Source organism: Mesitornis unicolor, unplaced genomic scaffold (assembly GCF_000695765.1).
Source record: "Mesitornis unicolor isolate BGI_N332 unplaced genomic scaffold, ASM69576v1 scaffold1311, whole genome shotgun sequence".
NCBI classification, from domain to species: domain Eukaryota; kingdom Metazoa; phylum Chordata; class Aves; order Mesitornithiformes; family Mesitornithidae; genus Mesitornis; species Mesitornis unicolor.
The window spans coordinates 1-70,972 of NW_010164249.1; the positions used below are offsets into that span (position 1 = coordinate 1).

The window sequence follows — 70,972 nt, forward strand, 5'->3', positions numbered from 1 at the left end:
GGGGCCGGGGGCGAGCGAGCGGCAGCGCCGAGCACCGGGGCTGGGGAGCCGGGCGGGCCGCCCGCCGCTGCCGCATGAAAGCGGATTGCGCCACATGTGTCCGCCTTCAGGAGGAGACAATTTAGGGTTTTTTTTTTTCCTTTTTTTTAAATTTATTTTTTTCACCTCCCTCAGCTTTTCCCAAACCCCAGTCGTGGCGCAGGCTCTCCCCCTTGTCCGTCTGCGGAGCCCCAGGACAGGCTACAGGACGCTAACGCACCCGGGCCCCCTCCAGCCCCTTTTGCCTCCGGGTACAGAAAGGCCTGAGGACTGGGAGTTAAGGTTAAAGGAGGGGGGGCATATCTCTTCATCGTTCTTCCATGCCTCTCTTCAGCCCCACGGCACTCGTAGGGCTTTCAGGGCATCGCAGGGGGCAGACGGCGCCTTGAGGGGCATTCGGCAGTGGCACCGCTCTGGGGTGAGATTTTGTTATGATCTGGTAGGTTTGTTTCCCGCCTGAGCAAAGTTCTGCGGGCCCAAAGGTGTTCCTTGCTGCTTGCAAATGGGTCTCGATGCCTGCGTCAAAATTCTGGCCGACACAAGCGGCCGTGGTTTACATCTGTTTGTCACCCCTCTTCAGCAGGGTGACAGCTTGCTGCCGTCAGGTCTGGAGCTGTCATTGACTGCTACGGGAGACATGACAGTTTAAATTTTTTTTCCCCTGAGGGGAAGAGGGATTTACCAGATTATATGGTTTATTTTTTTTAAAGTACATAACTTTGTTAAAATGTAACTTCCAGTTGTTTTTTATTTCTCCATTAAAAGTCTGCATCCCATAGCTAAGTGACAATTTGTTTTTCTAGAAAGGGAAATTCGGGACAGCCAAAGTCTCTCCGAGGGCTGTTGCTTTCCCTGTGTGACTTGAGCATAACAAGTATGTGCCTCCTTACAAAGGAGGGCCAATAAGACTAACTGATTTTGTAGAAGATATTTAAAGTAGTTGATGAAAAGCACAAAGTAGTAGATGTCTTTAAAATGCAAGTTTAAATAGAATCTTCTCTCCTCAGCTGATACTTTTCATTTATAAAGGACTGAGTAGGACAAAATCCAAGCTATGTTTTTGGGTACAATATATATCTACATGCATATTTGTGTGCGGCCACTTTGTCCAACACTATTCATCCAGGATTATTCACATCACCTTGATGACAAGGGTCTTCATGAATAAATACAAATGATACATACATTCGCTTTCCAAGAAGTGATAGGGGAGGATGTGCTTGGGATCGTTACCAGATGATCAGCAAATCCAGCTCTTACCGCGTGAGGAAGAGGTTCCCCATCTGAGCACTCACATCTCTCGGTATAGCAGTTGTAAAATTAACATAAACATGTGCGACATGATTCTTGGTTGTCCCAGTGCTTAGCAGAAAATCTGGCTGTTTAAGTCTGAGGTATCTCGTCACGTGCAGCAGCACAAAGTGTCAAGCTGCCCCATCCTGACTTGGCAACTTCTCCTGCAAGACAAGAGCATCTTTTTTTTCTTGTGAGGTCTGCAGTACTCCACTGACCCCATGCATGCAACACCTCTGATGTGCTCTCACCCTTTGCTGGGGAGAGTGCTGTCATTGGGAATTTCTCTTCACCAGTCCTTCCTGTCCCTGTTGTCGGTTTGGAGAAGCAGCTCGTGGAGCACCGCTCTGCCTCTGTGCATGGGGAGTGGTCACACTTCAACATGGGTAGTTCTGCTAAGCAGAAGTATGGGTACAGTGACAGGATTGGTGATAAATTGCGTGATTATTATTTGATATTGTGTCTGTTTGCTGCTGTGGTGCCACTGTACGCACAGTACATTTTCCACCGTTAGTGTGCGCTTGCTTGCCCTGCATTGTAAGTCAGAGCAGTCAAAATCTCATTTGCAAACCTAATGGGTGCTGGTATAGATCCTGGAGTCGTATAACTGCATAACAGGCTGATCACCATCGCGTTTTAAGTGGTTGAGTGCTCTCAAGGTGTGTGTCTGACATTTAAACAGGACCTGATCATTCTGATCACGCAGATGCTGCAAATTGATAATAGGATTATTTGTATAAGAAGTAGAAGATGGTTTGAGTGGGAATGAAACCTAGAAATAAGATGAGAAGGACCGTACCAGTTTCTCTGGACCTGTGCATCAGGGTGAAACCAGTCATGGAAGGTTTAGAGAGTTAGATACAAGAAAGCACATAAACACAACAAAATAAATAATTAATTCTAAAAGACGGAAGGCGCCATTAAATCATGTCGTTAATTCTCCAAGTTTAACCAAGTTGAAGCCTAAGATTGGCACCTTCAAGTTTATTTAAAATCACTCAGTTTTTAAGATAAAAATGAAGAGTTAAACCATTTTGAGTGCATTGCTTGTAGGTAGACTTTCTTTTAACATGGGCACGTGTTTCATGTTCATTTTGCAGACATGTAAAGCCAGCAGGTCACAGATTCATGCTCTCTAACTAAAGACAATAACTCCTCTTTCCTTTCAATTCCGTGATCTGCTCTGCAGCGAGAATATCCTTGTTGTGAAGCTCTGTGGCATATACATTTCTTCTCTCCCTGCCTGCCTTTCTGCCAGGACTCAGTGGAAAGGAAACAGCATAAGATAATTCCCCCCATGACTGCTGAGACACATTTATTCTGCAGCGTGCTGCAAGGACTGGGGGGGGGAAAGACCCACTGTCCCTTTCCCTCAAACTCCAAACTTCTTGGTTGATAATTAAAAAGCAAAAAACATCAGCCCCCACCCTGCCCATAGATGAATACATACACTGTTCTTAAGAGAGTCTGTGCAGGGATTTGATATAAGTTTCATGTGTTTAATATAAGTTTTCATGCGTTTGAACACTTGACATTACACCTAACTTTATGGGCCTAAGTAGTCCTCTTCATTAAGAGCAATCTGGCTCACAAGATGTTTGCAGAACCAGAGCATATTTAAAGGACACTTTGACAACTAGTTCCCTACTGGCTCCGCTGAGGTTTTATTTTAAGATGTTCCTGCTTTCAAAGATAAGCATAAAGCAAACGAGACTGCTCCAAACACCAGGGGAACAGCAGGCACACACTTCTGCTAAGCACGTGCCACTGTATAACCAGCCATATCGTTTAATTGTCACTAAACCCAGAAGAAACTGTTTGTTCTTTTTTTGCATGTGTGGAAAGAAGTAGGAAATCTGTTTAAATGGTGCCAAGGATACTGCAATTTATGATAACTAGCAGGAAATAACAAGAGTTAGGACAGAAAGAAGGTCAGTCTACTTGAATTCTGTATGGGAAAATCTTGAAAGTTGATAATAAAATTTAATTCCACACATATCCTGAGGATAACAAAATATTTTGCTTTTTTTGCTGACATCTCCTTCTTCCATGCATTCCTCTGAATATGGGCTATTTGGAATTTGCTGTGAAAGAGCGTTTTGGGTTCCAGATGTCTCTGACATGACAATCTAGAAGTGACAGTTCTTTCCAGTTGTCTTTGTATGCCTCTCTTTTTTTTTCCTTGCTTTTTCTGCCTGCACTGATGATCTTCTATAAAATGGTGTGAGTTGCAGTGCTAGATCAGAATCAAGAATGCCTTTATAAACTAATTGTGTTCTGAAGGACAAAGTAGATCTGCTTCTATCTTTCTCCTTCCTGAGCCTAGAGCACTATTTTAGGAGAAGCTGTTTCACAAACAACTCCAGATAGCAAAATTTAAGCTTTCCAAATAGCATTAACTACTTATAATTCCAAGCTTGGATGATGTTACAGTAGAGATTGTATCATTAGGCATTGATTTATAGTTCTAAGGAGTTGGAGAGATAACATGATCACACTGATTACTTCCCAGTGCTTTCTTCAGTTCAGCTTTCATGATCTTTCAAAGGACATCCCTGGACACACTGACCGGTATATTCCCTTGCTTAAACCCCTGAAAAACTGCAGTGGGAATAAAATGCAGAAAAGCGTGCATTTCTAGTCCTCATGGTAGGTCATAAAAGGGTTTAAAGTAAGCTTGGTCGTGCTGGGCTGGTAACTCAACATCCTCGTCTGTTGTTATTTTTTCCTCTGGAGAGCCTCAAGTTTCAAGTATAGGAAGATTTGGCTCCGAGTTGCAAATAAATCCTTGAAGATACTAGACAAATCTAAATGAATACTCTAGTTCTCACTTGTATCAGTGAAGAGCCTGAAAAAGGAGCTGTGCAGAACTGTGTGCATGTCATCTTGCTATTCCTAACTTTGGTGCTGCTACTGGAGTATAAAAGAAGATGTAGGGAGTATCTCGGGAATATAGCCATGGTTTGCTGTGAGTGGCACCTAGTCCTGACTTTCCAATGCTTAAGTAATGGGGAAGGAGACCTCCCCAGCTCTTATCTGACCCACAGGGGTCAGAGAGTAACTGCTGATGCTCATCCCAGCGCAACTGCTGGGATACAGTCCTCTGTGTAATGTGGATGGATTCCATGTCCCAAATGTCTCCTCCTCCCCTGCTCTGAGGGAGGTGGGAATGGGCCTGTCCTCAGAGAGTGCTTCTTCATTGCCTATTTTCTGTGTATCTTGGGGAGGAGCAGGGGTGTTGTCTATTTTGAGGGTTGAAATACAATAGGAGAGTGGTCACCTCTTGTGTGTCTAGAGTGATAGTGTTCTTTTTGTCCTATGTGGGGCAGTGGGACTCCCGAGAGGGAAACTTGTGCTTATGGTTAAGGTAGTTCAGCTGGTGGCTGCCCAGACCTGCATGTTGCAGGAATGGCTGACCACATTCATTGCACAGATGGCAGCGTGCTTTATCTTCACAGTGACGCTAACCACATTGGCAGAAGTTGTGTGCTGCCAGTTTGGGGAGCACTAGGCACTCGAGAATGGCAAGATTCATCCACAGGTTAGTAAGTTTGCTGGGTTCATCCTGTTGGGAGGCACTGTCCCCTGTCAACCTTTCAATGTCATTGCCTTTGCAGCAAATGCAGAATAGCAGCTAGTAAAGTGCATAGGGTGGTGCCACCAGTGTGGTCAACGGAGTTGAGTTAGGCATGCAAGTCACAGGCATGGTGTAGGTAGGCTAAAGAGTCCTGCAGTGTGAACACACAGAGAGCGCAGAGATAGACACTGCATCCCTGCGCAGTCCGTCTGATACCTGCAGCAGGCAAGGACAGGACACGGCATTTGCTCAAAGTCTCGTACCATGGCACAGGTAACAGTCGGTGTAGATGTGCTTTGCTTTTCTTCAGGACATGGAAGAAATGGAACTGCACATAGGAAAATACTAGAGTAATGGTATCTGACCTGTGCTAGCATGTACAGTACGCAGTGCAGTGAGCAATGTTATACTTTGCTCTTCCACTCAGTCTCTTGTTTCCAGGTTCCTGTTGCTATGAGTGGTGTTGAGGGACTCTTGAGGATAAGCAGGGGTATCTTCTGCAGGAGTGTCACGTATATCTTTCAGAGAGAACTGCAACAGCAAAAATCCCACATGCTTTTTTGGGCATAGACTGTCACTGCAATTTTGTTGGTTTACTTCAGCTAGAATGTTATTTCAATCACTGCGGCTGTATAATGTGATCAACAGCATTGGTTTGTTCTGTTGTACATAAATAAGTAACATTAGAATCAATACAGCTTTTTTAAAGGTTATAATTAGAAGTGCTGCAAGACTGAGCAATAAACAAGTCATTTATAAAGCACTAAAATTCTGTTTTGCTGGTGCCTTGACAGATAGATGCCTAGAGAAGGCACCAAGTGTCTAATCGTAATATTGTCCTGCAATAATAAACAGTGGAAGGACCAGTAAGGCACATGTTAAAGACATAGCTAAGCTAGTTCAAAGTTTATTTTGTCTCCAGAGAGGTGGATGCTCCTTCTTAGTCAGGAGGAAATATCTCCAGAGTCATTGCAACAGATGCGGTGTGCAGAGAACCAGGGGGAGTATGAAAGGAAGGGACATAGCAATGCTGAACAGAGATCTGGAAAGGGGTGATAAGCAAAAGGCTAAGGAAAGATAATGAAATACTGGAAACTATTAGCTGAAGGAAAGAAGTTACTAAAAACATAACTGAAGTTGGATTGAAGAAACAAAAAGAGAAACTCTTGGATGGAAGAACAGTGTGAAAAAACCCAGAGATTTGTTTTGTCAGCATAAGAAGTTCTATTTTAATTCAATTTTTCATTTAGTCTTAGCAACTAGCTCAACTGTGCAGAGGCAACCTTTGTAATGTTCTAGAAAGCCAAAGGACTCTACATACATGGTCCAGGATGCTTTTTGGCTTCTTATTTTGTCTTGTATCCTGGTGGGAGCCATGGTTCACCTGCATCATTAAGTAAAAGGCATTAAACCCTTTTAAGCAATTAAGACAAGCTAAGAAGAAGTAATGTAACTCTTTTCTGCTTCAAGTGCACTTAGATATCTCAGCAATCACCCATATTAATTGAACCAGTAACTTAAAACCTCTCACAGTGAAACTGCAGCAGGTGATTTGCCTGCTGAAATCAGGTGATTTACCTGTTGAAACACTACCTTTTTGTATTCTCAGGGCTCATCCAAGAAAAGACCGGGGCTGCTGGCCAGAATGAACCCCAGTGCACTGTGATAAAACCACTCCTGCCTCTTCCAGTGGAAGAGAAGTTGGAAAACTAGCACGTGAGGCATCCCGAGAGGATGTATCGTTTGCTTCTTGCACACCTGGCAGCCAAATAGCCCCTCCTCAGCCGAGGGTGCCAGGCGCTGGAAAGAGATCGCTCGGTGGTTGGTCCTCAGTGGTGGGTGCCAATGAAAGTAAGAACAGTCGTGGCAGGTGAGGATTTCCAGAGCTGAGGGAAGGCTGTTGTATCCCAAATGAAGGAGGACGAACCCAGAATTGCAGTGAAATGTATCACAGCCTGTAGCACTGATTCATTGCAGAGTCAGTGAAACCAATACATTTCTGCAAAATGTTTTGGTTTCAGTTAACTCAGCGTATTGAGACAAAAATAAGTTTTACTGCAGATATTTTGACTTGTTCATGACTTGCTTGTTTTTACAAATCTAACACTTCTTTCCCCACAAAACAAGTAAATAAGCAGGCAAAGCAGGCACACGTTTACTGTAAAATCTGCGATCTTGAAATTCTGTAGTTCTGAAAAGTATGCTCTGCTTTCCCTTCTGTGAACCCCTTGTGAAGGGGGTGTTTGGGAAGAGTTTCTTACTGCTCCGGTGACACTTGCGATGTCCTACTTTGGAAACCTGTCGCTTTGGATTTTTACTTTTGCTTAGAATAAAAGATTGCAGAGGCATTTTCAGTCTTTTGGAGTCTGCAGATGGATCGTAATGATATTCTTATCACTGGTTGTGCCCAGCAAGGCTTCTGGACCTTATTACTTCTCGCGTAGCAGCTGCCAGTGACAGGAATAATTTTCACGCTTGGAAATCATCTTTACTTGACCTGTGCACATTTACATGCTGTTCTTCACTTCAAAATATTCTTAGTGTGAGTGATGGATGGAATCATCTCCCTTTTTAATGCATGAACTTGCTATACAGTTTTTTCACAGAGTCTGCTAAGGTATGCAGAGGTTTTTGGTTAATAAAAATCTATCCTAGTTTTCATGTATTAATTGAATAAAATGAAGAGAGGCTACCCTGACCAAAGCAAAGAGAACAAGAAGGAAGAAAACAAAACAAGTATAAATGGGAGAGTAAATTGCTTTTCTGTCTTTATCTTAGTCTAAAAGGAAAGAGATTACTTTAGCTGAGTTTTTTCTCTGAGTTGTTCTTACAGTTTCAGTAATTTGTCAACATTAAAGCCTGAGTCTTAGAACACTTCAGTCTCTGCACCCATGTAGACAAATATTTACAAATCTCTGGACCTCTAGCAAAGGTGAAATGCTGCATTGCAGAGTGTAAAAGAGGATGTTGGAGGTCATCAAAGTGACTGTCAAGAAGGGGTTGTGGATCTAAGTCTTTGTTAAAAAAATTGTCAACTTTTTGCTAAGATTTTCATAACATCTTTTAACAGCATTTAAAATAGCATAGTTTAAAAGCAGTTTTCAAATAGGACATTATAATAATGAGTATTGTATTCTTAAACTGATGGAAAAGAGAATATAAAAAGTAGGTTATTTAAAATATTTTGTGCCCAAGTTGGTAACACAGTTCATAGAATATTTGAAGACAATGTAGCATGAAGGTCTGTTTTGATGTGTAAAAATATTAGCGGGACACATTGATGTAAAACATTTTTTCTTGTTAAGTTCACTCAATTTTTAGACTGTATAAGCCCCTGAATTGTCTTTATGGTCAATGATTTGCACTGATTACTTTATTATTAATGGTTATATTTTTTCAAGTTAAATTAGTGACTGTAGGTTTTTCTAAATTCCAGTCTCATAGAAAAAAATGTCATGCGTCTGCTTAGGTGCTAAGATTGTTATTGTACTTCTAGTAACATATTGGGGGGTCTCAGAATAATCACATTAAACTGTAATTTAAAAATACTTTATTTTGACAAGGATGATATTCAAAAGTTGAGTCCCTGGAGTTTACAGGACAACTTAACGCAGTATCTTTGTGGAAGTGTGGCCAATGCCTTCAGTTTGTCCCAGCCAGGGCATTGACTCTCAGTGATTCTCTCAGTGCAAACCTGGTTAGCATGGCATCAGTGACTGTTAGTAGAAATCAGTTTTGGGGTATTTTAACATTGTAGTAGGTAGGCGAATAGAATGTCATGGTGCAGTAAGCAAAATACACTTCAATAGTTTACTGACCGAAATCAGTATTTCAAACAGCAGACACTTGTAGATAACCTTGAGGTTTTCCACTTGCAGACCTCACATCCCATATGAACATCTGACAGAATATGGTCATGTAGGCTTTATAAATTACTAAAGTGACCTTCTGGTGCCTTGGGTTGCAAATGTCAAAGATCTGAGTTGTCTGGGGTTATTTTTCGTTAACTCACTGAACCATACTGAATGGATGTTTCAAATGTCAAAGTTGGAGTTGAAGAGGTCATGCAAGCGGGTGAAGAAATGAGGACAAACGACCTCTTGGTGAACTTTCATTAAAAGGTTAGAGATCAGAGGATTTTCTTTTGCATTATTGTAACAAGTTTTTTTGTGTCAGGATAACTTTTAACTGGAGAGATTGTGTTCTTTGCCTTGATTGCAGAGCGCTTGGTGAAGTTAAAGAGATTCCAAGATTGTCTCTGAAAAAATGGCATATAGATAAGCAACTATAATAAAAGTGCCACACTGCTGAAATAGTAGGTATATCTTATACCTGCCTGTAATTTGCATTCATCAATCTATGGTTCAAGTTCCTAATTCAGCACTGATATGGGAGTTAATGGTTATGTATTTTTAAGTGGTTTGGTTTTTTTTTAGTTCTGTGGAGGCTCTGGCTGAGCTCTTCCTTTACTGGTCTCTACAGAACTCTCCAGCATTGGCCTTGTTATTCTGGTTTTGTAATTCCTTTCGCATTCTGCACTGAAAAAAGAAGCTTGTGCAGATGAGAGCCAGTCTCCTTTAATTTATTCAGGTTTCAGTTTTGCTGGAGAAAAGGGTAGCACTACATTTCTGTGCAGGATGAAATTTTAAACAAACATGAACGCTGTGCAAGTAATGCCACATTTTTTGGCTTCTTGTTTGAGTAACACGCAAGAAGTGGCACAGGATCCCAAGAAGATTTGTGTACCGTACAATTACTGAGAAGGCGTCCAGTCCAGACCTCTGAAAGATGGGAGTCTAATTATAACTCTGTGCTACAAGCTGTCAATTTGGGAAAACAAAAGGTTCAGCTGATCTTTAGTTGACAGCAAGGAGCAGCTTTTTCTCTGTCCTTTAGCTGAGAAACAAGTTACTGTGCTGAATTCATTGCATTGGGTCTGCATCTGTATCAGCATGTACTCAGTAATAACCTGTGAGCCACAATTAGTTGATTTTTTAAATTATCATATGGCTCCATAATCAAAGGAAAAATTAAGGAAACAGCTAAGTAATATTTGGAAATGTGTTTTACTTTCTTCAATCAAGTATATATGCAGTATTTGGATGATTTGGGGTTTTTTTTAGAGTTGTTCACCGTAGGCATTCTAAGCACTCCTATGAAAATATAACCCCTAAAATTAACATACTTTTTAAGAAAAGGCAGTAAGAGTTACAGTTTAGTTCCAACAGAATTAGTCCCAGATGATTTAATATAATGGCTCCGGTTCAGTAAATTAGTTTTAATAATTGGCCTTTGCATCTATGTTGTATGAAGTGGTCAGTCGCATTTTTCATGTGGTATCCAACTCCAGCTAGCACATGTGTGTGAACATGGATTTGCTGCCGAGTTTGCTGCTGGCAAATCCAGCTGCTGTTGGCAGAAAATCCAGGAGTGCAGGTTGCAGCAAACAGATTGAGGGATGTGAAGGGCAGCTGTTACCCAGTGCAAGGCTTGTGGTGTTTAATTAAATCAGCTACTGTTGTCTCTCTGCCTCGAGTATTATTAAGTTCTAAGTGAAAACTCTTTGCTTATGCTTTAGTTTGAGTTTCTGAGGATGTATCAGTGTTGTCATTGCTTCCTTCAGACTGCTCAAGCAGTTTTCCAGGTCTGAGGCCTTTGGAAGTGGGCAGAGGAAAGAAAACGTTTGTACTAGTCAAGACGTTGTTAACCAACACTGAGGCATGCTTGGGAAGAGCATTAATTATGCTTTGATACATAATTTAGGTATAGAGACATCCAGCTTTTAAAAAGCAGCTGAAGAGACAAAGCAGCTAAATTTGTTAAAGTCACAGTTAAGATGGTATATTGCATTTAAAAAAACCTGTAAAAATATTAGCATTCTCTACCTGAAATCCTTTTCCAGGTAAAACTTCCCTAGTTTTACTAGTTTCTGAGTGAAGTGGTCATTTCACAGCATTGAAATGTAAAACTGCTAAAGAGTGAGAGCAAGACTGACTGAAAGTGAAATTTGACCAAATAATTTGAATGTTAATATTTACATAATATAGCAGCAACATTACACACTGCATTACGATATTACAGTAATGCTGTAGGACACTCCTGGATGATGTTTAGGTATGTGCAAAATCTGTCAGCATCTGAGGCTGGGGGGGTTAAAATTACCATAATCTAAGCAAGATGTGTGAGGTAAGGTGTTGGCTTCCAGATGACAAATCTGGTTTTATTATTTCCTGAAGTTTACTGATGTTCCTGAAGTAGTGCTAAATGTGTATCTCCCGCTCCGGTCATGGGAGCGCCTGTTGCGCCGTGCAGGAGCTCGTCGGTCCGTCTATCTCTGCTGTGGGTTTCACTCGCAGCATTTGGAAAGCTGGTGGCTGCTACTGCGTTTTATTTGTAGCGAACTTATGAAAGGTGAGAATGTTAAAGCCAAGGTTTTTGTAAAACCTTTTTTTGAAGCCGCCGGAGACTTGTTGACTCTTTGGGGTAGGCTGCCTGAAGAGTATGCGGGGAAGGGAAAGGAAATCTCCCTGCCACCAGCCTGTCCAGCAGAAAGGGGTGGCAGTGGCTTTCCTGAAATGAGTGTTGGGCTGCAGGCCTCAAGCCATGAAAAGGGTTTAGCCGAGGTATTAAGGGAGAACAGGAAAAAGTGCTTTTTCGTGTGACCTTGAACAAGTGGGTTCAGTGTTTGTTTTGTGCGGGTTCAGGCCTGAGTTTCAGGGAGTTGACCAGAGTCCTCTCCATGGGCTCATTGAAATGGAAATGGTTTTGCTGGCTGCTGTGGAATGCAAATTATTTTAGGAATGTTCCTGGGTCCTGAGGCTTTTGAAACTCACACTTTCAAGATTTTGTTTTTTTAGCTTATTTTAAGTGATTCTCATAAAAAAACAAGCATCCAGAAAGATGATTGGTGCCTTGATCCTGACCCAGCAAAATACTGAAGTGTAGGTTTGTCTTCACATGTACAAATGGTTCCCTGCAAGTCAGTGGCGGAAAGATACGGGAAATGCAGAAATGCTTTGCTGGATTGCAATCAAAATGCTGAGTGCTTTGCAAAGCCTAATGACAGAGCAGCCCTCAGTAAGGCAGGCTGGCATAAGATCCCGTTTGGTCCCATTCCCTAGGGATTTTTCTCTCTTTTTGTTACTATCACTATTTAAAAATACTATTTAGTAGCATTCCTTCTTTTATCAGGGCACTGAGGATGGGCAAAGACTTGTACTTTATTTGCTGTAGGTCTTTTGCTGACCAGAATAGATTAACATCAAGTGGCGCAAGGTTAGGGAAATGGTAATGCTAGGCAGTGCCATATTTCAGAACAGGAAAAATGTGGAGTGGGATTTGTTGGTCTTTGTGTTTCTGGTATCAGGGCACAGGATATAAAATGAATTTGCTTTTAATGAAAAAAATTATTTTCTTAAAACTGAAAATGAACTTGCATAGATTAGGTGCACATGTGGACCATATTCAATGGTGCTGCATGTTGAGATTATCATAACCAGGTTAGAATATTGATTGGTTGATGCAAGGAATGGAAAGGGAGGCCTTTTTTTATGTATGCAAATTTAATAATATAGCTTTGGCAAATAATAGCCAATGATAAAAAATATTATCAAAGTCAATAGGGTGTCTTATTGCCTGACCTCCTGAAGTCACTGAAAGCTGGCAGTGGTCTCAGTCACTTATATACCAAGGCATTACAAGTCTGTAAATCTGTGTATAGAGTTACAAAGTATGCTTCAGCAGCAGGGCTACTTTATGTCTTTGTATAGTGTTTGTTTATACATATATATGTGTGTGTGTGTGTATACACTTTAAAACAATATCATGAAGGTATACAAAGTATTCTTAGTAAACATATTAGAGAAAAAACATCCTTGAATGCATGACTTTTTTCCACCCTTATGATTTTTGTGTGCTATTCTTTTACATCTGCATAGTCCTTTGTAAAAGAGAGATGTTACATATATGGCTTCGGATTTTGTTTATTTTTTACATTCACAAATAAGACTTGTATCAAGAACTTTTGTAGGATCGGTGAACCAGATTTCTGGACCTAGGACAGGAGTGTTTATGTGTTGTAAAGCTCAAATTATTTGTTTAATCAAGGGAAAGATGCGAAATCCCATGCATAAAGAAAAACATTCTCATGGCAAAGGAGTTATCCTGTTTTATAATTATAAAATAATTCCATGATTTGAAAAAAACTGTAATTTTGTAAAAGTACAGGTATGTGCTGTTTCATATGATACACTCTAAAATGATTTATAATTCCATGTTTACTGTTTTCTCCAGTGAGGGACTCTATGTATGGTCATACAAAATGCAGAGAATTTCAGTGCTGGACACACTTGATGAGTTGTAATTGGCATGTACCAAATCCTGATTGTGGATGCACTTCTGGGACTAACACAAACTTCAGAAAACTTTAGTAGCTGTCTCTGAATGGAGATTCTGGCCTCACATGTTATTTTTTCCCCTGCTAGTAGTGAGTTAATAATTAAATCAGTTCTATATCATTATGATTTTTCCTTCCTGTTCCTGAATTTGGGAGAAGAGAAACTGTGTCAGCAGAGGTGCAGTTAGCCCAGCACGAGCAGTTGCAGTAGCCAAAAGAGAACAAGCAGGGACACCAATGGAATGCTAATGCTGTGGAATAGATGTGTTGCCTCCTGAAGGTGTTTTCTTCTGGTGGAGGCAACCTGAGGCATAAGGTATAGCTGAAAGCTCAACTGTGGCAACTGATTTCTGAAATGGGGAAGAGAGAGACCTTTCTGATTTAATCTCGATGTAAGTAGTTTAAGTGTGGTTTTCCTGTCACATCTTTGGTTGTGTATTTTAAAGACATCTGAAACTTTATTATTTACCTTAGATATCTTGGAAAAAAATGTGCTTTTACTTGTGTTTTACCTTTACTCAGTTAAAATGTGATAAAAGGTACTTAGATAACAGGTCATCTTTACGTGTGGCTGTTGTGAACCTTTAAATGGGTTGTCCTAGACGTTCTTCCTGTGAAGTGTAGCAAGGTCCCCTTTTCAGCTGCACAAGTAAGGTGGATAGATGACTTCACAGCATCAGAAGAGTCTTGCGGTGACTGGTTGACTCATGTGTGTCTCTGGCATGCAGCCTGAAACTGAGGTGCATTTTTGAGCCATGTAATGTAAAATCATTAGAAAGGTTATGCCCATGCTGGCAGTTGGTGTGGCTTTTTGACATTGTTTTTTGCTGAAAGCAAAGTAAGGAATTCTGTAATAACCTCTGAGGGCTTATAGGGGGCTGTTCTGCAGTCAGTGCTGACTAGTTCAGAACACCAATGTTTCTGCTTACAGTGGACTCATAATTCAAAAGCTATCATCCAGGTCTTTGTCTCTGCATCACACAGGTCTCTTCTGCAGGCAGCATGTTCTCTGGTCATCTACAGATGGCATCAGGGTGCAAGCATAAGGGTATCACCCACGGTGTCAGTGTGGCAGTATGAAAGCTTTTCCTGTTGCTGCTACTTATCTCTCTTCCCAAATCTATGCCTGCTTTTCTGGCATGGCCATGATGCCAGAAAAGGTGGATGTACCTCTTCTGGAAGAGTCAGGTCAGCAGACCAGCTCTGACACAGGAACCCGTGCAAGAATGCTGTGATGTTACATGCAAGACAGATGTCTTGAACAGCTCGTTGTAGTCTTATGTTGCAGATGTTGCAGAGGTTCCTCACAGAGCTGTTTCCTGGCCTGTCATGCCATCGCGTTCATGCTTTGGTGAAGATGAGCTTCAGGGCTAATGAAGCAAGCACTGGTTGGTAAAACTATGGCGTCCTCCTAGAAATCTGCAGTGACCTAAAACGGATACAGGATTTTGCGTGAGAACTTCTTTCTGTGCACCTTAGCCAGGTGCCACCATAGTATTTTCCAGGCACGGGAGTAGCAACAAGTGGCGTCTTTGATGCCCCTCTTGCTGCCTCTCAACGTGAATCACTGGTTAGCAAGGTAGTTATGAAGGCCATTGTTGGCAGCCTTCACAGATCTCCTGTGCATCCTGATAAGCCCCAGAGGTCCTGTGTGGGCTGGTTTCCCTTGCTGTGGATTTCCTTGTGGGAGTCACCTTTCCTCCAGTGCACCGGCAACCCATTCCTCATGTAAGGCCTCATGAACCATACCTGAAAATGGGCTGGCTGATTTCATTACTCCCATATCCTCTGCTTCAGAACAGAATGGGGAACAGGTATTGCCTTTCTCACTGGAGACCCTGGATGTCACAGGGCAATCTCACCACCACAGTGTGTACCCCTCCCAAGTCACACATGCTTGCAGTCTGTCCACTACAGTCACTTCTAAAGCACAAAATGCATAGCCTGTAAATTTTGGTTTTTTTAGTTGTTCTACCATTGCCACTAGCTTAAAATCCTGGCTCCTACACAAATGTACTTTGCAACATGTCCTTCTCGATTGACAGTGCAGAATCCATCCTCACCTCCTATAACCAGCATGTAACCCCTTTTCACTACCACAAGGCACTGAACTTCATCCAATGTGTCTGTAATCATTACTTTGCTATCTGTAGACTCTTGACCATCTATTATATTTAGCCTGTCAAGTCCTATTCAACCTAAATGCATAAGCTAATTTCCTGATACCTGAAAGCCTCTAAGAACCTCAGAAGGCTTTGCCTCAAATTAATTTTCAAGGCTGCAATTTTCATGTATGGGAAACATCTCTCACTGTGCTTCTCCTCTTCTGCTGCTCATTGATGAGAAAGGGCAGTATTTAAGAGCAACCACAAACAACTTTTTTTGGCAGTGCAGGCAGCACAGCAAGTTTGACCTGTAACACTTCACATAAAGCTCAGTGTGGTACATCAGTGTGGTTTGCAGGGAGTAAAACTACAGAAGATTGGCCAATGAGGCTGATAAAGTGAGGCCAACATGGCCACGGGCCAGACAGCTAAGTTTAGATTGGAAAGTGGCTGATGTGACCAGAAACCACCACGCACTGTGCCTGGTTAGCACAGCATAAATGGCTGCTGTGACTTTGTATGTGTTGGAGTCCCCTTGGTTGGAGGCGATACGCTGTGCAAAAGGTGCCCTCATGCATCAGAGGGCTGACCTTGGAGCAGGAGAGGGATTTATGATGGTGATTTTCTGCAACAAGGAGGACAGGCAGTTCTGGGTCCATGTTGAGGGTAACTGGGGAAGAGCTGGCACAGCTTATGAAGGAGCTTGTAGTTCTGCTTACTGTCTCTTGCCTCTGCAAATACACCTTGCTGTGCTTATCCTCACCCTGTCAGAGATAATGTCCTGGCTGGCTGCTCGAAGAAGAGCAGTTCCTTGTGCTCGTGCTTCTTCTCCATGCCCACTTCACTACCACCAAAGTGACACCACAGAACAATTAAACCAAACCTTAATTGGGGTGTTAACAGACCACAAAGACACTGGAATGTGGCTGGGTGGCAGATGTGTGAGGGATGGGGACAGGGTGGACTGAAGCTGGACTTTCTCCTGACAGGAGACTGCAGCAGACCAGATGTGAGAGGATGAAGGTATGCTACTGACTCAAGCCATATGGAAAGGGAGAGCTTGTGTTGTGGTTATTGGTAATGTTGTGGTAATTGCCCTGCAGATTGAATGACAGCAAATTGAAATCATTTTGCCTAGTAATTCAGTGGGGGGATGAAATCTTTATTAGTTGATGGTGCTGCTTTGACAGTGACAATATGTAGCCTGCTGTTTCTGGGGATGACAGAGGTTGGCGTATGTACAGTCACATATGGATGCCATTAAAGTCCACTGTTCCCTCTGCAAGCCCTAAATTCTTAGAAATTAACACCACAGACAAGTGCCTTGTTCTCAGCCAGAATGAAGTCAAACTGCAGTGTAGGTTTTATTTGCAGAAAGAAAACATTTTCTGGTTGATGGGAATCAGGCTAGGACACTTGCTGCTTAGAAAGCCTGCTCTCAGCATGCCTGTTTTTACCCAGTAAAAGGACTCGCTGATGTCCTTCTAGCATATGGGTCCCTTTACTGCTTCTCTCTCACATCTACGCACAGTCCCAGTCAGAGACAGAAGCCAGTTTATAAGCTCTATGTTCACTGGAGGCTGCTGTTCTGGCAGAGAAGAGGGGTTACAGAAGAGAAGTTGATGTGCTGACACTTATGTTTCGTGCCTCATCTGCAGTCCCCTTGATCCCAGACAGAAGTGATGTACCAGCAATCTGCCTGTTCTCTGCCTGGCTTCTTGTAAAAACAGACAAACTGCAATACTGTAGGGCTTGATGAACTTGGTGAAATATAAGCATCTAGTGCTGTCTGGGATGCCTTGGGTAGCCCTGCCTGGCTTCTAGGTCCTGGACCAGGAAGGACTCTTTTTCCTGTATAACTAGTATTATGGCTTTCAGCCTCATTTGTGTGTTTCAGATGTCCTAGAGCACCTCAGAAAACACGAGATGCTTATGCATGGGCAACTGAATTGTCTTTCCTTATAGTGTCTTCCCTGCTGAAGGTCTCTGATGAGCTGCTCCCTGTCAGTTTTAACCCACTGGTGCTAGGGAATATGTGCAGCCCAGAGGTGGGAGGACTCTTTTTAATTTTATGTTGAAAATATGAATTTTCTGCAATAAAGACTACAATATACCTGTCAACTGCCCCTAACACCCATCACTGCAAATCACTGTTTAAAATATAAAACTTTGGAGAAGGCAGCGTAGGCTTGAAAGGTGTGTTTAAGCATGTGAGGAAAGACCAGGCAGCTCTTTGTATTTCAATACCAGAACTCTTCCAAATTCCAGAGTACAGAGCATCTGTAAAATATATTTTCTTAATATATTGTCTTTTATGATAGAATTGACAATTTAAATCATTGAGGGTTTGGTTATGTTGTGATGAGACACATGGTAAGACAGCAAGTCAGATATACTAACTTTCTGTGCCTTGGTCTTGGGATTTGGTCTGCGAGCGCTTTAAATGAGGATATGTAAGTTTATCGATTGTTAACTTGCTCTTGTAAGTTCTCATTACTCTTTGCAATCTGTCATGGTTTAAGCCCAGTGGGCAACTGAGCACCCTGATGCCATTCACTCACTTCACCTACCACCACGTGGGATGGGGAGAAGAAAAATATAATGAAGAGTTTGTGGGCTGAGACAAAGGACAGGGAAGGTTCGCTCAACACTTGTGGTCATGGCCAAAAGACAGACTCATCTTGGGGAAAAAACCAAAACAAACAATTTAATTTGTTACCTGTAGCATCAGAATAGAATAATGAGGGACAATCACATCTTAAAGGCAACAGCTTGCCTCCTGCCCATCCCCGCCAGCAGCACAGGGGGATGGGAATGAGGGTTGTGGTCTGTTCATCCCATGTGGTCTCTGTGGCTCCTTCCTTTTTGGGGGTAGGGAGGACTCCTCTCACTCTCCTTCTCCTTCCATGTGGCACCCTTCCCACAGGAGAAAAGTCCTCCACAAAACTCCAATGAGGGTCTGCCCCACAGGTCTCTCGGGCTGAGCTGCAGTGGGGCTTGAGTTTAAGTTGGGGCCTGACTTACACTGGTCAGAGCTGGTGCAAGAGAGGGTGGGCCATGCACTGCACCCCTCTTAAATACATCAATTTGAAGAGGTGGTGATTGGCTTGGCCTTGGTCAGAGGCAGGTCCGCAATTAGAGCCAGGGGAGCTTCTAGCAGCTTCTTACAGAGCTGTCTCCATAGCTCTTCCCTGCTACCAAAAAAACCAAAACCCCTCACAGAAACCAAATACACCATCCATTTTCCTGTCATCTTTATTGCCTTCTTCCATACTTCTCTTCCCTCGGTTCTCCCAACCAGCTCAAATTAATTTGGAAGAATCTACTAATGATCATTGTATTTTTAAAAATGAAGATGTTTTCTTTGACCCTTTTCAGTCAGCAACAAAATACTGTTGTCTTCATCAGAGTCAAGTTTTCACCCTAAATCATGTACATACACTTTCAAACACTGCCTGAAATTTTCAGGATTTGTACAGGACACAAACAAAATGGCATATGCTGATGTGATTCATACTTTAATTTGCATCCCCTCTTATTATTACATGCCTTGTTATTTCTGTTGCTCCAAGTAGCATTATCCATGCGTTGGGATCCCACTGTGCTGGAGACTGCTCAGGAAGCTACAGAAAACTCAGACTCTGCTGCTGTGTGCTTATAGCAAAATTTCAGTCGAAAACCAGCAGATGAATGAGAAGAGAACAAGATGAACAGAGTTCAACAGAAAGCTACAAGTCTCCAGAAGTCCTTAAAGAAAGCAGATAAAATGTCTTGTCCTATATCTAGTTAATATTCTGTTTGACTTTTCACGGGTGAGGACTCTTCAGATGAATACCAGAAATAGCAGGCTTAAACACAGAATGGCATACAATGGGGTAAAATACACAGCACCTGAAAATTTTGTTTTAGTAATAAATGTTAATGAAGATGTGGGATACAGTGAACGGCTCTTAATTAAAATGCATTACATTAATATTGCCAGTTCACATTGTTTGTGAAATGAAGGGGAATCATGTATTAAGGAGTAAAAAGTAGATGGATTTACTCCTTTCCTCTATGAATTGAAATTTTTCCCTGTTAGATTTCCCTAGATACATGTTCTCTTCATTTCCTAAAGAACTAAAAATCTATGATAACTAGCATGAGATTTAAACATGAATAGTGCTAGTTCAGAAAACTGATCATTCTTTTTTCATTTATTTTATGTAGGTTTCCTTTGCCTGATCTGTAAACATGTCCACAGACCTGCTATGTAAGTACATTTCCATCATCTCACCATGATTTTTTGGTTCCATATTGTTTTCATCAGATTCTCAGATGTGCTTATGATTGATGTCTTTTATCTTACGTATAAAGTCTGCTTTTACATTTGCGTTTCTTCTGAGACATCTGTGGAACAATATTACCATTATAGTCAACGGGATTATTCTTGGAGTAAAGCATGACTTAATATGAGTAAAATTGTAAAAATCTGGCCCATGTATAAGAACAGACTGGTTCATTGAGACTTAAAATTACAATTCTATCTAAAATGGTTTATCTATCTTTGGCACAAATACCATTCCAGATTACTACTGAGTGACGTGCTTGGAGTTTTTTAATCACTTTGTAAATTTAACTCCTGTGTTTCCAAGGCATCATTATCCAAGTCACATCCAAATCTCACACTTACCGCTATTATCCATCCTTCTTTTTCAACAGCAAAGAATATAAAAGTGGCATATCCTTATACTTTTCTGTTGTAACTACCATGAAAAGCTATTGCTCAGGTCTCCCTGATACTCATGCTTTCTTGCTCCAGCCTAAGCTATCAGCAACATTAAGCACATTTTCTATGCTTATTGATCTGATCTACAGACTTTCTTTTGGAGTCCCTCCAGTGCCTCAGCTGCCATTTTTTGTCACTGCCTCTGAGGTCTGCCCAGCTGCACACTGTGTAATATAAGAGAAGAAAGTTTCAGAAATCCATTTTATCAGTCTCCAATGCATCCTCAGAGGACCAAAGAAAACAAATTTTTTTTTTGTTAGTACCTGTATTCATAAACATAAAAATCCAGGGGCTCCCTGGCAGATAACATCTATCTGTGGAGGTTTTATCTTTTCTTCAAGATCAAGTTATTTTTGAAAGTGCATTTTTTTTGAGCTTTTATCTGCTAACTGACAGTTTTGGGGCATGGTTAAATGCCATGTAGGTACAGAGAGAACTCTAAAATGAGGAATGTAATATGCCTGACTGTATTGTATACAACAGGCAAAGGTGCTGTCAGGAGTGAGATGTTAGAGAAGGGAGAGAGGGCAGGGTGACTGCACAGTGGTCCTGGTTAAAATCACTCCTCAAATCCACTCGGATGTTTAAGCTGGTTTGACTGTTTTAGCTAATTTATGCCATGGCATTGCAACTTGCATAATTCTGCAGTTCTGTATTTCCTTGTATGTCCTCTGTATTTCCAGCTGTCCTCTGTCCAATGACCACCTGTCCCTGGTCTTCTCAGTATTTTATTGCTCCTGCTGTGGCAGGTCCTACTTGGTCACGCTAGAGGGATAGACATTTGTCTTCTCACTCAGAAACATGAGTTGTGTGGAGGCAGTATCAGTGCTGAGGGGTCTTTTCATGTTCCAGCTGGTGGGAGTGCACATGGGGTTTGTGACAGACAGGTAGTGCATTGTAAAAATGTCAATGCACAGGAGAGCGCTAAAGAATAACATGGCACATCTGCACAGATGTGAAGTGACTCTCGATCTTTATGCCTATTTTTGTATAAATAAATACGAAGTGCAGAGTTAGCCCATGAGCTTAGTACTGGCCTATGCTAACAAGCAACACCAAGGCGTGTTTTGGGGATAACATCTTCCAGACTCTGTGCCAGGAAAGGATTTTGGATGTAACCAAACTATTTATGGGCTAAAGGGATTCAGGTGAGGAGCGTTTAAGACACCTGGAGCTGGTGCCAGGTGGTCTCAGCACCAGGGAGCAGTCTCTGGCTCTTACGGTTTAGTAGCAGGCCTAACCACGCAGTTCCTAAGCCTGACCACAGCATTGTCTTTTATTAATGCTTGGTTCAATGCAAGGTCAAGTTCTAGGATTAAAAATCTTGTTTCAGGTCACATTAATGAAGGAACAACTATATGGATAATTTAAAAGAAAATACATCTAACCAAGCCAGAACGAAACCTGTTAGATTCCTAGGAAAAAAACGCTGGAGTGTGGGGCAAATTGCACAAAGAAAATGTCATGGCTGCACAATACAAGGGCTGCTGCAGCTAGACCTGAAACTCCAGCAGCTAAGTCTTCAAGCCTGTGGAAATAAACCATAAAGCCAACATCCCAGTGAAGTTTCGGCAGGATGAATTTGAGGTAGCAAGTGTTTGTGTTTTAGATGGAAAGGAAGAAAAGGGGAATAAAAAGGGAGAGATGTTTATAAAATGTCTGGCAGCTACTGAGGATCGGCCGGTCGGGGAAGCAACGGACTTCCCTTGGAGCTTGTTTTTCTTTTTATCCTTGGATGAACTAGCGTGCAGTATATTATGCTGCCTGAATGTAGGGGTTTGTCACGCTTAGCGCTGGGGCCTGTCCCAGGAACGCAGGAAGGCAACAGGCGTGAATGGAGCACGCGGTGGTCAGTGGGGCTTGAGCCCGCTCTTCATGAAACCTGTTGCTGTTCTTCTTGGCCAGGCCAGCAAAAACCGGCAGGAAAGGAGGTGGGTTTTTGATCTCTTTGTTGTAGCTGCTCCCTGGGAATTTGCTGAAATCAATGCCCTGTTTTCCTGAAGAAATGAATGGCTATGCCTAACTAGCTTTGTGAAGCGCTGGGGAATTCACCGCTTCTGTTTATTGACAGCTGAAAAGGAGCACATGGTGCTGAATGGGTCCTCTTGGGGAAACAAAACAGAGCGGAGCTAGACTTAGTTGAATGCAGGGGCATTTGGAAAAGTCTGCCGAAGGAGGATGGCACGGTTCCTGCCGCCTTGTACTAGCATAGCCTGACTTTTTACTAAAAAGGCCATTTTAAATAAGGTAAGGGTTGTTTTGATTTCCCATACGTAGTGTGATTATGAAATGTTTGCATTTGTGTTCTCAAGTGCAAAAACAATGTTTGAATTGTATTCTGTCATGGGAAACAACTGTGTGATTCTTGTGCTGTTTCTAGCCTCTGTGTTCATTTCTTATTTACCTAGTGGTGATTAATAAATATGAAAATACTGTATGAAATAATTTAGTATTTCGGTTTTGCAGTCAGGTCTTGAACATCAGTAATTTATGTGGGCTATTATATATGCAGCTCTTTATGTCTTTGAGAATCTACTGAATTGCATCAGATGATTTCTTGACTGGTACAAATTGCTGCGTTAATACTTACAAGGCAGTGACTAACAAGCAGGCCTGTATGGCAGAAAATCTGGGAATCTAAAAGCCCTTAAAATGTAAGGGTGTATTTCCAAACCTCTGTTTCTCTGCAGAGAATCAAGGCGAGAGGTGGACCTACCACTATGCTTGCTGGTTTTAGATGTACAGTTGTTTTTGTAAAGACAGCAAAGAATAGCAAGAGGAGGATGATAATGAAGAAGCAGTATTTTCTTCATGTGAGTCCACAACAGTTTATCAGACCAAAGGAATTTGGTGTGTAATTCATATGTAAATTTTCTACTGAAAACAGGAGAACAAATCGCCAAAGTTTCTGTATTAGTTTCTGTGGTGACTGAAGAAAAAGGTTTCTGAGCTTACATAGCTGCAACTTTCAGGTGTGGCCCACTTATTTACTGCAGAAAAAAAGGTTAAGTAATGTCATTTCTTCCTTTGTCAGTTTAAGAGCAAGCTCCAAATGGAATAATCTCTGTCATGCGAGTAGGAATTGCTGGTTTTGTGTTGTGAATCTGCTTCAAAGTGTCGGTGTGTGTGTGCAGTTGTTTTAAAATCCTTGAGCAAGCCCCTCATTTTGGGGGAAGTTTCACGTTTATTAGTTTGTGTTCCTCAGTCTGGCATTTTTGCTTTGAGTGGCTTTGAGCTAGTAATCTTCCTAGTTTTGTCTCATTTTGCTCTTCCCTGCAGCAGATAACTTACCTGTTTTTCTTGTAAGCATTGGGACTCCATGTGCAAACATGCCTTCTTTAGAATACTTTGCAGTCCTGAAAATGAAAATACCTTGCTTAACTGCAGACTGTCAGCGTTGTTGCTTGTGGCATCTGCCTTTTAAATTTCCAGGATTTTCAGAGGAAAAAGCAAATGCATTTATGATTTTGACAAAGAGGTAAAAACATAGAGCTTAAGCAGGCTGATACTGATGTTTGTGAGCTCTGTTGTAATTATTGTTATCCCAATTTGTCAAGAGTGTTTTGTGACCTCACTTAAGTGTGTTTATACATGATAGACATTGGAAGCTGCTAAAATTTAAATCTAAAGCTAATTTTAAATTAACATTTAAGTTGGAAAGTGTATGTGTAGGTCATTTTAATGCTGTAGTCTAGATGTGTCATTAAAATGTTGACTGGTGAGAGTTTCTGGGTAGTTGTAATGGTGTAAATAGGAAAGGATTATGGTCGTGGAAAGCTCACTTGATCAGAGCTTTTTTGTTTAGTTAGTATAATGTAGAAGAAAGTAGATGAATCTTGTGTGACACAGAAAGTTACATTTGTTCTCTGTTACTTGGGTGATAAGGCAGAGTGTGTTATGTTTAACTTACTGCACTGTGTTTAGGCAGAGGTGTGTGGGGAATTACGTGGGGAGGTTTTGGTAAGACAGTTGTCCTTTTGTGTCTTCTAACATCAAGAATCCTTATAAAAAATTAATATCATTGTGACCTATGGCAGTGTTGAGGTGGAAGGAGTATGAAATAATTGATTTCCAATCAGTAGAGTGAGATAGACCAAATACTAAGTGGGATATGTGATGACACACAGCTCTGAGTAAATAGGCATGTTAAATGACCACAGTTACTAAAATACGTATCTAAGGAATGGTGCTTTTCCCTCAAGGTGATGGCTTTACCATCTGTTCATCTTGTTCTTTGAGCTAGGAAAGTATGAAAACAGGAACAAATTTTTTGCAATTTTACTTTGCAAGGTTGCTTCTTAGATTCTAGTAATAGAGACTACTGTTGTTTTTATTTTAGTGACTCTTGGAAATAATTTGTAGTTTCTTTTAAACTGTAGAAAAATTATTGGGATATTATTTAATCTCAAGATGAGATGACCATCAACAGGAGAATAATAGGGCTTTATGGAAATACATTATAATCTGAGTTTAGAGTGCTTCGTCTGCAGAAGAAATTTTTGCAACTCTCAAATGTAATTCTCCAATAGTATTCTATAATCACATACTTTTTAATTCTCTGTTTTAGACAACTAGACTCAAGGCTGTCCTTATGCCTGTGGAGAACAGTAATTGTAAGAGAAATGTACTATACTGCTGCCTAATCTGTTGCCGCTAATTTTGTTATCCTTTCTTAATTTGTCTGATGAAGAAGCTCAAGTGGACATAATGTCTATAGTACAGTATCAGTCAAGACATTAGATAATGATCTTACAGTTCCTGTTGAAAGTCTGTTGTTAGATCTCAGGAAAAAGGAGAAGTAAGTGGAAACACAGATATGACACTTGCCTGTGTGTTTTTTTCACAGAAATACAGCTTGCCAATGTCTGAGTTGTTTTTTTTAAAGAAAACACTTCATGCCTTAAGAAAGAAGAATAATTTAACAAGATCATAAAGGCTAAGCATGAGAGTCTTTTACCCGTTTTGTTCCCAGAGAAGCTGGGAATCAAGCATCCTTTTCGTCTTGGAATTGAGGCACAGAATAACAGAAGTTGTTGGCTGTGTCCTCTGCTATGAAGGTGATGCTAGTAAGATCTAAAGCTGTCCTGCTAAGCTGTTAATGACCCTTCATTTACAAAAAAACGAAGCTTTCAAGAGCAGACTCCTACATTTCATTATTTTAAATATATACTTTAGGATTCATCAGTAAAACAAACAAACAAGCAAAATGAAAGCTTTTTTTTGTTCTCTAGTGTGAATTGGAATACCAGTAGGAGGTTTGGATGGTTCACTGAGAAAGTTAACTGATTTTCCAGTTTTATTCAGAGTTAGTTTCCACTGAATGTAATATGGATTGGAGTGTTTTTCCAGGATTGGCCCTCCAAGGTCTCAGCCCCACCAGTCCTAAGGGTAATGAGTTCACTTCTCCACACGAATTTCCTTCTTTCATAGCATGGCTACTCACACATCAGTAGAGCCAGTTGTATAGACTTCTACCTGCAGAAGTGGGTCATGTGGTTCTTACACTGCACTATTATTCCCAGTAGCTGTAGCTTGCTTCATTTAGTTAGAGCTGCCTCTAAAGACCTCAAGTTCTGCAGCCGCAGGATGAGCAGAGCATCTCTTCCTTCTTTCATGCCAGACGTCCTCATTGCGTCCTACAGTATACTTGTATTTCCTTCTCCAAAGCATGTCTGCCTGCCTGGTTCTTTCTACCTGTAAGCAGCTGGAAATATATCCCAGCTGCTAGCGTCTTAGCTGGGAAAGTTTCTGCAAATCCATGTTTGAAATTTGTGTTACAAGAGGAAGAGCAAGAGTTGACTTGTGCTCATTTCCTACGGAGAGGTGGCTTTTGTTACCGAGCCCTCCACCAGTCTCCTCCATGTGACATCTGGACTTGGTGGCCAGTAGCAACCAAGTTTAGTGGAGAGAGAGACCCAATATAAGCTTCCCTTTTAAGGGAATGTTGCAAGGGTTGGAAATGTTTCAACTAATTAATACAAAGCATTAGTCATTAGAATTGCCACGCTTCGTTTATCAGCACTGAAACCGTGGTGTTGACCTGCCATGAACAAAATTGTCAGCTGTATTAATGCACTTGATATGGGGTGTGTGGCTGCGTGCATGTGTATTTATACACACATACGTTTAGGAAGACATCCATTATTGGGTGGGTTTTTTTGCTAGAACAAAGATAGAATATTCTGGTGTCTGTGTTAAATTACAGCAGTAGCATTAACATTATCCACTGAAAGATCTGACACTAAAATAAATCAACTGGCCTGCCAGAAACCTCCCCAAAAGAAAAGGGCTTGAGGCCGATTAAAGCTACTTATGCTGTGAGAGGTATAACTTCTGCTGTGGGAGATGTAGATGAGGAGGTCCAACACATGGCCCAGGAGCCACAGGATGCTTATGAGCAGTTTGAATATGGCTCTCTTGATGGCTGTCTGTATTTCTGTGGACAGGGGGATTTAATTTTGCTGCCTGCAATATTGGAGCAGTGCCGTTTGGACAGTGCTAGTGAAGACCTAAAGCGAGAAGGTGTCACAGCCAGGAGCCACAGCCTCACACCAGAACCAGCTGCTGCTGGGGGGAGATGGGCAGAGCGCAACAGGAAGGCTGGGCTCTCAGGAAGCTTTTGCTGGGCATTTCCTAGGATCGGGCAACACCGACCGAGGCTGTTTCTCATTAAAAAAAAAGAAAAGAAAAAAGCAGTTGTTTCTGTGAATTTGCTGTTATCCTCCTTCCCTGTTTCTGGATCAAATTTTATATGACTTCATGCCAAGCCAGTGAGGGGAGAGGGAGAGTAGGCAAAAAAAAAACCCTGAAAAATCCAACTGCATTTTTCAATTTGGTTGTTTGAAATGTATTCAGCTTTCAGCGATGAGAGAAGTCTCTTTGTTCGCACTGATTAGAAGCTATTACATGTAAACTACGGGAAGTGACTTCACTTGAACTGTGCTTGTTATGTATATGGGTTCTGATAGCAACCAAACCCCATGTGGTGTACCAGAAATCTGACACGTCCATTTTAATCCCAAGAATAACCAGAAAAAGATTATTTTTTTAATTAGCTTTCAATCAATCAGTGCTTTGATCTCAAGTCATTTTTAGATGAATGAACCTTCCAAGAACTTTGATAAACATGTTGCTCATACTTGCAGAGTGAAGATAAACTTGGTAAACACACCTACATACTTTCCCTGCTGTTTGGTTTGTTGAGTTTTTTTTCTAATTTAAGTGTGCAGGAAAGTCCTACAAGTTACTGCTCCTTCAGGTGTTCAAACAGTGAAAGCAGCTTTTTTTTTTTCTCCTCCCAGCTGTGAAGTTTGTAAGATACAGCAGAGCACAGGGCTCCTTCTGCTGCACAGGCTTCATGGGAACTTGCTGAAGCTGCTGTGTGCAGTCACATTGCCAAATTTCACAGCCCAGCTGTGTTCATTGAGGCCTTTCTAACTGTTTTGCTCCCAAGATTTGCTAGATGATGGAGCAGCATGGCAGAAAGCCTCATTGGGATTGGTGGGAGGATGACTTTTTTTATGGAAAGCTGGTTAAATTGCTTCTGGCTGTGCCTGTCATAGTCCTTCATAGTCACTGGGCGATAAACTTACTGTTCCCAGATGTGCTCGACTGTCATCGTGATTACTCCCTATTAGGAACTAGTAATGAATCATAGTAGTTGTTATCATTTATGTGTTTATATAACAAATAGTTTTGGAGTTCTAAAGAGTTTACATACTTAAACTTCTGTCTGCTAGGGAAGTGCATGTGTGCTTTGCGTTGGAAGATTTCTTTACAACCAGATAAGTGCTGAGCCTCCCTTCTAGAGGCATCCTGCCGTAACAGCAGCTGTGCTGGATGGGATCACACCCCTGTGAGGGATCACCTCCCACTCCTGGAGACCCGAGGATGTACCCTCCCTCCAAATCTTCTTTCCTCTTGGGAACGAAGGCAGGGGCACAGGCAGCAGGGAGGTGAGGCGAGGGAAAGTATCACTGCAGATCAGCATCTGGGTCAGGATGCCTAAGGTCTGGTCTCACCTGCAGTGCCAGGTCCTAGTTTTGGGGAATTAGCTCGACCTGCTGCTCTGACAGTGTATGGAGTGGCAGTAAGGCATGTTTGCTGTTTTATTTCTCTGTTTCTGTCTTTAAATACAGTAACTCAGTTTGTAAGTTTTACCTTTTAGCAGAATGAGGTAGTGTTCCTATAAATGTGTTTAATGCTAAGAATGATTGCTGAGATGTTTGCAAAACGCCAACTGTTCTCACTGGGGAGAGGAAACCTCATAAAAGGCATAGTCATTCACTCATAGAGTACTGCTCACCCCTGTGCAGGACCAGGACCCCTCCTCCTCCTCTGCCAGCATCTCAGGGGCTCTGGTCCATTTGCCCACAAGCCCAGGAACGCAGTCGGCAGCACAAGGCCTCAATAACAGAGGCCTTGGTAAGAGATGTTGCCCCAGCAGCACGTCCCATGATGTCTGTGCTGGTGCCACCAGGTAGTCTGTGAGGCTTCAGGGTCTTCATGTGTCAAAGACATGGGAACTCACTGCTTGAAATCTATTGGCAGTGAAAAAGAGACATTGAAGAAAAGTTGACATATGTCCCCATGCTGGACTAGGGATCAGTTATTACAGTTAAAAAGTGAAAACCAGTCAGTAGAAAATTTAGTATGACAAAGTATCAGAAGCTAATGGGATCTGAATAAAGTTATTCTGAATTCCGATAATTATAACAAGTTCTATTTTACTGTAATATAAATAGGATTAATTATAATCAGTTTAGAGCTTCAGCTCCTTTATAAATGCACTTTGCATTTCAAACTTAGGACATGTAAGGCGTGTTTCATAAAGATTTTTTATAGAAGCAATGGCCCACAATAATGGGAAAATAACTTGGGGTTAACTGTTTGCTAATTATGTTGGATTTTTGCCAAATAAATTGTATCGTAGAACAAGGTTTTCAAGCTTTTTCCAAGCATGGAGTGCTGCAGAACAAACCACTGGGCAGGAAAACCTCATGTACCTTTGGGTAAGAAAAACCAAGACTGACATGCTGTGTATGCAGTGTATCATAGCCAGAAGATGCCCATGAGGTATGTATGCAGCATTCCTTGACGTGAAGGCTAACCGAGCACTACAGTTTTGTGCTGGGATAAATTACTGTTGTTTGCTATGCAAATCTTATGATTGTAATTAGGTTAGGATTTGGGCTGCTGTGTACACTGATCTTTGTTCCCTCTATGCACAGGAGCTAATTCTAATGCTGCAAAACGGCACAGCAAATGTCGAGTGTTGCTCAGCTGGGTGATGGTTTCTGGCAGGGTGTCTTTGCTCAAAGTGGACACTTTAAAAGGAATTATTTCCCTCTGCCTTCGCAGGGTACACAAGTCATACCGCAGACACCTTGTGGGCCACTGAAGTGTTCAGACAGCGTAGTCTCACTTGAAAGTAGAAGTTGGAGAAAGCAGGAAGGATTGCCTGATAGGCATCTAGTTTTTAGCAAACTGATTTTAAAAAGTGACATTCTGCTGCTGATTGGTTAAGGAACTAGTGGTATGTTTTTGCTTTCATGACAGTGATTGCAGTTCCTAGTATGGCTATGTATAGCTCCCGTTATCTCTGCAGCCGGACTTTGAGTAACCGCAGCCTGTGGCTTCTTGCCCAGGCTAATGAGCTCTCCCTGAGGCTGGGCTTGTGCCTGTGGGGGTGGCACAGTGCTCAGATGGTGCTGCTGTTTTGGAAGCCCCAGTGTGTTAACTGTGCTTGAGCACAGCTTTCCTGAGCTGCCACACCAGCTTGGCTACCCCTGGCCACAGGAGCTTGTCCCTGTGCAGCGTGGCCAGCCCCAGAGTCATCTGGAGGACGTGGCAGGCTGGCCACTGAGTCTGCCAGACTGTAGTCTGCAGCAAAGGAGAGCTGTCACCTAGACCTGGACTGGGTGGACGCGCCAGCATGGACAGGATGGTACAGGTGAGCCACGTTCACAGCCCATTCTCCTCCCTGGGAATGTGGCCGCCAGCGTTTTGTAAGCCCATGTGGTGGGAGTGCATGCTGCAGGCAGCACGTGTCATTTTTCTGGTGACACAAAGAGCAGGGGAAAGCCGTGGCTGCCCACCATGCCTGCAGATGAATGGGTGGAAGTGGGAGCAGGTGCATTCAGGTGCAGGGGTACCAGGTGGGGGGTTTACAGGAGGCACCCACAACCTGGTTGGAGTCTGCCCCTGCACCCGTGCTGAGCTCCTCTGTGTGGGTGCCTCCCCGCTGCTGCAGTGGAGTTCAGCAAAATAAAATTCTGACCAGGCACAGGATCTATTACCTTGTGTAGTTTTATCTACAGGTAGATAAAAAAGGCATTATGTGGAAGTTTTTCAGAATTGTTGCAAAGACATAGAGAGAGAATGAAGAAATAGCTTCTAGGGGACAATATAGCACTGCTGCTCTAAAGATACAGTAAATTACACGACCTGGTTTTTAACAGCTGGTAACTCCTGAGATTCTAATTTATTTCTTTTTGTTGCCTACTCATCTAAATAACAGCAAAGCAGAGGAATGGAGGCAGTTTTATTTTTTTGTTGCATGCTTGCACATTATCAAGTATTCCCGTAAACATGACATTGAATACATTAATTTTGTTTGTGTAAATACAATTTAAGGGAGCAGGGAAATTGTAAAAGCATCAAGTAAGGTACTAAAGTGCCTAACAAAAAGCAGAAAAAGCACCTTCCTCACAGAAAGTTATTTTTTCATCAATGTGTATTTAATTCCTAGTGCTCATAGTGCAAAGTGTGTGTTGTTTCCATAGCTGGATGCTCTGTATTTTAGAACAGATTAGAGTGTGTTCTGAGGCTGTTATTGAAAAAATTGTGTATTAAGTTAAGCAGCCAAGTTTAAAGGCGGCATAAGACCTGTGTGAGCTTTGCAAACTGATGCCATGCTGCAGCTATGATAATGCATACATTCCTTTCCTAATGGCAGCTGTGATTTAGCTTTGAAATACAAAGGATTTTGGGTTGGTCTGTAATTCTCTCTGTGGAAGAATGTGAACTTGACGGTTTTGTGCTGTTAGTTTTGGGGGAAGAAATTGTGAAGACCCCTGTTCCTCAGGGTAGTCCCTAAAGTTATATTTTGAGTGGCCCAATACTGTGCTTCTGGTACACTTGACATTTTTTAGTGGGCAATAAATGCAGAGTCAAGCTACTAACAGGCTGGTGTGGGGTCAGAAATACTGTGTGGAGAATATATGTTAAATAATGAAGCCATCTTGTTATCTTCTTATCTCTTGTAATGAAACAGAAAATCCTAGAACAGGCCTTGGGCAGCTCTGGATATTTCAAGGAGCTGCGCAGCAATGCCAGGTCAGAATCCCAAGCCATGCTACCAAGGTGCTTAAAAAATGCTTCCAGCTCTGCAGCTAAATTCATTCAGTGCTCGCTGAGGGCTTTGTTGTGCTGGTTAGGTGTGCCTCAGTGGCACGCTGGGTGCCCATTCAGATGCAAAGCAGTCCCTGATTTTGGAGGAGTGCCTCCCCAGCACCCACATTGCATGAACCATTTCAGACCTTAGCTCTTGTGTCCAGAGGACCAAGGGGGTTTAGCTAATGGAGCACTAGTGGTAAATTTGGAGGATGATTCAAGGGAGACCCTTTTTCCTTGCTTTCCCGCTCCAGCCGTCCCGTGAGCTGCCCACCCTGGGGCCTCTGTGGTGGGCAGTGCCCTGGGGTGGCTGGAAGATTTGCTCAGGAGCTTGGTAGTGATGAATCACGGAGGCATGGCATGGACTGATAAGGTCGTGTACTTTACGATTAGATACATCCTCCCTCTAACAGTGGTTCTTTGTCTCCATTTCACTTTTGGTAATGTTTTTCGGCAGTTTGCATACAATGACTCTCCAAGCAGGAGCTGTTTGACTTGAGACAAAGTCGCTATTATTCTAGGTATGCTCAGGAAGCCCTCATAATTTTGTTGCCCTCAGAAGACATTTGGCAATTTATTTAAAAGCCAATTAAATTAAATCACCAAGAAAATATTTTTTTCTTGCAGCCTAGCTGTAAAGGACTTTCAGGTGCATAAAACTGTGTAACAAAAGAAATCTGCCTTGCAGCTGTATTATGTATTTTTTTGTGTGCTTCAGGTGATGGCTGTAGAGTGGCATGTTCTTTATCTGTAGCACTAGCAAAAAAAATTCATGTATTTCAGCTATTCATAGTGCAGGTGTGCAGTCTGGGAGCCATGGCAAAAGAAAACTATTACATGATTCCCATATTAGTGAAAAATAAGGACTACTGCAGTGCCTGCAGCCTGACCAACATGCAAGTCTACCTCCTCACTTAGAGTTGATGGAGAGCCCAAGGAACTCAGGAGGAACACTTCAGGATTATTTGGGGAGATTTGGGACTAGACTCTTCAGGCGTGTAATTTAGTCAAGTGCCTACTTGTGTTTACAAGCTGAAACCTTTTCGGTCTACCTTGAATATGGCATTTCTGTTGCTGCTGTTCTTTCTCAAAGACCATCTCCGATGTCTCTCCAAGCGGTGTCTCTTGAGCCCTTAATGCGTCTCTTGACCTCTCTTTGGCTTCAAGCCCTTTTCTGTGGTGAAGCCTCACCTCTCCTGCCCCAGTCTGTGCTACAGCGTCCCATGGCTCCCTTGGACTCTCTTGGCTGTTCTGGCTCCCCTGCTCTGCTCCTTGTTGTCGCTCACTGAATAGACTTGCTCAGCAGAGTTTTCAGAAGTAAAACAAAACGAGGTAGTCATGGATGACCAATATCAGCTTTTCCTTTTAACTCAGTCGTAAAGCGCTGTTGGCTTGCTGGTTTGGTTTCTACTGTCTATAAAAAGGTTTTGTGCATAAAGTCCCCGTTTTCCCATTGCCCTGTGTGACACTAGTGCCGGGATGACCTTCTGCTGGAGAGTCTCATTGCTCAGTTGTGCCACTGCTCCCTGTGAGTTTCCCTGGCAACCCGTTTGAGCTAGACTGAGCCAAAAATACCTCACTGTGCTGGGGGAAAGTCAGTTTGCAGACATGCATTTCGCATTAATGACTCCTCTGGCTGGTTCATGTGCTCAGCCTGCAGATGTCATTACTGGGAACCAATGACTGCGAGATGTGGTTTGCTCCTTTTGCGTACTTCCATGGGCAGCACAGTCTCTGAGAAGGCTGCTCTTGTGTGATTGTCAACCGAGTTGTGACCATAAGACCCATGGTACTAATTTTTCATGGTACACCAAGGGTCTTGTCCTCTGCTGAGAATGGCCTGTGCAGGCTCACAAAGTCACAGGGATCTTGGACTCCTCTGCAAATTACCTTGGTTATTACAAGCAACATTGCCCTTTGCATTTCTGTATAAATATATGCACCTTGATTTATAGGTGTGCGTGCTGCGAGTTCCATTTTTGTTGCAATCCTAGTTTTCAAAGGCATGGTTTGTGACACCTCCAAATGAAGATGTGTATAAATCTTTGGAGGTCAGGACCCACCAATTCACACAGGAGATAACGCACAAACTGGAAGTCTTATTTCAAACCTTCCCACTTCAGTTTTGGCCTGCAGATAATCTTTTCACTACCTAATGTGGAAGAGTGATGTGAAGAAAAGCATTGGTAATTCAAGATGTGTTCTTAAGGTGACAAAATTAGAAGAGACTAAACTGGAGAGCAGTGTGTCATTTTTAGTAACAGGTTCCCTTTTCTGGATTTGCAGGGTGTGAGGATTGCGGCAAAAGCCTTGTAGGAGAATGCAAACTCCATGGACCACTCATCAGGGCTAAAGATAGGGTTATTCCTAGCCGAGCCCGTCTCACCCTACCTCATTACCTCACGTTGCGAGTGTTGGAGCTGCGAGCTGGAAACCAGCAGAGTAAGTATTTTAGCTCTTTTTTCCCCACATTTGAGAAAGAGGAGGCAAAAGTACTAACACTGGCTTGTTTTCATGAATAACTCAAGGCATTGGGTATTAACAGTATGAAGACTATTTTATTTTCAGCTGAGCACAGCTAAAGCTCACATTCAGCTACTGTTTTTTATGACTGGTTTCCAGTAACTTCAATGCATAGACTGACGGGCAGGACATTAGCCAGAGCTGGTGTGACATTTAGCTGTGAGCAGTTAGCTCTGTTCAGTCAATAGAAGTGTAAGGAATGTTGAATTTCTGTCTAATAATAACAGCCATGCACTTTTACAGTTTGTTCTTCTTTTCCCCAAGTATGCAAAACAGGAAAGAGTATTCAACAAGAGGTCAGAAATAAAATGGTAAATACATCCGTCATCCACCCCCTGCGAACTCAAGAGAACACAGGGAGTTAATTTCTCTTTCGCAGCATCTTCAGTTCACGTTATAGAAAGACTGTTGTTTCCTTCTGAGGGCAGGGAAATTTGAATGTCCGAACTTGAACAAGGGAACAACATCCTTAGCGTGCAAATCTTCCACAGCTACCTTTATAAAATTAGTCCTGCCTAGATTGCGTTTCAGGAGGAGAATGATAAGATGCCTATTTTTTCGTGCCATTGGTATTAGGCAGGGGAATAACTAGAATGATTACGACAGATTCTCTCCACACATAGTGGGAGATAACAACCTCGTAAATTATGCCAACAAGCATAGCACTATGATAGCGTCAGCTTGGAGATTGAAGAGCATCAACACATTTTGTTGCATGCTCAGTTTTATATCCTGCCATGGATTTTAGGCTCTTTTGTATTCAGTGCAATACCCGTTTTTAAAAATTCTCTACATACTTACATCCTTTTTAGATTCTTCCTGTAAGAGTTGTTTACCTGGGTTATTTGTCTAGAAAAGGAATCCATGTGTTCTGCGCTATTGTGTTTATCTCAATTTTCACAACTGTAAATACACAAGAAATAGGTTGTGATGTCTATATTAATATTAGAATGGTCTCTTTTTATTCACAGTCCTTGGAGTGTTTGCGAAGAAAGTAATACAGAAGAGAACACAGTTTGGTCCTTATGTTGGTCAACTGTCTACAAAACTGACACACTATGATGAGAGCAGGCTAGTCTTGCAGGTAAAAACTCAATGATGTACTTTGAAGTGCTTATTTGTCTTTAACAGTTCATATCTATTTCAGTATTTTAACCAGTCAGTTTGCCATCTGATCTAGTTAATTAATTGCACTTTTGATCTGTATGTATGAGTGTAAATCACATTACTAGACAGCACAGCATAACCTGAAGTACCAAAATGTTCCTGTGTATTGTGTTTTCTAGAAGTTTGCTTTCCTGCTTTCTGGTTTTACCACTCCTGGGGTGATTTACCTATCAGTCTAACAGCTCTTGATAAACTTTTCACAGAGGACAGCTACTGAAAGTATCCAAGGATCGTACTGGCTTCCCAGATAAAACAAAAGCGTTTGTGCTTAATGCCATGCCACTGGGAGGGTTAAGTTTGTGCAGAAATATGCACTAAGACGCCTGCTTAGTAGGGAGGGACAGTGCTGGGATGGGGAAACACTTCTTAAGGATGTGATGACACACAATGCACTAACTCATGTTATTTACTCAGATTGTTATTTAGGGCTGGTACCATCCCTTGCTGCATATGCAGATAGTGATCATCACATCTGGACCATGACACTATTGTTTGTACTTCATCCAACACAAATAGTGGCCTCTCAGGACCAGCCTGGCATAGACATACCTACATGCACATCCTTTCCCACAGGAGTTCCCTGGGAGTGATAGTTGAGTGTAATCCTTCACATCCCAATCTCTGCATTTTGCTGCACAGGGTAACACCCCTCTGTCATACAGCAAATCTGTGGTTAAGCCACAGCCTTTGTGAGGACTTACCAATAGGTAACAGTTCTTCCAGAGCCTGCATTTCATATCAGGCCCTCTCACTCCCCAGGAGAGAGAGACCAGTGGCAGCTGTCCTGTGCCATGCTTTATATCTTCATTTGAGCTTTCTGCAGCAGCTTGGGACTAGAAAACACTGCGTGTTGTGGAGGAAGGCACAGATACAGATACTTCTGTAATTTCATTTGAGAGCAGAAGTAATAGCTTAGTAATTGCTGTAAACTTCATTTGCCTGTGGAAATAATGTGAATGGTCTGCCAGGAAAGTAACACTGTCCTTCTGTGGGATTTTCATGGCATGTTGACACCAAAGAGGATTTGTTCTTCTCCATAACTACATTTCTTCCATCCTTTTATGAGACTATTTAATTCTTACAAATGCAGAAAACGTACTTCTCTAACAAGCTTGCGAGCATGGATGAGCTAAGCACCCAGTTCCTTCCTCTTCAGCAAGCCATTGTAAACCACACCCTGTCCTCTATCAGTCAGCAAAAGTACACAGTGATAAGCACAGCTCTGGCTGATGAATGGGCTGTTTCTTCAGAAGAGGAGACTAGAGTCCCAGGTTCCCTACATGACAGCAGTAGCTGCCTAGACTTCTCCCTAGCAGCGTTCTGAGTATGTGACCAAACTTGGCCAACAGGCAGGTGTTTTCATCGGAAGCATGATGGGGTTAGATAAAATAGTTCCCAGAAGCAGTGGAAATGCAACTTTTTTTGCAATTAATTGCTCAGTTATGTGGTTAGTAGAACAGGTACATGCTGAGCTGACATCTGTTGTACAGTTTCAACTGTGCATGTTCGAGACTCAATTGCAGAAAACCAACTGTCTGGTATGAGGTTGTGAGCATTTGCCTTGTAGAGGCATTCTGTTGGAAAAGAATCTGGGATGAAAGAAGTAAAGCAAAAAGAAAGAGGTCTTTCTAGCACAGTTGTTAATTTGTATTTACTTTTGCCTTGTTAAGGGGAAAAAGAGAAGACTGTTAAAATGCCATTATATTGTATGTTACCTCTCTGGACTTATTACACAAGTTATGCAATTGTTCCATGTAAAATGTAGTGTTAATACAGCACTAAAGTTTGAGATTATCAAGTACTCAGGAAGTACATTAAGGCATAAACCTTATCTTTCTACCTGCCTGCACTTAGTTTTTATAATATTATCTTCATATAACATAAAAATGATGAAATATGACTGGAAATACATACAAAGTCCTACAGTTATTTTAGTATCTGGATACTCAACAGGTATTCGTTCTTCACTTTCTTTTGCACTCAGTATTCTTTAAGAGTGATCTATTTCAAAACAACCATGATTTCAAAGGACAAATGATCAAGACAGCGTAAATAAATGACAGCCATGGTTCCAAGTTAATGAAAACTAATGTGCCTCTGCACAGGACTTGGTTTTATCATGTTCTTTCTCCTGTCCTCCTCCTTTGTTTCAGGTATTGAAAGATGGAGGGACGTACTTTCTGGACACTCCCAATGAAGACTGTGGAAACTGGATGATGTTTGTCCGGCTTGCCCGGAACCAAGAAGAACAGACGCTTGTGGCTTATCAGCACTGTGGAGAAGTCTACTTCACAACTGTTAAGGTAGTGAAACCCGCATTGCTTCACCTGTCATCCAAATGGAAATGCATAGGCAAAGGTGCTGAAAGGCTAACCCTTTTTCAGATGAAAGATTGATTATATTTTTCCATCTGGATCTTTATTACATACCACCTGTTATATCACTTAATCCGTGGTAAAGCAAGCAGTGTATGGGGTTTTCCAGTAAAAGGTGATGTGTACTTGCTGTTGTGAGTAGTGAAGAAACTGAGCAGGAGGAACAAAAATATAATTAATGATAGTGGTGTTTAAACGTGAATGTTGTAAAGTTCTTCAGTTCCAGATAGGATTGTTTGGCATTGTTGACGTTCAACAGTACTTCTTCCTGGAAAGAACAAACACAGCCCTTTCCTTTATTACATTTTTGGACGCACGTTGTATGCTGAGCACGTTACCCAGTGCTCAGGAACAGAGTGCTGAGCAGAATCTTTACATGCTGTTTTCTGCAGTCATTAAATCTGAACACTTAACTGCAGAACTTGCAATACTGCAGTGTTGTCATGAAATGATCAGTTTATGTTAGAGATTCTGGACTGTCCTTGAGGAGAGAGAACAAAGCCCTGTGCACTTGTAAATGGCACTGGAGCATACAGTCTTGGTTTTTGTTGTTTTGGTCACTTTCTCACGCAAAGTTTGTTTTGATCAGAACTTACTCTTTTATACACTTAGGCAACGTCTATATGTTGAATAGTCATTCTTTTCCTTTTTCATTCTTAGTTAATACTCGTCTATCATTGTGAGCAACATTAAATAAAAGATAGAATATTACTCAAAAGAAGTTACTGTGGGATTAAAATCCAGCATTTAAATTGTAATTCCAAGATTGGCACACATTTGTGTGTGATAATAGTGTTTACTTTTGCTCCTCCATTTCTTTTTCTCCACCTGCACAGTGAGAAGAATGTTTTCCACACAGTGGTGATATGAGAATAAGTTAATAGAAGTAACATTTTATACCTTCAAAGTCTTATAAAAGATTATGAAGTGTAGTTGCTTTTGTATTAATACTAAAATAATAATTTTTTTTTAAAATAACATCAACGTAAAACAGTTTATGCTAATTTGAGACATTGTTTAGGCTGTGTTGGAGATAGATGCAGTCCATACCATTTGAGATTTCAATTTGATTTTAAATGCATACTGTACTTGTAGAACTGACAGGATTAATAATACTATATTTTGGAAGCATGAACAAATGCTTTTCTAGGAAGCTGTAGTTATGAACTGGTAACTTAAAATTTCCAGGATAATTTAAATACTGTTGAACCAGCTCTCTGCTAACATCTGCAGAACTCTGCTCATTGGTGTTAAAGAAGAGTTGCATCCTATATGCTGATAAGAGGAGTATCTTAAGATGAGGAATGTTTCTTGGAACCTTTACTGTGCTGTGTATCATAGAAAATTACTTTGGTTTTATTTCTCCTAAATCCCAGTATCATGCATGACACTGTGGCATCCTGCAGATTTTGTCCTGGTCAGCAAAAGTGATAGCCTTTTGCTACACTTAGGCACACCCTACTGGTCACGGTGTGTGGCTGCCCTAGGGCTGGTTATGAAGTTATTGTCTCAAGATACTTTCAGTAAAGTCTGTTAAGTTGAGAGTAGAAGGATTGGCTCCTTTCCCAACTGTTTTTACGAAGACATGGGATTTTAGTGACAGGAAACTGCAGCTACAGAAGCATGCATGTAAGTGGCATACTAACTTGCATAACAGCACCATTAGCACACTTGCTAATGTAATGACTGCAGTCCCTAGAAATAAGTGCTTTAAAAAGTATAGAATTGTGAGGAAGTAAAAACAGTCCACGGTTGCTGTCTGTCTGATCACAAGAGAGTTTCACATGGGTGCTGCCACAGCTTTCTCTTATGTTCACAGGTGAGACAGAGTAAATAACAGCTCGTATTGGATTTGGATACTGGTGTTTAATCTCAGTTTTACTGAGATCAGAGCTTTTACCTTACTTGACTGTTTCACACACTGATGCCCTTGCTCTCCCTCCAAAGCCACATTGCCTAGGTCTTAGCTTCCCACAGGGGAGATCACCGCTGGTCCAGGAGTGTTGGGCAGAAAGTCATGACAGTACCATGCTGTGCAGAGGCTTATGGGTACCAGTCCCAGGTGTCACTGGCCAAGTTTCCAGGGCATCCCCAGGCATTTGTCTCTGTGGAGCTCCCCAGGCTTGGTTTTCTCTGTCTAAATAGACTATATGCAGGAGCACAATGCTTGATCAGCCTCCTAGTTGGTGGCTCTGCCTCGTGTCGTTTATTGAGTGGAGAATTTTGCATATGCCATTTCTGTTTAGGCCAGGTGTTATCAAACAGTGCAGCCAACCCATACTAGGTTGTTCTTGGGAGTTCAAAAGCTCAGTTGCCAATATTATACACACAATTACCTGTCAGCATTCACAGTCTGAATTGTCTTTCACCTACCATGCTTATCCAGCACTGATGTTATAAAGTAAGTGTATTTTGAGATGTCAGATTTTGTGGAGTAAGACTCAGCTGCTCTCCTTCTGCTCTAGTTTGTTCTTTTCAGTAGCACAAGTTTAGCTTAGTTAAGATAAAACAAGTACAGTGCAGATTTGCTCTATTTCTGTTACAGCAGTGTTGTTTTTTATTATAGGTAAAGAAAATAGTGTGCAGAGCCAGGGAGTCATATAAATCGTGACCCAAAGTTAGTTCTCTCCTTCGCTTTTAAATAACTAATAGATCTTTAGCCAGTGAGTGTAATCACTCCTATTTTTCTCTTTGCTGTGTTATTGACCAAAAGCGTTTGTCAGAGGAGGTCATAGTCCAGTCAGAGGGAAGATTTGGGCAGGCATAACTGGATGGGAGACTGCAGATTATGGGCTCCCTTAATCCTATGTGTGAAGACTTCAGTCGAAAGGAGGGCAGAGGTGCAATAAAGCACATGCATCGTGAGCCAGACACGTTAGAGCCAGTGTATGGAAACACACGCATTTGACTTGCAATCCCCATATTGATCAACTCTGCATCCATGCTCAGTGAGTGCAACATACCCAGGAGGCATCCAAGCTGTTGTGCAAATCACAATGCATTTTTCCTTTGCCTGTACCCTGTAGTTAAGTGTTGTATCCAGTGGGCTTCCAGACATCAAGGAATGGGCGTGGGATGTTGCTGGGATAGACTGCTGGATGTCTGGGTATCACAGACAAATACAGCTCACAGAGCAAAGGTCATGAGGGCTGAGGCAATAGTAATGCTCAAAAAGTGCTTGAATCTTGAAACTAAGTTACCAGTAGTTTAAACAGGCTCAAAGAATGCAACTTGGGTAAGGACAACAAATTGCACATACCCTTCCCCCATCCCCTCCAATCTTCAGTATTATTTGGTATAGGAAAATTGGCACAAGTAAACGTGCTATTTTCTTCTGTTTACAGCCAATTGAGCCCCACACAGAATTGAAAGTATGGTATGCTGCCGATTATGCCAAATTTATGGAAGCTTCTGCAATCTTCATTAAAGAAGAATCTGATGTCTGTGCTTTGCCTCCAGTAGCAGTAAGTACCCCTGATCTGCATTCAAACCATCACCAGACATAGTAAATTATGGTTTATTTACATGCTTTCTCTGTTTATATAACTTTGGTAATGCTAGGGTAGACCATAGAGTAGTTGGCTAACACAAAGCAAAGAGTAATCTTAACCAAACAGCTTGTCAGAGAAAGGCTGCTCTTCCTCACCTGAGTTTATAATTCAGTGAAGCCATTAGATGTAGCCAGAAGTAAGGTAGCAACAGTGGAATGTGTTGGAAAGACTTAAGATTTATGAGTAATTCCATAAAAGGAACAGATGTAGAGACACTGAAATTCAGTAAGCACAGATAAACAAAAGAGAAGGACTCGGGACTGTTGCAGTAAATACTGAACAAAAACATGGAAATCGATATTAGGCAACCATTTTTTTTCCTTCGAGTTTGTAGTCTCCTAGGGAGAATCCATTTCCAGTTGAACAGCTGTGTGGTAGTACATTGAGTAAATATTGCCAAGGACAATGACAGGTCTTGGGAAAGCCCAGGAGAAGATGTAGAGTCAGTGAGAAGAACTTTCCTTAGTATGGCTAATAAGAAAGACCTGTTTCTGTTCTCATTGCAGAAAGAGCCTATAGACCCTTGGATATGCTCCAGCTGTAGAAACACTTTTGCAACTTTTGCTCTGCTGGAATCTCACCAGTGCATCCATAAAGACCGAGTCCTTGCCACCAGGTTCAGACCACCAAATAAATTGGGACCTGTAAAAGCAAAAAGCAAACTCAAAGGGAAACTGAGAGGAGGAGCATTAGGCAAAAGCATTGCTCAGTGCTTTGGGACCATTTCCTGTTCCTCTGCTGCAAAGCTCAGCTGTGCCAGCTCAGGAAGCGCTTGTGATGCTCTTGTGAGGTTTATACCTAAATGGAGAAACGGTCGGTCTTCACTGCTGAAGGGAAGAGAAGTGAAGCAGCCCGACAGTTACCCTTGCCGCCTCTGTGGGAAGATATTTGATTCCATTGACAAGCTCACGGTCCACACTTACGTGCACAAAGGGGAGCGCCCCTACAAGTGTTCACAGCACGGATGCACAAAAGCCTTCATTTCCAAATATAAACTACTCAGGTACAGCTCTGAAGGCACTCCTTTTCTGGTGGGGGTGTGGGGAAAAAAACCCAACAAGGACATCTTTTTTCTTTGTGGTGTCCTAGTGACAGTTAATCCTAAAGTTCCAGTTTCTATTATTCCTGTTGTGGTAGAATTGGAGAAAACTAGTCTCCCTCAATTGCAGTGGCTACTCAAAAAGATCATGTTAAGCAATTTTAACCTTCTCTATGCTTTATGATTCACACATTCCACCCAGTAAAGTTAGGCTTTAATAATAATCTAAGAATTTGTGAAAATGCCTTCCTTCAAGAGTGCCAGTTTTTTCAAGACTTGAAGCTGTGCTGTGTACTAAAGTGAATGTAAATGCAAATAACTATCTTTTTTTGTCTTAGGCACTCAGCCACTCATTCTCCACAGAAATCTCACCAGTGTGGCTACTGTGAAAAGACCTTTCACAGGAAAGACCATCTAAAGAATCACCTTCAGACTCATGACCCTAACAAGATGGCCTTCAAGTGTGAAGAATGTGGCAAGAAGTACAACACCAAGTTAGGCTATAAGAGACACTTGGCTCTTCATGCAGCCACCAGTGGGGACCTTACCTGTAGGGTATGTGCCCAGGAGTTTGGCGGTACTGAAGTTTTGCTGGAGCACCTCAAAAGCCATGCAGGGAAACCAACTGGCAATGCCAAGGAAAAGAAACATAAGTGTGACCACTGTGAGCGTCACTTCTATACCCGTAAAGATGTGCGGCGTCACATGGTAGTTCACACAGGCTGCAAAGACTTTCTGTGCCAGTTTTGTGCCCAGAGGTTTGGGCGGAAGGACCACTTGACTCGTCATACTAGGAAGACTCATCCACAAGAACTGCTGAAGAGCAGGCTGCAGAACGGTGACTCAGTGGGTCTCCTTGACCAGCTTTTTCCATTCAGACTGAAGGAAGATGCCAGCATGCTGTCCCCTTTTCCTGAAAGGGTCTCTGGGCAGAATGGGATTTTGAATAGTTCAGAATCAGAGGAGTACAACTGTTCACATCTTCATTCCCAGCCAAGCTTACAAACTGCTCTTCCTTCTGAACCTTCTCCTCATTTGCAAAGGATGGGCTGTGCAGACAGCCTTCCAGCTGTCCATCCCACACCGTGTTCAACAGCTGTTCCTGCCAACCTGAACCTTCATCAGCCTAATAAATACGACCTTAGTTCTACCTCATTTGCAGCAGGATCCCTCAAGAATCTACCGATAAAAGTGGATGTCAAGGGTTACAATGTGCATCTTCTTGAGGACCTGCCATTACCAGAACCTCTATCGCTCCACAAAATTAGTCTGGAAGAAGCTTCCTCAGGGCCTGTAGGGGATACTAACAAGTACCCAGTGCACAAGGAGACAGAGGCAGCAGCTGAAACTATGAGCCTGCCTTTCATGGATCTCACTCATGTGATGGGTTTCTGGCAGCTCCCGCCAGGTGACACCCAGAACACTACTGGGGACATCACGATGGCATTTGGTCTGGAGGAACCATCACACAGGCTGAATGGCCTCAGCCAACAGCAAGGTCTTCAGCTAGCAGCTGGTGGTGGGATGGCCATAAACCAGCTGCATCACCTTCCTCGTTCCTTTCCATCCACTACAAATTCTGTAACATTGCCTCATTTTCACCACGCCTTCAAATAACTATTGCTATGGGTTGGGGTTTTTTTCCTTCTTTTTTTAAAGACTGTGCTTCTTACTTAAATCTGTTAGGATGGGGTGGTTTTGGTATTTTTTTTTGGGTTTTTTTTTGTTTTTTGGGTTTTTTTTAAGAGAATTTTGCCCCAAACATTTTCAAAGCATGTTTATAAACATGGTAGTTAAATTCAGGATGTTAATAAAGAAGAAGCTCTATTTTTCATACTACTATTAGTTTTTTAGCATATGATGATAGTAGAACTAACATATTTCCCTCAACACCCTCTATTTTTGTTGCTTACCTTTCACACAAAGAAGTGAATAAATATCTTCAATGAGAGCAAAGCATCATAACAGGCACAATAAAACTATGGCTGCTGCGGTAGGGAAATAGGGGTAGGGTGAATGGGAAGAAGGGGGAAATCACAGAAAAATAATGAGCCATAAATCACAACAAATTTATACACATGGCAAACGTAACAAATGATTTATCAACATCACATAGATTTCTGTTAAACACTTAATTACTGAACTTTATGAGTCTTTAATTTTTATCAGAATCATTCCAAGAGTAAATCTTACCTTCTTGTTTCACCTTTTTTTTTTTAAACGAAGATCCTCACTGTTGTGATTACATCTAACTAGATTTTGTTTTCTGAAGTGCACTTCAGCTGTGTGCATCTCCTGCATTTTCTTCCTAGGGCCAGAAATAATTGCCACTTCTGCATGACTGTGTAAGAACTGATGTCTTGTATACATGCAGTTTTCAGAATGGGAAGTGAATTGTCTCAAAGGTTAGATTAAAACATTAATTTTTACTTAAAGCTGGATCTGGCAAGGTATTAAGATACTTTCTCTCTCTCTCTCTCTCTCTCTCTCTCTCTCTCTTTCTAGTAAAGCACTTAAGCATTTCCTTAAATTTAGGCATATGTTATCACATTGGGTCAACAGCATGATTGATTTAACACTCAATAAAAAAAATAATGCTTCCCACTTATGGGGCCTTTATTCACCTTTTGTTGACAAATGTGGCCTTTGTTTAGTCTGGGAAACGATTACTAATGATAGCCATCTGAAATGTGGATTTCTCCATGGAAAGCCAACCCTGGCCCAAGGGAGAGGGTGACCAAGCGTGACCACTGTGGGGCCAGGGGCAGGGCCACCCAGAAGGGTTGTGGTGCTGACCTGACACGGGGCCCTGTTCAAAACCAGGTTATGAATCTGCCTCACAAGTGTTGCCTGAAATTAGTGGGTGTGATAATTGTCGAGGCCATTTTAATCACAGGGATTTTGTTGGTAGCACTGAGATCCCTGCAGTTGGCCTTCCAGCCCTTGGTTCTTCCAAACCAGAACTGTGGAGACTTTTCTTTATTTCCTGGGGTAAATTGTCCATGTAGATTTCAGTTGACAGTGTTATTCATGTGACAGTCCTATCACCTGATGTATCAGAAGCTTTTGTAGCAGAAGCTGCAAAAAATTACATCTCCTGGTAGATGTCATTAAAAAAACCAACAAACTTTTCACAATTTACTTTCTTGCCTAAACGATAGTTCCAAAAATAAACACTCCTGGTTTTAGCAGATGATGCAGTTATTAATGGATTCTGTTGCAGTTAAAACAGACACCGATTTTATGAATTTGAGTAAATTCTCAAACCCTGAGAGCTAATCACTGTTCCATTAAATCCAAAGAGAGTTACTAATACCTAATGATCATTACAAATACAGCATAAAGCAGGCATGTTCTCTTCTCCCCCGTTAATCACAGGAGTATTTCCAGACAGCTTCAAATAAAAAAGTATTTTTAAATGATTGCTGTTTTGCTGTTAATGAACTACAGTGACATTGTACAACTACGATGATCCGAGTATTCTTACTAGTTTATCCATACTTGGAGTAAGGAAAGGTTGTATTATTGCAGTTCATGCGAGAATATGTTCTTCAGACATACTGTTGAGGGCTCTTTGTTTGTTACAAAAACTTTTGGCATAAGGCAAACCAGAAGAATTTTCAAGATCAGTCTTGCAATGTCAACAGGGAGGAAGAGCAGGTACTGCACAGTCATGCCCAGTTAGTGGTTATTTAAATTATGAGTTCCAGAACAGGGGAAAGGTTGCAAACAATGTTATATGCACATTCTACAGCTAGGCTTGTATTTTCATCCAGACTTGGAAGAGTGTGTGTATATTCACTTACTGCATTGTTTTCCTTGTTTTCGTGCAAATTGTATTCACTTGGCTTCAACAAAAAAAACCACCATAAATTTTGTAACGCTGCCTGATCATGTGCTGTTAGTAGACATTTTTTAATTTTGGTTTGTGCTTCCATAAGAGGTGTAACTAATTACTGAAATACTTGGTTTTGAATTAAAACATGATGTTAAGAAGAAAATGTTATGCAAACTCCGAGCTAGACTGGCGCCCACGCTCTTTTTTAGCTGTGCCACTGGAGCAGGGTGCCCGAGCTCTGAGCTGCCAAGAGAGGCGCTGCTGCCTGACCTCGGCCTCTTCTGAAGCGCAGAGAGATGCATTAGCGAGAGATGCTTATCGTATGTAACTACAGGTTAAAGACCAAGTCTCATTCAAGTAAAAAGAAAACCAATTTTGATATTAAAATGCTTAAAAAGCACGATAGTGATGTCTACAAGTAAAACACAGAAACACTTAAGTGTGTAATGCTGCAGCTTTAACCCTTCAATCCATTTAAATTTCTTTTTTGCAGATTCTTCACATCATAAATGTAGAGGAAGCTGATTATGTCACAAAAGAAGGCGAGTTACTTCAAAAGGTTACGTTTGCAGAAAAATTGTCTTGTTTTAAAATTCTCACAATTCAAGTGATACCCTTGAATCATCTAGTACTTAAAGTAGGACTGGACTTACTCAAACCTTTTTTTTAAGGGGGACTTCTGTGAGCATTTTTGAGAGACTAGGAGTAGCTGAGGCATAAGAATGGGGGTATGGTAGAGGAAGAAGGTAGCACAACTGGTGTCCAGTCCTCCCTCCTCTCTGGCACAGCCCATTCCTCCTCCAAATGGGAGAGGAGTGTGCAAAGGCAGAGACCTGGTATGGTAGGATAGACCATGGCATAGCAGCTAAGAGATGAAACAAAGAGATCTGATCTTAGAATATTTTACCACACATCCTAATAGAGATAAAAATACCCTTTTATCTGAACTCTGCTTGAAAATCCATAGAAGCAGAGCAATATGTGGCAGCTAAACAACAGTATTACTATAATGAAGTGCTACCATAAAATAGCCAAACTTAGCAAAAATTTGGTCTCGTACAAAAACGTACTCAATTTATTGAAAAAAAAAAAAGTAGAACTTTTAAGTCCTGTCCTTCAATACACAGTCCCTGCCCCTATAATGGTATTTTCTGTAAGATACTGGAAAATGAACTGTGAAATCAAACACTTCTACACACAGAAAATAATGAGGGGAGGGGGAGAACAACAGCAGCAGCAACAACTACAGTAAAATTTGCTCTAACTTCTGCAAATTCATTTATTTGGTTGTAAAAGAAAACAACTCCGATAACATTGCACAGCATCGCTTCCCCCGCCCTGTCTCCTTCCTGGATTGAAAAAAAGGCTAAGCAGCATTGCTTTAATATATTTAATATATTTGGGCAAATTTAATGCCCACTGTTTTTTCTAAGAGTGTAGAATTAACATTTCCTTCAGTATCATCATTTTTATCTGTTCACTATTAGCTAGAGCCTAAGCAGGGTTTAATTAAACACTGCAAATTCTGGTACTTATTATTGCTGTGTCCAACTTAATTAATTTCCTTTATCATCAACTTTGTTTACTTTAATAAACATTTAATAGGCAAGAAAATTCCTTAGGGATTTTACCTTAAGGCCTTATTGGAAATTGTTGGACTAAAAAAAATAAGAACCCCAACATGTTGCAACATTGAAAGTTTATGCAAGATGATCCAAGGCTGGTAATAGATCAAGTGGCCAAAAAATAAGAAGGGTTGTGCCTCCACGACATAAATTTCTAAAGGCAATCGAAGTTTTTAATGCAAGAATGAGATTTGGTTTTAGTAAGTCTGAACTTGAAGTGCTTTGAAGCTGATGCACAGCATCCCCGGCCATTTATCAATCTTATCAATCACTATGGTTTATCATTGTTTACTGGAAGAGTCTATTAAATATATACATGAAATTTCAAAATGTTCATTGTCTTTTTCAATACATCAAAGAAAAGCATTAAGAAAAAAAGAATCTCGTAATACTGGATCTTCCTACATTTTGTTAAAACCATTGAATGAACCATTGAATGTCACCGAGAGCAGCTGCTTCAGAGCCAGCCTGGACAGAACTGGAGCAGCAGATCTCGGGAATGGAGGATTTGGAGGTTTCCTCTGGCAGGGAAGTGCCACAGGGAGCTGAGGGAAGTCTGCTGCTTGCCAGGGGCTTGCATCAGAGATGATACAGAGAGGTTGCCAGGCCTTGTATGTCCCTGATTGCTATCTGCTGCTTTGTTTCACATGGGCACCAGTGGCACAGCTGTGAGTAATCTGAAGACTATCAAGAGGGACTACAAGGCACTGGGAGCAGCAGTGAAGGACTCAGGGGCACAGGTAGTCTTTTCATCACTCCTCCTAATCACCACTCCATCACTAATCATGGAATTAAGTCTGGCCAGGGACATAAAGGGGATCAAGAAGAATTTCTACAGGTACATCAGTGATGAAAGGAAGGTTAGGGAAGATGCGGACCCTCTCCAGAAGGAAAATGGAGAACTGGTCACAAGGGATATAGAAAAGATGAAGGTGCTCAACAACTTATTTGCCTTGGTCTTCATGATCGATTAAAAACTCAACATGAGCTGGCAGTGTGCGCTTGCAGCCCAGAAGGCCAACCACATCCTGGGCTACATCAAAAAAAGTGTGGCCAGCAGGGCAAGGGAGGTGATTCTGCCCCTCTGCTCTGCTCTCGTGAGACCTCACCTGGAGTACTGCATTCAGTGCTGGGGCACTCAACACAAAAAGGACAACAAGCTGCGGGAGCAGGTCCAGAGCAGGGCCACGAAGATGATCAAAGGGCTGGAGCACCTCCCCTACGAGGACCGAATGAGAGAGTTGGAGCTGTTCAGCCTGGAGAAGAGAAGGCTCCAGGGGGACCTTATTGCAGCCTTCCAGTTCCTAAAGGGGTCCTACAGGAAAGCTGAGGAGAAACTTTTTACCAGGTCAAGTAGCAATAGGATGAGGGGGAATGGCTTTGAACTGGAAGAGTGTAGATTTAGACTAGATAATAGGAAGAAATTCTTTACTGTTAGGGTGGTGAGACACTGGCACAGGTTGTCCTGGGAAGCTGTGGATGCCCCCTCCCTGGAAGTGTTCAAGGACAGACTGGACAGGGCTTTGAGCAACCTGGTCTAGCGGGAGGTGTCCCTGCCCATGGCAAGGGGGTTGGACTGGGTAAGCTTTAAGGTCCCTTCCAACTCAAACCATTTTATGATTTTGTGAACCACTGGTTATATCCATCCCTTCATAGGCAATCATAGGCAATCAAGTTCTGGCAACTGATAAAAATAATCTCACCACTTTAAAAAGGATAGCATAATAAACTTTGTAGTCCAGGTGAAAATAAAAAAGTTAATTTCGGTTTGCTTACTTTATTGAATGTAGTAGCTGTAGCACTTTAGGTGGATAAGGTGCTGGAAAATTGTGTTGCTTAAGGTCTTCCGTAATGCAGCAGAAGAAAACCTTAAGATATCCTTGCTGACCAGCCACCCTATCTTCTGTTGTGCATTTGTGGTCTGAAAATAGCAACAAGTCATATACTTGTTATTTGTATAGAAACAGCTTTTATATTTTACTCCATTTTTATCTAAGAACATTAAACCTCGATCCCTGGGAAAGTGATGGAGCAGCTCATCCTGGAAGCCATTTCCAGGCACATTAATAACAAGAACATTTATTTGCACCACTCAAAGCCAGTTTCTCATGTCTGCTTTCTCAGTCTAAAAGCACTCTTGGGTAGCACTGCAACTGATTTCTCACCAGCCCCGAGTGCTCTGTAAAGCACCTCACAAAGCTCAAGTTTTATAGAAAACGCAGCAGTGGTTGCTGACAGCATAGCATCTACAAGCTCACTCAGGCCTGTTGCTTCCACAGTTTCCAGGGACATACAAGACTCTGTCCTGTATTTTGGATGCTAGTGTGCACATCTGTCTTGTGAACTTGCTGGAGTCACCAGCTGTCCCAAGCCTCTGTCAGCTGGCTTCAACTACAACACTAGCAATACCTGGACTCACCAGCATCCCTTGGGAAAAAGGTGCCTCCTCCCCAAGCCCATCAAGCCCTGAGCTTCAGAGTTCAGTGACTAAACCTGGAGAATCCCTGCTGGTGGTATGCAAGACCCTGCATGATAACTGTAGGAGTTACTACACTGTTAACACAGTCACAGGTAATCCAGGGAGTGCAGAACACCAGATATGACCACTGGGTGCTCTCAGCAGTTTTTCCTGTAGCTGGCAAAGTCAAAGAATTGGTGATGGCACTGTGGACTGAACACTCCCATACCCATTGCAGACTTTCCCAATTGAAGGTGGTTTGCCATGGACCAACAGCAATCAAGGTCAGCAAAACTCCACATAGATGGACCCTGCAAAGTCTTTGAATGTGAATCTCTGCAACAGGTTGTTTTATGCATATTACCAGACATCCCACGCTCCAAGCACTCCTACAAGCTCATCTCCCAACTCAAAATACCTTGCCAGCTACAGGAAATCTGTCTTGGCTGCATTCCCTGCCAGGGTCCCATTTTCTGCAGTGGTATGCAAGATGCTGATCATCTGAGCCATCCCCTTACACAACAGCACCACAACCACCTTAAGCAGGGGCTTGAAGGCCACCGTGCTGCTCTAACATGACTGCATGGCCCCAGGTGGGAACAACACTGACTGCATGGTCTAAAGAGCAGAAGTACCAAACGACATGGTCTGGGAAAGAAACAAATGCTCTCAAGATGGCTTTTACAGCAGAACACAGGCACTGCCTACTTGAGATGGAGCAGCTCCAAACCAAAGAACATTTAATACCAAAATTAATTTTCTCAGCAGTCTGTACTGGGGACATGAGGAGCCCTGCAAAAAATTTCAGTGCAATTGTTTGCTTTATTTAATGCAAAGAAATTCATACTGCAACACATCTACAGGATACTGCATATACACAAAAGCAAACAAGGTCCCTTTATATTACGATGTTGAAACAAAAACCGTATTTCTTACCCCAACTCTCCTGAAGATTTTCCAGGAGATGCACCCAAAGATTCTCTGTTTTTTTGCTGTCTTTCTGGAGAGGTCTCTGTGGATCATGATTTTAAAAAATTATTTGCCATAAAACATTATAACCTACATAAATTCAACATAAATCCCAGAAACATAGGGATCAAAGATATGGATATAAAAAGCAGTACATGCTGTAATTCACAGGTTATACTACAAATAACCACTAAAATAACTTTGTAAAACATCTTCTAAACATAAACTGAGTATAGGTCGTGATTACCAGTAGCAAACACATTAGATGGTATTCTGCTTAAAGAGAACTTAGGGATGTGGTGGAGTTAATTTTAAGGCTGGAGCAACAGAGGGGAAGTTATATGTAATGAACAATGTACAAATCTTGATGCTTCATCTAAATGGACTTAAGAAAAGGTAAAAAAGATCAAATAAATCTTAACGACAAAGATTACAGGTTATGGAGTCCTTGATGGGACTGAGGAAACCTCACACCTAAGGCACTTATTTTAGGTCTGTAGAGTTGCTTCTGTTTGAGGGCCTCTAATTGAAAAGGCTAAGAAGCCCCTCCTCAGAGCCCACATGGAAACTTCTGTGAATACACTCAGCACAACAGAACAGGAAAATTACTTGGAAAGCCATTCAATATCAACATCATCCACTTGGAAATTTTTGACCCATCTCATTTCTAACAGGTGTTGAATGGAAATGAGTTTAGGATTTCATTTCAAGGCCTGGTCTAGGAGAAAAAAAAATTTAAAATTTCAAACTTTATTATTCTATCAGAAGATTGGATTCCACAGCCTAGGATCTGCTTTGAAAATGCCTTCCCCCTTCCTCAAATACATCAGAGTCTGTTATAAGAAAAACATAAATACGTCAAAACTATCTCCTTACCTGGCTCAGGTTTGTCTGTATTGGCACTCTCTTGTACTCTTTTCTGAAGAGGTAACACAGCATTTGTTACGGTTGGGGTTTTTTTAGTCACTGGTTGCTTGCCCTAGTAAAAGAATATGCACAACGCACATTTAACTCTAGCAAGGAGCTTACAGAGTGTGGTGACAACTCTCCAAATCACTGCTGAAGCAGTGCTAGGAAGGAACAGGAAAAGGTGCAACCCCCTCCCATCTGGAATCCATTTTCCCCTCCCTAAAATAGGCAAAAGTAATAAGATTTCTCAAACATCTTTTAACAACAATAAAAATAAATCAGTAGTCTCCTAAAGGAGCTGTTTACAGTTTTTTCTACAATAAAATAGGAGCACACTACAAGAATTACTAAGTAGCTCACTTTTTTTATTCCCCCAGGGGGCTTAGCCCTCTGGCCTTGTGTCTAGCGATCAGGGAGTACATCAGCTATACATTTGCAGAGAGCGGTAAGCTTGCCAACAGCAGGGAGCCCTAATGAACAGGAAGAGCTTTCTCTTTGTATTGCAGAATCTGTCAGGTTTCTGCTTCCCTGCAGCTGTTACCGTGGAATCCAATTGCAGAAGACCCTGAAGAAATGGTTGTCCAACTTTTTCATACTACCATATTCTGTCACTTCTTATATCAGACAAAGGGCTTCAGTTTCAGGGAACAACTCCTAGCTGGTAATTCAGCATGTATCTTGTCTTAAGAGTTTACCAGCTTCCCTTGAATCTTAAGTTTTATATTAATATAGGTCTTTACTCACCATAAACTACAGTTTGGCAAATCCACCTTCAGGACAAGATAGGTGTGACTGTGTTTGCTTACCAGAGCCTGTCTGGTGATCTTTGCAGCAAAGGCACGGTGGGTAGCTTGTTCTTCACAAAACTTCATGTGCCTCTCTGCTGCAGGCTCATTAAATCTTCTGGAGCAGTATGGACACTGAATATAATCTGGGCATATGAAAGGAACAGCTTGTGTCACAGTTCATACACTACAGGAGAAGAATTGTCCTACTTTACTGGAGCACTCAAGATGCAGCTCAAAAACTGGCTCCATCAGCGGGGGACTGTGGTGAGTTCCCATCAGCTCCCAAAGTCCAAACTTCAGGAGAATAAAAAACTCTAGAAAGCACTTGGGATCCCAAAATACATGCTTACAGTATTAACCAAGCAAACAGTAATTGCTTTCAGAAATAAATCCCTGGGGATTAATAAAAGCAAATCTTATTATCTTTGCCTTATTCCCACCCTCCAACATCACAATTAACACATCTGCAGCAAATGCAATATTTAGAAATTCCTTGAGTAGCCGAAACCAATGATTTTATGACTACTTTTATATATTGGTCATTAAGATTGCTATTTGGCAAAACACTGATGAAGAAGTTGTGCCTCATCAGCTGAGGCACATCCAAAAGCCAGGTTTCTGGGTGTGAAACAGCATTGTAAGGAACACAGAGCATTGCTTCCTAGAGTCCTTTTTGACACCATTACAGTCCTGATTCTGCTACAAGCTGTTCAGTGACATCTGTCACTGGTGCAGTCCTACTCATTTCAATGAATGGTCAGTGTTTGGGGTCAACACAGTCATATTCAGCCCTGGCACTGCCCTTGCTGTTCTCAGACTCTTTCTCTTCACTCAGTGCCTTCTACAAAAGCAACCCAAAGTGTCCTTATCCTAATATTAGAGATAAAACATCTTTACAAATTGCTTCTCAGTAACAGCCCCAAAAAGGTGGCCCAAGCAGTCACCAGAAGCCAGACCCAGACCAGCAGCGTGGGCAAAATGGTTCTGAATGCAGGGGAGGGAAGGACAAGAGAGGGCAGATGCCTGGCTTGGAGAGACCGGCAGGGGCACCTGGCACTTCAGGGGAGAATGGGGAGCTTTGAGGCTTGAGCTCTATTTGGAGGAGGAAGAGAAAGAAGGGGAGTATCTCTCTCTCCTCCCCACAATCCATGTAGTTTCTCTCCAGTCCTGTAGTACAAGACATACACCCCAACTAGACCCCTCAGTGATTTGTCTTTTCTAAAAAGCAGTTCTCCAGTTCCTTTCTCCACAACTACCTCTGCTCTTGTACAACCCAGTTTCCTCCAAGAGGGAGAAGGAAAGGGAAGGGTTTACTCTTAAAGTCGGTAGAGTCAGATAACAGTGTCATTAAAGAATTCAGCAGTGGAAATTGAGAGAAGCTTGACCTCAATCAAGGAAGGAAGATGTGTCCTTCTGCTTATACAGCACCACTGTCATCTAGAAGAGGAGAAGGGCTGGAATCACAGCAGCTGCTTTTGCTATCAGTCACAAATTCCTGCTCTGGAAGTGAGCCCAGACCGCCCCCGCTTCCCCCTCCCACCCTCCACCTTCCTAATGCAGATGGGACTCCACTGAGACCCTTTCCAGGACTGCTTCTACATTTCATAAATCACACACTGTGAGAAATATTGGCTGTATGTGCATCTTCTGGGATCCGTAACTTCTAACACAGTGAGCTCTGCCCAGAGACCACACCTGGCAACAGTAGTAAACCAGATTCATCTTTTTCTGAATTACTCCCCTTCTCTGCACAGTTGGGTGGGGAAGGGGACAGTGGAAAAACCACCACATGGGAGTGGCGAAACCTGTGTGCACTTTGAATGGTGAGAGGATGTATTTCACCCTCTGTTATACCTTGGTACAGCCTGTGCCAGGCATCGCGATTCTCCTCCCAAAGCATTGTCCAATATCAGATCCCAAATTTGCTGCCTTTAGACTTAAAAGGTACAGTTTTCTTCTGCTTGTCACCACCTCTGCATTGTACTCCTACTCAGTTTGAGCCAAGAAGTACAGCTAAAAATTAGAGAGTATGAAGGGAACTAATGTTCGTGTAGTGTTGTGTCCGGAGGGTGCAAAACTGAAACCTAGCTGTGGATAATAAGAGGTCACCGCCTTACCAAAGATCAGTAATAAGATAAAGTAGACCACAAACCTGGATTGATATTTGGTGGGGGAGGAGGTGGAAGAGGGTGGCCCCCTTTCAGAGCTTTCATGACCTGCTTGCCTGATCGAATGGCATTAATAAAATCCTCATGGTGCTGCCTCCAGTTAGATTTCTTCCCTGGCTGTTTCTGTAATGAAAATACAGGAAGACACAAACTATATCTTACCCTTGCAAGGGATAGAGAAAAATCTTAGAGTGAGAGTTCTTCCTTTCCAAAGGAAAGGAAAAAGTGTTACAAACAAAAGAAATTTGGGGTTTTTTGAAAGGCATAGGAAAGCTGATTTACCCCTTTTCTGTCTATTGACAGCCCCAGAAGATGGATAAAAGAACAATGCACTCCAACAAAAAAAACTTCTTGCCCCAGCAGACCAAAGGGCACTTAAGAGGGAATAGAAAAGACACTGTGACCAATGCCTTCCCTTCTCCTCTACTTGTCAGATTCTTCTTCTTGCTTTAAACCTCTAGACACTTCTGTTTCTCTCCACAACTGAATTTAAAGGACATTTTACAACAGCAGTCTGCATGGATATGAAATCAGCAGTGATTTGGCATTTCCGAGTAAAATGATACACATGCATATGCATGTGTCTTTCCCTCCTCCCGAACAATGCATGAAAAAACCCCAACTTGTTTCAGTAAAAGCTTAAGCCTAAAAAAAACCAGCTCTGTAAAAATAAGTTTTTTAAACCCTTGAGTTCAATAGCAGTGAATTTCTGCAGCTTCATCTGTGGAAGATTTGGGGTTAACTGACAGCTCTCAGGTTCAACCCGGGGCATTCAAGCACCAACCATCTTGGATCATGCTCTCTTTCAGATTTAAGTGAAGAGGAAGCTGTCAGAGCCTCACATGGTCTTTAAAATACACAGATTTTCTAGAAAAGCAGAGATGCTCATGTGCCCAGAGTAGTCATGACACCTACTAGTTTGGCTTCTCAACGGAGAAATACTCTCAAACACTAGCAGCACAGGGAGGAGGAGGAAAGAATTTGGCACCTAGTCAAGTACATATGTGAGACGCATCCACAACATCCAGGCTTTGTCCTCGGAGGAAACAATAGCATTACTGAATGAAAGACTTCATATGGAGATGACTCCATATGGAGATAACACACACGCTACAATGTCAGCTCTACCTTTTGAGGGGGCTGCCTTTTCGCAGGGGTGATTTCTGTTCCCTGCAGTCTCTGCTTCAAAGAGCTGAAGGGCTTGCGCTTCTTGTTGAAGACTTTCTTGCATATTGGATCGTGTTGCCACTGGGATACAAAGAGAAACAGTTGTTTCTACGTTGAAGTCATGCTTTGTTAATAATGCTTCCTTTCTCAGGCTTTAAAATTACTTCAGGAGCACGGAGCTGAAGCAGTATTTATTTCGAGTTCAGTTTAACTCCTGAAGGAGTTCAGCAAAAGTTTAAAAAGCTGTCCAAGTACAGCTGTAGTTCAGCACAAATAAGAAATAGAAGCCATTCTGCTCAGGGACATGCTGAAGGCCAGCACAAATAATGACTTGCAGAGAAGAGCAGACTGGATCTGTGAACAGGAGTAGTCCTGTTGGACTCCCCCACCGCCACGAGACTTGGTTTTCTTTCTTTCTTGGTCAAGAGGGAGAATAGACTGATCCTGTTCAAGGAGCTGATATTTACATTATTAGTTCTTTGACTTTAGAGAAGTATTCCAGCCTGGGGGCTCCCCTGACAAACAGCAGCACTGTCCACCCCATCACCACCACTGAAACAGTGACATCCCCAGGCTGAGAGGAAGCAGCTGCTTACCAGCATATGTAACCTTGTTACATTTGAATTAAATAAATCAAATATTTTAAGAATAGTGTATGTGGATAAATAGAGTTATAACGATAGAAGTAGTTATGTTAAGGCTTGATTTTAGGGCAGGCCTTGATTGGGAAATCTGCCCTGGGAAACTTTGTGCTAGGAACAGAGCATAGATAAGACAGAAACAATGTTTAAAGGATTCAACAGAGCATAGCAGAGTGTTGTTAGTGATTTGTTGTTAGTGGTAGAGTTAAAATATAACATACCAAAGGAATTATGGTGGTGGGAGTTAAGTTAGATAAATTATGGTGGTGGGAGTTAAGTTAGATAAATAAACTCATAGAAACTCATAGTCTTAAGCAAGCTAAGCATGTAAGATTTATAGCCTAGGGGGAACATGTAACTGTTTGTAACCTGTTATCTGAACCCGTTATCTCTATGATGTATGTAACTGTTTGTAACCAAGAAAACTGTATTTTTGCACGTAGGCTAAGTTGTAACAAGGTATAAAAGCTGAAACCAGAATGAGGGTCTTTGGGATCCTGACTTTGGACGATAGTCCTCAGGTCCCCGGGCCCTGAATAAAGCACCGCATAAACTGACACTCTGTTAGTTTGTGTTCTTTGTTCTACGGGCAACAACCTCACAACTCAGAAGGAAAACAATGGATAACACCTGCAGCTGAGAGCACAGGGAAATGTTAGGAAGGTAGATATCCAGTTCCAAATTTGTGGAAGAGAGACACTTCACAACAAAGGAGGTTTTAAGGTTCAGAAGTGTCTCAGATTTTAGCATCAGCCTGGCTCTTCTGCAACAGGACAGGCAATCCTCTTTGTGAGGAACACCATGAAAGCAAGGACCAAACTATGTCCTCTCTCTCTCATGCTGTGCGTCACACCTGTTTGAGCCCATCTGCAGCTGGTAAATTGAAAAGTCCATTCCTGTCTTCCTCTGCTTAATCCCCCTTTCCAGTTCTCAGTTATTCTTGATTATCTCATTAATTTTTGTATGCTGCCCACTCTCTTTCCATAGCAGTTAAGCAGCTGCCTGAGCAAGGCATTTTGGTTACAGCTCAGCTGGGCCAAAAAGCACTTCATCCTACCACAACACACATTTCTAAATGCTCGTTTCCCTTTGAACCTTTCTACTCATGTGCTTCAGGTCCTTATCTTCTGTATCTAGACATTTGTGACAGCAAACTTGAGAGGAGGATTCCTCTGCAGGACCAAGAGGGCAGCAGACACCTGTGTCTTGCTCACTAAGGAGCATACCAGTCCTGCACAGAGAGGCACTACAGGACTCGTATCTCATGCTACTCACAGTGACAAGAAACTTCCCACCTCCCTCAAAACATAGCTAGCTATCTTTTCAAATGATTTTGCTAGATTAAACCACCATGTTCATCATTCATCTGATCTGAGATACCAAACATGGAATTACTAACACAGGGTAGTTCAACCTTTGTGTCAGAACTCATAGTCAATCAGTTTCCAGTGTATCTTTCTTGTCTATTTTTTGTTAAATAAGGTTTTACTTTTATTACAGGGCTGATCAGATCTACCAGAGAGCCACAGGATCAGCAAAGAGCCCCCCCTTTGCAGAAAAACCCTGCAGTTGGGTTGTGCCAGGCAAACTGTGCAGCCACCCATTTCGTCTGTAATCCAGGGATCGGGGAGGTCAGGGGGAGTCTTTTCATTCACTTCAGCAGACTTTGGAACAGAGCCTGGTGCCCACATTATGCTGTCAAAGGGACTACTTATCAGATGGTTTATTAGTCTGTTTTTCCCAGGAAGCCTAAAAAATTAATTCTGCCTAGAAACCCGGAACACAAAGGAAGCCTCAGGTTAGCAATGTTCTTCCCACCAAGAGATAACACATTATTTTAAATGCAAGATATAGTAAACATCTGATTTTGGGCAAGCAGATAAATTAAGATAGTGCAAGACTGCAGATTAAATCACAACATTTCTGTGGAGGTTCACTAATTCTCTAATCAAGTTCACTAATTAAAGCAGTTATTAAATCATTTGCTCTTTTAAACATGTGTTCAATCCATTTCTCTACTAGCAGCCACCTCCTTTCCCAAGTTCACCACCCCCTTCAGCTAAATGCATTGACATTCCCCTTAAAAAAAAATAAGATTGTTTTACCAGAACATCTTGTGCAAAATGTCTTCCACAGTTTTTACAAGGAATCAGATCTTGACTTTGCGCGGCTATGCAAAATACAAACCATGTAAGAGACTCAGTTACACAGCGTGGGACAGCTTGACTAGAGAGCAGTCAGCATTTGGACCTAGCTCTCACTGAAACAGTATTTCCTTGTCAGAAAGGGACTTTGCAGCCCCATGCCAGGGCTCTCTTTTGCAGAACAACCCTACTTACCTTGCTCCTATGAAGCACAAGCTCTCATCTACTACAGCAGATAGCTTTTTGTATTCCATGACTGCTTAGGTATATCCTTTCACAACGACACCACAGTTGGGCGAGGAGATGGAAGAGTACTCAAGTTCATCTAAATTCAGGGAGGGGGCACTGGGAAGCAAGAGCAGGCAATCTGCGTCCATTTCGTTTGTAAGCCATCCAGAGAGAGCGGTGCCCAGTGACGGCTCAGGGTAAACCATCGCTATTTCAGAAAGTGACAGGTGGCACACTAAGCGTGACACAGTCTTCATACTTAAAACAGAACGTTTCCAAGATGTGTTTCAACAGCACTCCAAGATCTTACTCTGTAGATGTCAAATTTGTGGGTTTTGTTTTTAAATATTTTTTTTTTTTAAAATAGGTTTTTTTAAGTTCCATGGAAAGTAATTTTATAACCTTCTGAAGACATGGAAGTCTCATCTTCTCATTTCAGAGCAGGGACATTTCTTGTATTAAACAGAAACAGCTTTTAGGAAAACTTGAACGGTAACAAAGAACCCTTTTCATGAGACTTGTAACCTGCAGAGAAGACTTCTCATTGAAGCACTCCTTACCTGCTTTTGCTGAAACAAAAGAAATCCTTGTCTTGCTGAGCAGTAGCAGATGTGCTTTTGTTTCCTACTTTTTCCTTCAGATTTCACATTACTCCAGGGCACAGAGTTTAAGTTACCACAGTCTTTCATCGACTACAAGTGTAGAACAAAGCAATTCTGTAACCTTTTTGACACTTATTCTATTGCCTTTGTTTAAATGTCTTTCCACTTTTGTTCCCACACATCTGTGTGTCTGTGCTTAGTCCGCGCTAGGCTCTTCCTTTCAAGCATCTTCCTCTGCCTCTCCCACCTCTTTTATTCTGTTCTCATCCCCTCAAGATTTTGGCTGATACAGCTTTTTTTTTCTTTAAAAAAAACCAAACAACGAATTTAGGTACAAGCACAGTATCACTGAATCGGCAATGAGAAGTCAGGAAAAAAGGACAATTTGCCACAGAAGCTTAGCTACTTTAGACATGCACAACAGCAGATGAGTTGTGAATGACTAGTGAAGAATATGAGCAGTCCTTCAAAGATTTTCCTTTTCAGTAAATCACAAACTCACATTCCATCCAAACCACTCAATGGCATCTGCTACTCACTTGTTCCATTTAACTCCTTTCCTGGTATCTGACTCATCCCAATTTAATGGTTTCTCAACTTTCCTTTTCTGTGTTGTTGTCAGGAGTCATGAGTGCTAGGTGATTAGGCTTCATTACTCAAAAGCTCACAGCTGAGTTACCATGCAACAGCAATTACAGAACTAACAGTTATGACACAGGCAGACCCTGCTGAAGCCTGTGAAACATATGAAAACTAGTACAGATATCAGCTAAACAAAAACCCTGAAACTTCTTCTAATCTTACTGACAATTTCTACTGATTTGGTTAACACAGACTTTAGAATAATTTTAGAAAATGTAGGCTTAATCTAGATGTGAATACTGGATTGACGCTTCAGTTTTCTGAGCGGTGATCAAGAGACTTGCAGACTTAAATCCCTGTGTATTCCCTTCTCCAAAACCATGTTACTTTATCAATTAAAATGTATTATAAATACCTTCTTCCAATAAAAACAAGTACTTTGAATTGTTTCTCTACATTAAAAGGCCACATCAGTCCTTCTGTTAGCTTGTCACCATCTTCACAAAACTATTTAAGGTATAATAAAGACGCTTTGAATTTAATAGTTGAGCCACCCTACTGATGTGTTCCTTACCAGTAAAATGGTTAACTTTTCACCCAAAGGCAGAAGACTGCTCAGTCTATAGTCCTAAAGACCTAAAGCTGAGGGTTTCTTATGAATACACAGTGATTTAAAAGGATTCACTACCAATTCTGTTCATTTCATTCACCTGTATGGACTAGTCACTATCAAAATCACATGCGCAGTACAGAAATTTAAGGTGATACCAAGGCTAAAGATACCGGCCCTCTGCTCAGCTTCAGAAAGTCTTTGGAACAATTGCAGAGGGTCATAACTTTGTATATAAGCAAATGATGCAAGAACAGTATTTCAGGAAAATCAAGACAACGGCGATCTGCAACATGCAGTATTTTCCTAAGTATCTGCTGTTTTGTTCGCCATACTCTTCAGACCGAGTACTTTCAGCAAAGCTAATTTCAACGGCAACAGTAAGGGCCACTGACTACCACAACTGCAACACTTGTGACAGATTTTATTTGCAAAGAAATTTAAAACTCAGGTTAGGTAACAGGGATGTCCAGCTACACGACAGCTTTTCAGACACCTCTGTTGACAAAAAGTTACTTTACAACTTCCATAATAGTACCAAAAAAATAACCAACCCAGAAAAGAACTAAGGAGTGGGTGAAAACTCCTTGACTTACAAAACTGTGCTATATCAAGGCACTATATTTAGCCATCAGTATAGAGAAGACATAAACGGATACGTTGCTTTGTAAACTGTAATAATTTAATAGAAGAATCTAATCAGATCAAATCTGTAGGATTCTGCCAATTTGTTGAATACATTCAACAAATATATATATATAAAACTTTGTCCAGTGATAGCCTGTAAGAAAAATAATTTTTATAATTTTAATACATTTCTACTGTGCTGAAACTTTGCAACAGCTCCCATGTCACTCATGACAGAATAGACATTGCTAATACATTGCTTTATGTATAACTTAATTTCAGAAAGAATGACAAGTTACTGCTTCTTGTTACAGTAAAATGTGGATAACCCACTTTGCATGACTGGCAAAGCTTTGAGTTAGCAATTGCCTTCTCAATGCAAATGAAAACTTAAGGAAGTCTCCACAATAAGTTTCTCAGTTTCATCAAGACAGCTTCAGTCCTTGAACGTTCTGTTTCAGATTAAGCAACTCTTTTTCTTGCCTTGTTTTCTCCAACCTGAAGGCTAGTTTATTGGCTTTCCTCTCCATTCTGCGTTCCTGTGCATAAAAATAATTACAAGTTTGCAAAATAGGCATAACATGCAAAACAAAACCAGTCTAATTACAGTTCTAGATAATGAAAAGAGCAGCAATCTGGACAATAATATTATTTATGACACTAATTAATAGTAGTCAAATTATGTGTACCACCAGGATTATAATCTTTAATTAGCTGAAGCTTCCAATATGCTGACAATTGCTGTTCCTAAATAAATCAACTAGTACAACATTGTGGCCAATTAGATTTTTCCATGTTTCTTTCAGAGACCTTTTACTTCGAGTGATCTGAAACATCATAACTGTTTTCTTTGCTTCCCTAGATAATAAGGAAATAGAAGGGCTCCTTCTGAAGTTATATATGTAATAGTGGCCACATTAACAGACCAGAATTTCCATACAGGATATTAGGATGACAAAATTATGAGGCTTTCTTTCCAGTCAATTTTTTTTAAAGAAGCAAAAATTAGTCCTTTGAGACTAGCAAGTTTTCCCCATTAATTTCCAGACACAATGAGCATTAAAAGAAGTTTGTAAGACAGAATTCAGATAAGATACCATGTTTTTGCAGGGTTTTATTTAAAATAGAGCATACCTTTCGCTCTTCTTTTATTGCCTGTTTTCTAGCTTTGCGATCCTCTTTGCTCTCATCTTTGGAACGAGGCTGCGTTGATGCTCTTGGCAGGTCACTGCCATTAATCATTTGCATGCGTTCAACCTGCTTAGCAGTAGGACCTTTCTGAGGCAAGATATGTAGAGGAATTCCGGTCTTCTGGGAAATTTTTATTGGTTTGGGCTAAAATAGAGAGCATATATGTATTAACGGTCCCTAGCTTTCTCTCCAAGAAGTGCAGATTGCATTGACTTATCAGTATAAAAAATGTAAGATTCAGATTTAACAATAATAAACACATAAGCTACCTATTTTCTTCCCTCAGAAAAATGCACATTAATCCCAAAATAAAAAAATCAAACACAGCTGTGAGCAGAACCTGGCCTCCCAGCACAAGAAGAAGATTCTTTTCCCTTTTATTTAAATATGACTTAAAAAAAAAAAGAACTCATGTAGGCACTTAATATTCCTTTATAAGCTTTCAAGAAAAAGGTTTCCTTTCAATATCTCACACATCTGGAACATCAAGCTGTGCCCTAATGATGGGGAACGTCTGGAAAGCCAAAGAACTTGAATAAATTGTTTCAAACTGTAGAAGAGAAATACAAGCCTATCTCCAGGAAAAGGTTAAAATCAAGTATATGGTTGTGAGACACAGATTACACAAAGGTGTATCACAGAGAAGAAGTTAAGTTCTCTGCTCTCTGCATTTCTGCCTAGCTGTTACAGAAACGTGGAACTTCCTGAATTGTCCTTCTAATAGAAAAAAATATATCCAAACTCTTCTTCAGTGAAAATGTAATACCAGAGGCTAACACCACCACAATCCCCTTGTCTGCTCTCTCCTTTTAAAAACAGATATACATTCAAAAAACAACCACTTCTGTCAAATTTTCCCAGGCCAAGTTGTTACTCAGAATAAATTTAATAATTTTACCTTTGATGGCTCCTTAATAAGTGTGGGGTGATTATATAAGTTTGAGTATGTACCTAAAGAAGAGGAAAAAAAAAAAGGTAGTGAAGAAAGAGTTGCACATAGAAATTAGGTAAATTTATTATGAATTGTACTACTACTTAGTCTCTGAAGATATAAAATTGCAAGAATTAAGTTATCCACACAAAAGCAGTAGTTTTATCTAGCAATAATTTCTGCTGTTGTGCTCTAGAAGTATAAACCAATTTACCTAAAGCATTGTTAGAAAAGTTCTGAGATCACCTGTTGTTTACTTTGAAATCCTAGGAACAAACAAGCAAACTCCAAAATACTTACTCAAAATGGATTCGCAATCCCACTTCTCTTTTGGTTCCTCAACAACCACGCTTACTATGTCTTCTTTTTCTTCATCACTGTCTTCATTCAGAGGAGAGTCTAAATCTTCACAGGGTTCAAGAGTATCCAACTTTACACAACTTTGAAGTCCAGAGAAGGAAAAAAAAAAAATCTTTTATTGAAAAATGTGTAATTATGTAAACCCAGTCTCCCCTCAGTAAAACCCCAAACCAAACAAAGCCATTCCAAATGAAACTTGCAGCAAAAATAAGTTTCCTTAAGCAAGCATCCCCAAAATAAACTAAACCATTAGGACAAGAGACATAGTGAAAAAAGAAGTATTTCCACATTTAAAAATTATGTGGCACAAAACATTTGTGACTGGAGGGCAGGAAGAGAAGAGAATATGCTTTCCATTCTCCAAGCAAGGCAGCTCTAGAGGTGATTATGTACCCTAATAGTGACCAGTGTTCTTTCACTACAAGGCACACATTACCATTCCTTTCAATCAGGAAACGCAAGACCAACATGAGAACATTTACCCATTTAACTCTGAGACAGTATCACCTGCTTTAAGACAAAGTGAATATACCGTGGAAACACAGCCTTAACTACATGTAGTTGCCTTATAAGCACAGATTTTTGCAGTGTTCCAAACAGTGGTACCCATGCAACTGTTGCCTGCAAATGTATTATCATGTAGCTAGTGGAATCAGCTGCAAGACAGAATATACTTGGCCAAGGTAACTTACACTAAAAAGGGAAAGGAAAAATGCCTCTAGATATTACTTACACTGAATTCAATACAATTACACAAAAGGAGCATAATTTCATAGAAATTAACAAAATGCCTCCACTTAGTTTTATAATATCGTAAGTTAGGACTGACACTCAGTAACATAAGAAAAACTGGTAACACTCATACGTAGCTGGTTTTTTGTGCGATGTAATCTTTGAGCACATGAACTGGAAACAACATACCGAAACTTTCTATATAAACACAGGATTACATAACTACTTATGTGAAGCAGTACTTTCGGGAATACATACTTCTTTGCTTTCTCTTTGTAGTAATCATTCAGGACTTCCTGCAAACGAGCGTTGTCTGTGTTAATGTAGCCTTCTAACTCCACATTATCCAAGGCTCCAATTTCATCTTCATCAAATTGTTCAAAAAACTAAAATGAAGAAGTAGATATCTGCAATTAGATCACATTTGTTGTGCAAATTCTTGAGAGCTTAAAGAGTATCTACACGTGTCTTTTTATTTGCCCCTTTCTCCTCTCCCCTCTCATTTGCTGAACAACTGCCAAACACATCTGCAGTAAGATTTCCTCCTTAATGTCACAATTATTTCAGCAGGGGAGTCACAGAGTTATCTTTTAATAACATATAAATCAGCATCTCAAAAATGTTTCTTATTCTGACACATTATTTCAATCTGTACGTTAAAAAGCCTGTCACTACTCAGGACAAAAGGTAGGTACACCATGTTTCCACTGCTCTGACATAATTTCATGAATATGTACTTGGGGAGAAAGGGTGAAAGAAGTGAGTCTTTACCAGGCACATGTAAATGATTTGCTGTGTTGAACTGAGCCTCTCAGACAGAAGTGTGACACCAACTATGAATGCTCATTACAGTGGCTGGAATAATTTTAACTATATCAGTGTTAGGCGTTTTAATAGCAATTAACACTATAATTATTTAACGCAAGCCTCTTAACTGTTTCATGCTTTGACTACTGAAGGCACTAAGAATTTGCAGAGGCATACAGGACACCACCTCATGAGATGAGATCAAGAGACAAAGAAGCATTTAACCCCCTTATGTTTAACAGCTACAGTCCTGAACTGCCTCACCTTCTCAAATCTGTCATCCAACAGGGTTAACTGCTCATTTCTTCGTATCACCGAAGATGTCATAGAATATTCTGTGAATCGACTCCTGGTTTCTTCTTGCATAAAAAGGAATTCTTTTGTCTGCCCATTAATCTCATCATCTGATAAAGGACCTTCTGAATCATAGTTTTTATCATTACTGCAACTATCCTCTTCATCACTATCATCCTCCATATCTTCCCATTCATCTTCAACTTCAGCATCTGATCCCCTGAACAGAAGTATGAAGCAGTTTTAGAGTAATACATGGACCTTTCCTCAGCTATGATCAATCTTGGGTTATCTAAAACAACGTGGCAAGAATAGATTTAAATCTTGAAAGGCAAAGAGAAAAAGTTATTATTTTCAAGCTAGTAAAAGTAAAACAAGTTTAGCAGTAACAGTGTTGCTAAAGTCAGCATACTACTACTTTTGTCTGAAAGCTGAAAACATTTCTGAGAGAGGTTATGTCTACATTCAGTTATACATGTGAAAGTGGAAAAACAAAAATACCAGCTGCATTCTTTAATATTAAACTAGAAAAATTTCTCATTGTTCATAAAATTATGAGAATGATACCAAAACCTGAAGTAGTAATATGAAGTGGGTTATCACTCATGCATTTGTAAAGGTTCTGGAAACACCCATTAGTCTTCATCAATATCATTACTTGTGTACTTTAAATATGATAGATGGTAAAGTTTTAAATAGTTCAAGAATCTCGTTATTCCATACACTGCATATATAAGCATATACCTGTAATCCATGAGCTCAAATTTAACACCGGAAACCCATCTCTTGGATAACACATGAAAATTTGATTTTGTAAGCTATTACCCACATAACATGAGGTATCACCTTTTTTCCTTTACTACACGTATTTCAGTTTTAAAACTGAAATCACTCTTGATTCCTGCAACAATAACACATGAAATAAAAAATAGCATCATTCCTATTTATATATGACAAACAGTTCTACAAAGCTCTATGTACCCTTTCTGTGGTTCATTTGCTTGTAGAACAAAATCGTCTTCCAGAATATTTTCTGGATTGTCAAAGTCAAAATCATCATCAAGCGCTGCAACAATATCAGGGTCAAAATCTAGCCGTGGTCCTAGAAAGTTTAAAAAAAAAAAGAAAAAAGAAAAAGAAACAACAAAACCACAGTGTAAACACTTAGGTTTCTCTGACATTAGGAAGCTACTTTCCTGGATAAAAAACAATCCAACTAGACTGTTAATTTGCACTAAGGAAAGATTAAATCTAAGAATCACAAAATTCCTCAGTAATATTTGTAGATTTGATACAAGCCAGGGCAAGTTACCAGCCTCTTGACAATTTTCCTCATCCATAAAACAACACTTTTGGAAGCTTAAGACCTCTGAGGAATGTACTTTAATATATTTTATTTAGAATATTGTAGAAGAAAAGATATCAAAGTTAGAGTACTGGGTATCAACAAACTCTAGCACCCACCCTCCAAAGTTTCCTACATTACAAAAGGTCAGAAACTGTTTCTCTACTGTAATTAATAGAAGTGTCCTAAGTGTCCTCCTGTCAGGACAGAGAGAACTACCACAATTAATTCCTGTTATAAAATGTTAAAATAGCTGCAAAATGAATGTTCAGTCCAAACTTGGATACATAACAAAAGCATATTTACAGTCTGTAGCACTGAAATAGTACTAATGAAGGAAAGTAAACATCCCTCTGCATTTGAAAAGAAGAGAAAGTTTGAGAGTGAAAATGCAGTTCCAGACTTGGATTCAGATAGAATAACAAATCAATACAGTTGCCCTCGTTATTAGTTTGTAGAATCCATTAGAGCTCATGGATTCCTCCCCCGCACTCTCACCTCCTCCCCTCCCCCCTCCCCTCAAAAAAAAAGCTAAAAAGCTATTAGTGAATCACAGAAATAGGTGTCAAATTGAAGCACAGGTCTCATAGATAATTCTTGATGTCTGTTATTGAGACTGTTCTAAACCAAAACTAACATGACACTGTAATTGAAGCCATAATTACCATCTAGCACCTAGATGGCAACTCACATTACAGAAAGGTAAAAGATTTCATGATACCTGAAACAGGAGCAGCTTTATTTAACAAGCCCACATCCTCTTCAAACTCTGTGGCAAATACTGAGGAAGGCAATTTAATAGATGGAGCCTTAGGAAAAGAAACAAAAACCCAACATCACAATATATTTGTTCTCAGTTTCTGATCTGACCTCACATTAACAAAAATGTGCAGCTAATCATGTGACCAAAAGAAACTGTGAGTGCTACTTACATATTAAGACAAGTACTGCTTTACTGCTGCTAAATTTTCAAAGTTATGCAATGAAAGCTAGGTAAAATGTTCTCACGTCAATATTCTCCAGGTACAGAGACAGTATTTTTGTATCTCCAAAGCTTTTTAAAGAATGGTTGTACAGCAGCCACAATGAAATCCATATTTGCTTTGTTTGTTTTGCAGAACCCTTACACATATTTGAAATTACCCCTTTATTGAAAACCTCATTAAAAGCTTACTAAAATGCACATCCAAAATAAAACTTTTAATATTACGTAGTATCACTAACTGTACCCGAAAGGTATTTCTGGCTAAGAACATCAGCTTTGACTAAAATCACAGTATCTAGTTAAACCAAACTCCCCCAAATAAAAGTGACTGACTGGCAATTGCATACATCATTGCATGAAATTACTTATTCATTTTCCACTCCAACATGATCTAGCACCATGAAATTCTACAAGTTATGCCAGCAATTGAAAAGTTTGGTGTTATTCCCCCTGGGTTCTGTTACATTCTGCTTCAAAAACATGGTGTACTGGTAAAACAACATGGTACATTCATAACTCTCAGAGCAATCAAAAGTTCTAAAAACCATAAAAAACAAATGCCAACCCCAGAAAAACAAGACTTGTTCAAACAAATACCTTTCTAAGCCACCTCTGTCAAGAAAAGTTTGCCAGAGGTACACAAAGTGTACACTGTGCTAGTAAAATGCTGTTCATCAATAAACTGTGGCTTGTCAACTTTTGTTTTAACTTGTAGGAAAGCCTGATTGTGGGTCAAGGGGATTCTATACATATATAGGCCACAGTCATGATAACACCTGTTGTATATGGTTAATAGGTCTACAGGATGCTAAACTCCAAAGTACAGCATAAGGTTATTATTAGCAAAAATACTACTTACTGGAATTTGCTGGATTTCATCTTCTATGCGTCCCTCACTTGTGACAACAATTCTGCTTTGCTGTCCATGCACAGCAGGGACAAGCTCAGAGGGACCAGAGGCTTCTTTTAGATGCTGCAAATAGTCATAGTCATCATCAAAGAAGACTCCATACTTCCGCTGCTCTTCTCTCCTTTGCTCCTCATGCCCCTTGGAATTGTAAAAAGAAATACGTTTAGTTACTTAAGTTCATCTAAAACTTACTAGCAAAAAGAAAAGTAACTAATCTATTGAGATGCCTGAATTCTCAAGTCCCTGTAGTCCTTTCTCCACTCATGACCCTAATGCGCAGCCAATCAGAAGAGTGTAACAAACTGGTTCGGTGTCTGGGTGCTGTCTGAGCAGGACCTTAAACTTTTTCCATAAGCAGCATAACTAACAAAGCCAGTTTTTTCAGGGTGGGTCAGGAAATCCTTGCTGTTGTTTTTTTTAACACCAGGTTTAATACCAGTCCCTAATGCCAGTTAGTAATTCTTCAACTCAAGTAATATCTCATAATCATCAAATTCCCTACAAGATCCCCTTCTTTTTAATAAACTGGAGTAAAAGCTACCTTCTCTCAGGCTGTGGTTTTGAATTGTACAATTGCATATCCACTTTTTGTTCCTGCAGCATTTCTTATCTGAATGAACCTCAATATTAAATGTGAGTATTTACTTTCTGTGTAGGCAGCAGAACTCTCTGGGGTGCAGTATCATCAGCAGCAAGTGGATCCCTCTGACTTCTGTGCACTAAGTGAAATGTTACCGCTTTCTTCTTGTCTATGAAGGGTTTCTTTTTCTTGTGAGGCTGCAAAAAGAAATTCAGTTAATCATTAATAAAAAATTAAATATTAAATGTACCTAAAAAGAATCTTTTGCCTGGACCATGCTACTTTTAAGGCAATGTCTTATAAATGTATACTTAGAAACAAGACAAAAAGAGACTGGTGATACCGTAACTCTTCTCACCCCATGCACAACAGCCATTTCATATGTTCTAATAGCACATTCAGCTGTACTCAGCATTAAAATGGCACTACATCAGTACAATAAATATTTGAATATAGCACAAAACATAGCATTCGGATTATAACATAAAATCCTAAAAAGGAATTTTTAAGTAGCTACTCTCTGAACACTGGGTCAAATCTGAAACAAACTTCATCCAAGAAACGCAGGAAAATGGCATAAGGAAATTCATCTAGACACACCTAGCTTCTTGAAAATTGTTTAGACAGCTGTTCCTACACCAGCAATTCAAGGTCAACCAAAACTATCCAAACTTGAAAAACAGTATGCTGGAAGCTCACATTTCCTTAACATAACGAACAACTTGCCATCCACGTGAAGAACTTTAAGCCTATAATTTTTCTCTTAGTTCTCATAGTTTTCAAAATTATCAACTGCATCATTAGACAGACATGGCTCTAACTTAAAAATTATATCTACATTCTGGATGAACAAAAATCTGAAGTATTTTTAACTGGCTGAAAGCCTTTTCTACAAGTCAGCACATCCAACTTGGGGAAACACTTTTATCCACATTTCCGGCTTTATTTACCTACCAAAATATGTTAACAGCAGATGTATGCAACTTGGAAACTACTGATCCAACGTACCTTCTTTACCTGGTAACTTTAAGTATACACACTACATCATATAGAAGTTCAAAGCGTATCAACTGCCACTGTATGTTTAGAGTTAAAAACCCCAAAATCTTACGCTTGAAGCAACTACAAAAGGAAACACATGAAGCTTCTCTGGAAGCAGGCAACGCGCTGTCCCTATGAACGAACCTGTCGCTGAGGGACCCACGCAGCCCGCCCCTCACTGCGGCCTCTCCCGCGCCGCCCACCCGTCCCGCTC

The 70,972-nt window shown here is 41.0% G+C and overlaps 4 protein-coding genes across 4 annotated transcripts; 2 read left to right on the top strand and 2 right to left on the bottom strand.

Annotated features, from left to right (window-relative positions):
• Nucleotides 1–33,857: 33,857 nt before the first annotated feature.
• Nucleotides 33,858–42,732, top strand: LOC104548254 (PR domain zinc finger protein 10-like; the record flags this gene model as incomplete). Its single annotated transcript, XM_010194225.1, has 5 exons — nt 33,858–34,013; nt 35,066–35,178; nt 37,415–37,564; nt 40,981–41,100; nt 42,565–42,732. Coding segments are annotated over 5 exons (590 nt in total), but the record flags the coding sequence as incomplete, so codon positions are not given.
• On the top strand, nt 42,677–43,843 carry PLAGL1 (pleiomorphic adenoma gene-like 1). Its single transcript, XM_010194226.1, has one exon. The coding sequence runs from the start codon at nt 42,677–42,679 to the stop codon at nt 43,841–43,843; it is 1,167 nt and encodes a 388-aa protein (XP_010192528.1).
• A 7,974-nt stretch (nt 43,844–51,817) lies between these two features.
• ZC2HC1B (zinc finger, C2HC-type containing 1B) lies at nt 51,818–60,339 on the bottom strand. Its single transcript, XM_010194227.1, has 7 exons — nt 60,303–60,339; nt 58,895–58,959; nt 56,110–56,229; nt 54,966–55,104; nt 52,832–52,956; nt 51,993–52,095; nt 51,818–51,834 (listed from the first exon to the last, which is right to left on the bottom strand). Exons 1-7 carry the CDS (start codon nt 60,337–60,339, stop codon nt 51,818–51,820), a joined length of 606 nt encoding a protein of 201 aa, XP_010192529.1.
• Nucleotides 60,340–61,619: 1,280 nt separating this feature from the next.
• On the bottom strand, nt 61,620–69,914 carry LTV1 (LTV1 ribosome biogenesis factor; the record flags this gene model as incomplete). Its single annotated transcript, XM_010194228.1, has 10 exons — nt 61,620–62,121; nt 62,717–62,917; nt 63,672–63,724; nt 64,005–64,144; nt 65,055–65,182; nt 65,868–66,117; nt 66,879–66,999; nt 67,964–68,051; nt 69,087–69,275; nt 69,783–69,914. Coding segments are annotated over 10 exons (1,416 nt in total), but the record flags the coding sequence as incomplete, so codon positions are not given.
• Nucleotides 69,915–70,972: the final 1,058 nt, after the last annotated feature.

What these genes read in the sequence shown, in the direction of transcription:
- PLAGL1 (XM_010194226.1), top strand. Translation starts at nt 42,677, where the DNA reads ATGGCCTTCAAGTGTGAAGAATGTGGCAAGAAGTACAACACCAAGTTA.
- ZC2HC1B (XM_010194227.1), bottom strand. Translation starts at nt 60,339, where the DNA reads ATGAGTCAGATACCAGGAAAGGAGTTAAATGGAACAA. An exon ending in AAAGGCAGCCCCCTCAAAAG is followed by an intron (nt 55,105 to 56,109) that starts GTAGAGCTGACA and finishes TTTTCATTACAG; the next exon opens with AAACAGCCAGGGAAGAAATC. An exon ending in AGATCACCAGACAGGCTCTG is followed by an intron (nt 52,096 to 52,831) that starts GTAAGCAAACAC and finishes TTCTTTTACTAG; the next exon opens with GGCAAGCAACCAGTGACTAA.